Consider the following 72,089-nt stretch of genomic DNA (forward strand, 5'->3'; position numbering starts at 1 on the left):
CCGGGACCTTGACCAAATATACCAACGCATCCCAAAATATATTACGAACTTAGTCGAGGCCGCAAATCACTCCAAACAACAACAAAACTATGAATCGACAATCGAAGTCCTTCTTTAAACTTTCAAACTTCGACAAACATGTCCGAACCATACCAAAACATTCCGGAATGACGCCAAACTTTGCATACAAGTCATGAATCACAATAAGTACCCATTCTAAGGCTCGGAATCCCAAACTGACATCAATAATACTAAAGCCCACTTCAAACCAAACTTAGGAAATTCTTAAACGTTCAAAATGCCAACCTTCCGTAATAAGCACTGAAATGCTCCCGGGTGATCCGATACTCAACCTGAACAAACGCCCAAGTCCAAAATCATCATACGAACCTATTGGAACCTTCAAATCCCAATTCCAAAGTTATTTACTCAAAAGTCAAACCTTAGTTAGTTCTTCCAACATAAAGCTTTCGAAATTAGAGTTTTTTTTCTAAATCAACTCCAAACTTCCCGAAATTCAATTCCGACCACACGTACAAGTCATAATACCTGAAGTGAATCTACTCAAGATCTCAAACCGCCGAATGACGCGCTAGAGCTCAAAATGACCGGTCGGGTCGTTACATTCTCCCCCAATTAAGAGAAGTGTACAAACTCATAACGATATACCGAATCAACAAAACATGGGGTCTCTCCTCCTGACAGGAACCATTACCTCACTTTGAACTGAATAAGGATATTTTCTCTTTAATATACCTCATATAAACCTGATTGCACTAATTTTAGGTCCAATAATCTTGTCTCACCCCATACACTTTGCTTGAGCAATAAGCCACCTCAAACACTGACCCAGATCTAATATGATGCCATCAATGCGCCGACAAGCTACAACTTGAATATGACACATAAGGGAGAACGAACTCTGGAAAAAGAACTACCTGGCCCGCGTAACAAATAAAATGACAGAACAGATGATATGAACCCTTTTTAGAGAATGAGAAACCACATACATATGAATAGATATAGGGAATCGTACTCAACATCTTACTGTTGCGGCGTGCAACCAGATCCACACATGATACCGCTGTGTCATGCAACCCGATCCAAACAAGATACCATTGCGGCTTGCAACCCGATACAAACATGATACCGTTGCGGCGTGCAACCCGATCCAAACAACGTCCATGGAGGCGTGCCACCCGATCCACACATAACAATAAATAAGGAAATACACATCAAGCCATACTGCTTATACCTACGAAATACCGAATGTCGACCACAAGCACGCCAAGTGCAAAAATACCACCCTGGAGAGACGAATAGCGCCATACGCTACAAAACACAAGCACCACTAAGGTGCAATAAATGACCTGCATCTCGAGAGTCATCCTGTTCATATAATACCACAAGCTACATGGGACCACAACACATGTGCGAATAATCAAGCTGTCTCAATCTAGAATAAACCCCACAGTTCAAAACCAAATGACTAGAGCGCCTTCCAGGAATAAACCCTCACATTAACGATAGTACCAAAATCTCCATGCTTGGTTTCAATTTTTAAAAATCAAGTGACTAAAATGTCACACTTATACAAATTTCCCCGTGGGATACTCTCCCACGACCCTTCGCACCAGGTAGAAAAGTCTGCACCTCCACACCACCAACCGCACTAATTCTCCAAAGCCAACCAAGAATCCACAATTCAATACACAAAGCCTCAAACACATGACACCATTCTCAGGTGATACTAAAGAAAATACCAGTTTACTCTGAACATCTAAAATCCTTCCTGCTCATCCGAGCTCGCGATATTCTTGTCAATACCGAACCGCAACCTTGATCCTCAACTTCAAATTCCCATGCCGCTCACTGCACCTATCATGCCGATACGCGACAATACACAAATTCATCATAACCCCTGAACTACTAGTAGAATAAACACTCATTAGCTAGAAACCTTTCACTTAGCTCATTTCATAAGAGCCCATACAATATGCAACTGAATTCCCGAACCGCATAAAATACAACCTCAAGCCGTGATTTAAACCATCATAACTCTTCTGGAATCCATGTACACAACAAAGCCATTTGAATCAAATACCTCCCAAATCAATCAAGTTATGGTGGCTGTCAAGCCCGCATGTACAACCACATGTATAACTTCACACGCTGAGGGAACTGATCATTGCCACAATCATGCTGATTCAACCATTACTAACCGACCCAACTTCCTCCAGTTTACTCTCTACTTGACTTAGAAATGATAATATCTCCATTCAAAAACGTAATGAACCAAATCTGCACTCATCCTGAGTGACCCACATCACGAGACCACATCGTCTCAATACTCATGAACCTTCTCAAACCCTCTTTATGCGCACAATAGCATCTCCAACTGGTACACCCATTCTGCAAGATCTTTCGCGAATCCGAAGCAATTTCTTCCTTTCCTCCAATATACTGCACCGCATACCCGATGATAACATAGAACATTCCAATTCCTGTTCATAATCCACAGCAAAAGCTTGATCCTTAGCCACGCAACGAACCTGAAATCCTTAAGCACTGCACTTTAATTCTTGAACCCACTAGGACTGTTGTCGAGAGTCACCCACTCTGGCCTGGTCCCAAATATAACCAAACTCCAATGCTCTACTAGCACATGAACACCTTATCGAAGAAGCAACCGGCTGAACTCTTTTCCCTGTACATCACATCCACAAAAAGCATAAACTCTAAGTCTTCCCAAAAACTTGAACATGAATCGATAAAGCCGAATATAGCAAAAATCCATCAAGTTCTTTTCCCGAATTACCCCTGATATTTTTATTCCTCAGTCATAATAACCCACTAACACACCGATAACCAGAAAACCGCACAAGCAGACAACCACGTGATCTAATCGTAGACGGTGGGCTCCCCCACATAGATTTAAGCTACCATCACATAATGTAGAGCCCATAACGATTCCTCCTTCTCAATTACCATGATCTCGCACTATTAACCTGCTAAATTTCTCGAAGTCTTTTGTTAAGCTTTTCATGAAACATTCTAAATTATCGGCCACGATTGCATACTCGACCTTCCACTTCGTAGTAAATAGAACTCTTCGTAGAAACTTCATCAAAATCACACAACCGCTGACCTGTCCATATGTGATTTCCCACCTGTGGTATTCCATGCGGACATCTTCCAACGACGCTGCACCGGGTACAACTACCACAAGTTTAGTAAACCCTCCTGAGCCCATGCGCGTCCACCAGCTGTACAAGTTTGTTCCTTCCCCATTGACATCAACTAAAAGTCCAACAATACCTTCCAAACTCAAAGTCATGTTGCATACGAAACGATTATCAAATCTTCACACCCCTCTTCATTTCAAGCAAACTCCTTTCTGCCATATTCAATCTTTCTCGGTACAGTAACCACCATTCCAAATATAATCCGTGGACCAAATCACCTTCTATCACGATTCCTCAAATCTCTCTAATATTCCTCAAGGTACGTGGCTAACCTACCACAGAATCCATATGCTACTCTGCCACTCCTACTTCGGTCAAACCATCTCATTTAAGCAATTTCTCGACCTCCACTTTTCATACTTGGCCTACTAGTAATTCAACCACCGCGAGACACCTCCCGCCATGTCCTTCCTCATACTTCGCTGCCCAAATGTTGCCTCAAATCGAATCCATACCTGTAGCACCGAAACCAATGAATTGATACCAACTCTAAACCTCCCAGAAAATCATCTTTCTCGAGCCATCAACATTAGAAATACCAATTAAACGTTGGACCCCTAAATCATGCACTGAGAAATACTCCCTTCAAGTCATTCACTGCCTCAACACATAAACGAGCACCCTACCATTAGACGATAACAATGCATGAACATCATAGCAATCTGTGCATAGCCTCAAAACCATAGGCAATACTGATACAGGGCATGGAACGACATAACCCCCCTTCCACAAGACAACGATAATAACTCGCTTGAGTACGCAGTGAAAAACATCCTACACCACATCTGCAGTACTATTACAACTCCTCAATGCCAAATTGATACCAAGCACTTCATGTTGCATAAGATTGAGTAGGAAGGAAATAAAGGCATTAGCCTCAAAGGAATCAAATCTCACGATGAGGAATCAAGAAGGAAATTTCTCCTAACAACCATGTAGCCTCTCGAAGATAAGTACAGACGTATCCGTACCAATCCGCAAGACTCTACTAGACTTGCTCATGACTCGTGAGACCTAAGTGAACCCAACGCTCTGATATCAAGCTGTCACGACCCAAAATCCACTAATGGTCGTGATGGCGCCTAACGCTGACGTTAGACAAGCCAACGATGATTGATCAACTTAATTACTCATTTTATTACTTTGAAATCATAATTTCCATTAATTAAATAGTATAAAAGCTGGTACTCGTGCAAAACCCATGATTTTATTTTCCAATTTTTGTATAAAAATAAAAACCCCCAAAACCCGGTGTCACAAGTGCATGCGCATTAACTAAGAAATATAATAAAATACAATATATGTCTGGAATACAAGTTAGACAGGAGAATATAAATAACTCAGATGGAGACTCTGTATGCTGCGGATAATAACATAGAAGGTAGCTCACTGTAAAGTCTCCGCAAATGTCGCGCCTCTGCGCCTAGAGGACCACCAAAAACATATATATACATGCACAATAAGTGCAGCAAGTGTAGCATGAATACGTAAATCAACGCGTACCCAGTAAGTATCTAGCCTAACCCAGAGAAGTAGTGACAAGGGTCGACATCGACACTTACTAGTGGTCCAATAAGACAGGTACAGTAAGAAGTAAATAAATATTGGGCAGAGCAGATAAACGGTATGAACAAATGTAAATACGAGGTACAATCCTCCTCTAAACGGTAAACTCAAGCTCTCACTAAGCAGTTACATCATCAATCGGAGTGTATATATATAATGGACCGTGATCTAAATCGTCACAGTTCAAATTAGGAAAACTCATATACACTAGCTTCTTGTCAAATATTACGCACGATTTCATAAGAGTATTTTATAGAAATGCCGAGTCGTACGACCCGATCCCATCATAATATGTGCACTGCCGAGGGTCGAACGACATGAATCATAGATACATCTATTATACTGCCGAGGCAAACGGCCCGCTCCCATGAGAGTGTGATGCAAAATTTTGCCGAGGCGAACGGCCCGATTCCAGCATAATGTGCGCACTGCCGAGGGTCGAACGACATGAACCATAGATGAATCTATTATACTGCCGAGGTGAACGGACCAATCCCATTAGAATAAGAAGCCTTAACGGGTCCTTGACCCCACTCACAAATAAACGTGTGAGTTATAGATTTTAAGGAAAACCTTTCGAGAAAAAATTCATAACACGGGAGAAATTCGTAAGAGGATTACAATTATTCCGCGGCTAATCATGAAGCCCGTCAAATCTCTACAATAGCAAGTCTACCACTCTACGCAAGTCTAGTCTCGAGTGGTAATGTAAAATAAAGGAATTTAATAGGCAAGGAACAACTCAAATAGTATAGTTATAGCATGATGTGAACCTAAGTCTACCCGGACAATAACATGAATTTTAGCTATGTACGGACTCCCGTCACCTCGTGCGTATGTAGCCTCCGCAACAAGTATCACATATCAAATACATCACTTAGGGGTAGTTTCCCTCTCATAAAGTTAGACAAGAGACTTACCTCGATCCGAAGTTCCATAACCGGCTCCAACGCCACTCAAACACCTCAAACCGATGCTCGTCTCTCCAAAATTAGTCAAACAAATGTGAAAATCCATAAATATATACTCTATTACCCATAATTAATCAATTTATAATAATTTCTAACTCCGCTCGAAAAGTCAATAAAGTTAACCTTTGGGCCCACATGCCCCGATTCTAAAATATTTCGAAGATAATCGTTACCCATAACATTACGAACTTAAATATATAATTTATTCCTAATTCTATATCCAATTTCGTGATCAAAAATCCAAAAATACCAATTTCTAGGTCTTTCTTCAAAATCTCAAAATTTTCACTAATTTTCATGTTTAGATCCACATACAAACCATGTATTTAACTCACAATATGTGGGAGTTACTTACCTTGATATTGATGATAAAAATCTCCACTTGAAGCTCTCCAAAAATCGCCCAAACCAAGAGAGAATGAAAGAAAATTGGCCAAATCCCATATAAAATCAAGTCTGCCTAGCACTGCCTAGTATCTACGGTCTCCTGGTCGCTTCTGCGATAGCCGCTTCTGCGGCTTCAATCTCGCTCCTGCGAGAACCCAGGGCAGGTCTCCTACCACATCTGCAGCCCCTCCAGTGCTTCTGCGACCTCTCTTCTGCGACGCTTTATCCGTAGGTGCGGTTCCGCTTCTGCAGAAACTCGACCGCATCTGCGGTCCCAGCCTTCCCCAACAAAAATCTGCTTCTGCGCTACAGTGGTCGCATCTGAGATCATGCACATGCGGGAATTTCTTCACACCTGCGACCTCTGCCTAGTTCACTCCCATCCGCTTCTACGGTTCAATGCCTCACTTCTGTGATGAAGCTTCCGCAGAAGCGGTTGCACCAGCAACCGGAATTCTCCAGCTTTATCCTTAAGTCCAAAATCTTATCCGTTAACTATCTAGAATCCACCCGAGGCCCCCGGGACCTTGACCAAATATACTAACACATCCCAAAATACATTACGAACTTAGTCGAGGCCTCAAATCACGCCAAACAACATCAAAACTATGAATCGACGATCGAAATCCTTATTTAAACTTTCAAACTTCGACGAACGCGTCCGAACCATACCAAAATATTCCGGAATGACGCCAAACTTTGCGTACAGGTCATGAATCACAATACAAACCCATTCCATGGCCCGGAATCCCAAACGGATATCAATAACACCAAATCCCACTTTAAACCAAGCTTAGAAAATTCTTAAACCTTCAAAAATGCCAACCTTCCATAATAAGCACCAAAATGCTCCCGGGTGATCCGATACTCAACCCGAACATACGCCCAAGTCCAAAATTATCATACGATCCTATTGGAATCTTCAAATTCCGATTTCGAAATCGTTTACTCAAAAGTCAAACCTTAGTTAGTTCTTCCAACTTAAAGCTTCCGAAATTAGAATTTTCTTTCCAAATCAACTCCGAACTTCCCGAAATTCAATTCCGACCACACGTACAAGTCATAATACTTGAAATGAAACTACAAAAGGCCTCAAACCACCGAACAATGCGCTAGAGTTCAAAACGAGCGGTCGGATCATTACAACTCTCTCTCTCTCTTCTCTCCAATTCTTCGTTGTGCATCATGTAAATAACTGTTTTTCGTCTTTTGGGTTCCGTTTCTTCTTCCATAAATGGTGCCTTATTCTCTTTAGTTTTCTTTAGTAAAGAATCTCTCTCTTCTCTCTTCTAATTGGTTACAGGCATCTTCCCTAAAAATTAGGTTTTATTTCTTTCAAAAGTAACTGAAAATTTCTAAAATCTCTTTATATAACCCTTTTTGATTTTTTTTTATTTTCTACTATAGCAATGTATATAAGTTTAGAGCAAGTTCTAAGACATAAAAATAATAAATATAATTGTGGGAGTAAATAAATTTTTGATATATAAAGATGGAAAATAATTTTTTGATATACACAGAAGGAAAATAAATTTATGATATATATATTGGTATACACATTATTTGATATGTTATACACCGTGATATACAAATTATTTGTATTATCATATACATTGGTATAAAGACAACAATAAATTTTGAATAACTATATTTATAAAATCATAGTTTGGATATACAAAGAAGGAAAATATAATTTTAATATTCATTTTGATATAAACAAAGAACAAAAATAAAATTATGATATACCTTTTTCAAATAATCACCAATACGTATTTTGGTTATTATATATCAGTGGGTATATCAGACAAAATTTTTATTGATATATATACACATGTATATCACATTGCATGTCAGTGTATATCACAAAATATTTTCATTGATATACATAGACATGTATATAAATATACATGACATACATGAAATAAACAGATATACATAGTGATATATATTGATATATAAGTCGATATACATTGAGATGTGTATTCACCCAAATTCGAAAGTTCAAAAAACTTGGAATGTGTATAGTCACCCGAATTCATTCCTCTGGACAAAACTTTTGTGCAAAGCTGTAGAAAGTTTCCTTGATTTCGTCCATTAATGCTAGGTGAGAATGAAAAAAAATTGTGCCAACTTCGAAAACGGGCCACGAGAATTCAGTTTCATGGTTGATTTATTCCTTTGGGCATTTATTTATGGCAATTGCTCTAAATTTTTCTGGTGTGAAGAGAGAGAATGAGGAGATATGGAGAAGAGATACGAAGAAAGAGAAGAGATACGAAGAGAGAGAGAGAGAGAGAAGGTCTAATATGCAAAAATATTTTTTTAAATTAAAATATAAATGCGGGCCATAAGATGCCAATAACAATAAGTTGCGCTTTTTTATGTCATTTATTAGCTTAGGTTGTCATATAATGCCAAATGGCTTGGGGAGGGCAAAGGTTTGGGCCTAGATGTCTAGGTTAAGAAGGGGATCTTTACACAAATAGTTAGTCATATTTATTGTTTAATATTTTTGATCATATACATATATAATACATTGATTATACACAATCATACACATATAATTCATAAATTATGCATATATTATACTTCCATCGGCTATTTTTAGTTTAAGTGGTTGGATGGGCGACTATTTAGGTTAATTCTTCAACTGCACAATATAGCCGCTCCCAAATATAATCGCCCGATAAAATGTGTATTTTATATATATTAATGTATTATACATACTTTTTATAATTTTCTTCAGCGAATGTAATTATTTTTGGCCGACCGGCCAAAAATATGTAACTTGCCCTGAAATATTTGCCGATTGTCCTTTTTTTTTTATATTATATATATATAAATGAGTGGATCAAAGCAATTACGCAGTTATCTATGCCCCACGGTGGGTGCCAAACTGTTTACCGGTAGAATGGTAGAGTTAAATATATTACGTGATTTATAGACAAGCGAATCGATTTGACCCAAAAATGATAGAGAGAGAGAGAGAGAGAGTTAAAATTAAGATTTAACGATTGAAATTAAAGAAGATAACAAGCCTGGTTCCGAGCTCAGCTTTTTCGAGAGCAAAAATGAAAGTAGAGATAAAGCCACGATGATGCTATTAATTTGAGAGCCAAATAGTAAAATATGAGAGCAAAATAATAATGTATAGCTTTTGCATGGAGAGTGTTTCGTGTCCCCATAATGACTATTAACCCCACTACTTATAGTTCTACCTAAGAAAACATGATCCTAGGATCAAGCTCCTCTTTAAATGGGAATAAAAGTGTCATTAATGAAGATTTAACGGCAGACCTTGAATGCAACTATTCTCTGTAACGGCTGCTCATTTAATGCTAGCAAATATTCTCTCATTGAATGATGTCTGATGGCAAATCTTCGAACTTCTACCGCTGACTACGTTCCTTTCGGAATCCATCTGGCACCGGTCGCACTCGTCGTATTCGGTACTAATTATTTTCAAACTCGTCCTTTTTCTATATTTGGCTCCACGTGTCATATTACCATTTCACCACTTGCTATCGGTCACTTTTACCCCATACAGTTATTTCTTTGGGTAAATTCACCTTTGTTAGGGAGCACTTTATCCCTAATGTGGGACTATCAGACGCAAATTTTAATTTAGTTGGACCTTAATACGAGTATCGGACATTGGGCACGAAACCAAAAAAAAAAAGGATGTTTCCTGCGTAGAGTTTGGAATACCAATGGATTCTTTGAGTAAAGTGGCCCCTTACTCTTTTTGTGCATTTTTAATACCTTTATCACCTTATTTGTTTGGGAAAATAACATTTTTGATCCTCGAGTTATTACCGTATCCCTTTAATTCTTGCGTCACTCGACTCATGAACCTCCAATTAAACTAAGCGCTTGATTTTAGCCAGCCCAATAATTAACTGAAGCTAACGGAAGTTACTATATCTACTAAAGGGTAATTCTGAGTTTTACAGATAAAAAGGATGATCTCAGTAGACTTGCCCAACAATCACCTTTATGTTGATTTAAGTAATACTGAAGTAAGTTGATTCATATTACTTTTTACTTTTAAAACCTCTAGATGTAATAAGACACTACCCAAGCGCATTTTGTTTTTTAAAACCTCTAGACACTACCCAAGCGCATTCTGTTTTTTAAAACCTCTAGATGTAATAAGACACTACCCAAGCACATTCTGTTTTTTAAAACCTCTAGATGTAATAAGACACCACCCAAGCGCATTCTGTTTTTTAAAACCTCTAGATGTAATAAGACACTACCCAAGCGCATTCTGTTTTTTAAAACCTCTAGATGTAATAAGACACCACCCAAGCGCATTCTGTTTTTTAAAACCTCTAGATGTAATAAGACACTACCCAAGCGCATTCTGTTTTTTAAAACCTCTAGATGTAATAAGACACCACTCGAATGGCACGACCAAAATTTTTCACCTTAGGATGTCGTGATGACACCTAGTCTTTAAAATTAGGTAAGCCTAAAACATGCTGCTTATTAATGGAATTTAACTAACTTATCTGTTACAACATAGTTGAACCAATATCAGTTACATAACCCCAAAACCAGTAATACAGGTCATAAGCTTTTCTAAGAGTATCCAGAAATAACAAGTACATCACTCTCCCAGAATAATAGTAGGCAGTGGAAATAAAATACAACAGAAGATGACTTTGGGACCTGCGAACGTCGAGCAGGTATACCTTAAAGTTTCCAGCCGCGTAGACATAAGTCTCAAAACCAACTCAATCAGAAGTACCTGGATCTGCACAAAAAATATGCAGAAGCATAGCATGAGTACACAACAGCGGTACCCAGTAAGTATCAAGCCTAACCTCGGTAGAGTAGTGACGAGGCCGGGCTAAGACACTTACTAGACATAGAAACTTGTGCAGGATATAACATACAATTAACAATAGACAGAACATCAATTTAAGACCAATAATGGAAGGATCACAAATTTACAATCGACAGCGAAAATAACAGAAGCACAATCGCAACAAGAAGCAAACAGGTAATAAAGCAACAACATAGTTAGAATACAAATGATATATGAATGAACTAAAGTAAGGAAAACCGATGACAACTCAATTAATCAAATCGTTCTTAATGCCCGAATTACAATAAGAATTACCCCGAGATACCACGCCTCATAATCACAAATCATGAGTTACAATTTTCAAATCTTACACGTATGATACCTCGTGCCCACAATAGAAATCACTTTAGCACGGCAAAGTCCTCGTGCTACTATGTACATCGTATCCGTGTCAGATATAAATTAAAAATGATCGAGAAATATATATGTAATACCATATAACCATAATAATAGTCTGAAATAAGGTAAGGCATCAAATGAGATAATAAGTTTATTTTAAAAATCAAATAAAGTGAAGTAAGAACAAGTCATACAAAATGGAGTATAAGATAGGTTTAGTTTAAAAATCAATAAATAAGTAAAAATATCGTGTTTAAACAAAGTAAAATATCCGTTAAATTAACGAGCTAACTATATAATTTGTAAAAGGTAAAATGTGATGACAATTTTCAGATAAAGTAAACATAAAATAGGGTGATGAATATAATTTGAAAACCCATTTAAAGTAGAATTGAGATAACCATTTAAAATAGGAAAGCACCGAGTGAGATAACGAATATTATTTGAAAGTCACATAAGCAAAGCACCTTAAGAATTCTTTTATTTAGAACCGATAAGTTACCAATAACTCAACCGAATATGAGATAATGACCTCATATACGTAAATTCACCTTGACAATCAATTTACCAAGAAATAACAGAGACACAAACACAACAAATCACATAGAACGCATGACTCACACAAGAAGTCAATATTGTTCCATTACTAGAATATCGACAGTTAACCGAATACGATCAATTACAAGTGAAATGATTTATGAAACAATAATAACCGTTCATCCGATAAATCGTTCCAACATAAAATGTACCATGAGAATCACAACCGGAAATAACTTTACTATCACAACAATTACAACATATAAATTCGTTGCGGCGTGCAACCTGATCTCACCATATACCATATCATTCCTCCGTATCGCTCCATATCATATCTTTCCACATCATTTCAATACAGTTGCAGCATGCAACCCGATCCCCAAGCAATATGCGGCATGTCACAAAATCAACGCAATAAAGAAGGTACACAAAGAAGTCACACGATAACACACAAAATCAAATAGCAAGAGATGACAATTCATAAATCAAGACATGATTTTCGAGAATCGATTAATAATGAAGGCATGTGATAGATAAGGCACGTATTCAACAAGTAATTGCAATTAACAATTAAAACATATAAAGGTGAACTTGACAAATTGTGATGACTCGATAGGTCAACTTTAAATTTAATAAATATTTCTATGTTATAAAATCTCAAATAACACCTTTCAGTATTTCTCTACTTGCGTGCGTCGTCCGTAAATTTTCCGAAAGTTTTTATGTGAAAAATTGATTAAAATGTAAAATAGAGCTCTAAAACTCAAATAAGTTGACTTCGGTCAATGTTTTGAGCAAACGGATCCATATTAGTATTTTGATAGTTCCGGTAGGTCCGTATCGTTATTTGGGACTTGGGCGTATGCCCGGAATCAAATTCGGAGGTCTGTAGCTCAAATTATCGCCACTTAAGGGAAACTAGAAATCTAAAGGTTAAAGATTTCCAAAGTTTGACCGTGAATTTGACTTTATCGATATTGGACTCGGATTGAGATTCTGAGAGTTGAAATAGCTCTGTTATGTTATTTGTCACTTACCTGCAAAATTTGAGATTATTCTTGATTGAATTGACATGTTTCGGCGTGAGTTATAGAATTGAAAATTTCATAAACTCATAAGTCCGAATCAAGGTGCGAATTGTAGTTTCGACGTTGTTTGACATTATTTGAGACCTCGAGTAGGTCCGCGCTATGTTACGGGACTGGTTGATATATTTGAACGGGGTTCCGAGTGGCTTGGGTGAGTTTCAGGGTGAGTTTTGAATGAGTTTGGGCATTTAGAGCACTCTGATGATGTTCTGGAACAGTTTAAGTGTGGAGGGCACATTTCGGAGTGCGGATGTGCGGTCGCAAACTCCCAAAGTGTGGAGGCAGTGGTAATTGTGCGGACCGCAGTTGAAATTATGCGGTCCGCAAAATTCCTCTCGCGGCCGCAGAAAGGAGATTCTGCAGGTTCAATGGTGCGACTTCGGAAGCTTATATCTTTTAATAAACAAGAAATTTGGAGATGATTCAAAACGAAAGTTGTAGACCTTTGCGTCTCGTTTCTAGAAAGGTATACCACTAATCATTTGGACATTTGTAGAGAAAGTTATGGTTAATTTACTGAAGCCTGGTAGTGTAGAGCTGCTGAAGTGCGGCCGCAGAACGTGGAATGTGCAGACCGCACAAAATAATGTGTGGTCAGCACATTGAGAGGTCAGATTGGGTACTATATAACCGAGGTTTAGGGTATTATTTCATTTTTGGACTTTGGGAGCTCGGTTTGAGACGATATTTCGTGGGTTTTTCAAGAAATTCATCGGGGTAAATGATTCTAACTCGGATTTGGTTAATATACATGAATATATCACTGATTTCATCATTTAATTAGTACTTTGAGATGAAAATTTGGGAAAAATTGTAGAAATTTCATAAACTATAATTTTAGGATTCGAAAGGCAATCATATGTCGGAATTTGATAATTTTTGTATGGTTGAACTCGTATCGGAACGGGTGTTCGGATTTCGTGATTTTTCGTCGGGTGCCAAAAAGTAGGTCCCACATTGACTTTTGGTTGACCTTTCCGAAAATGACTTAAATTAAGTCTCTTTCGAATTGTGAATAATTTCTAAAGCTCAAATTGAATTTGTTGTTAAATAATTTGCTAGGTTTGATTAGTTTGGAGAATAATTCGAAAGGAATAGTTGTGGTAGAGTGATCATTTTAAATTGCTGAACAAAGTAAGTGTCGTGGTTAACCTTGACTTGAGGGAATAGAACCCTTGAATTATTTGTTACGTGAATTTCATGTGTAACGATGTATAGGCAAGGTGACGAGTGCCTATACATCGTCAAATTGATTGTTTGCATATTTATCTGGAAATCATAAATTATTTTCTTTATCATAAGTTAATTATTATATTAATTGTTTCTCTCATATTCTTCGCCAAATATTAAGTCTTGAATTTATTCTCTTGGGGGAACGGGTTGCACGCCGCAACAGAATGTTAAAAGAAATAATTGATTGTGACTACTAAAATAATTTCAATTATTGATATGATTTACATGTCTTACTTCTATTCCTGTTATTATTATTATTATTATTATTATTATTATTATTATTATTATTATTATTATTATTATTATTATTATTATTATTATTATTATTATTATTATTATTATTATTGCGTACAGGTTAATGTAAGTGACCTGCCTTAGCCTCGTCACTACTTCGTCGAGGTTAGGTTCGGCACTTACAGAGTACATGGGGTCGGTTGTACTCATACTACATTTTGCACTTCTTGTGCAGATTTCGGAGTTGGTCCCAGCGGCGTACTGTAGATTTTGCTCGGATTCATCTATCAGTGGAGACTTGAGGTATAGTTGCACGACGTTCACAGCTCTGAAGTCCCCTTCTACTTTATTTTAGTTGTGTGCTTTCTTTCAGACAATTTTATTTTTATTCAGACCCTTGTTTGAATTATTCTAGAAGCTCGTACACTTGTGACTCCAGTTCTGAGATAGTATTTAGACATCGTTATTATTTTAGTTTGTTCATTTAAAATTCAGATATTATTCCGGTTGTTGGTTTCTTTACTATTAATTAAAATAGATTATTAAAAATGTTTTAAATTATTCTAACATTGGCTTGCCTAGCAAGTGAAATGTTAGGCGCCATCACGGTCCCGAAGGTGGGAATTTCGGGTCCTGACAAGTTGGTATCAGAGCACTAGGTTACTTAGGTCTCACGAGTCACGAGCAAGCTTAGTAGAGTCTGAAGGATTAGTACGGAGACGTCTGTACTTATCCTCCAGAGGCTATGGAGTTTCGAAACAATATCACTTCTTTCTTATTCTGTCGTGCGATTTTATTCTATCATCGATAATTGAACAATTCTATTCTTGTTCTCTAGCAGATGGAGAGAACACGTACTACACCTACCGCCGGACAGGAGCCAGAGCCCCCGGTGGCAACTATGACCAGGGGTAGAGGCCGAGGCCGGGGTCGCGCCATAGGTAGAGGTAGAGCTCAATCTAAATCTCGAGCAACAACACTTGTTGTAGAACCTCAGGTGGATTTGGGAGAGGTTCCATCTCAGATTGTGCATGTTGGACGAGTTTAGGTACCAGAAGGATTCATAGCTACTCCAGTGCTTCAGAACGCTCTAGTCCGTTTGGGGAGCCTTATGGAGGGCGTGGCCCAAAATGGTACATTTCCAGTGGCACCAGCTTTCTCACAAGCTGGGGGAGGAGCACAAACTCCCACTACTCCTGCTCCAGAGCAGATGGCTCCCCAGAATCAGGCTCCAGCAGTCCCTCCAGTTGGGGTAATTCAACCAGTTATTGTGGCATAGGCCGGTGATAGACCCGCCATGTCTTCTGAGGCCTTATTGAGATTGTACAAGTTTTCTAAGCTCTTTCCAATTCACTTTAGTGGTACACCTTCTGAGGACCCACATGATTATCTTGACCGCTGCCATGAAGTGCTGCAGAATATGGGAATAGTTGAAAGCAACTGGGTCGATTTTACTATATTTCAAATGACGGGTTCTGCCAAGAGGTGGTGGAGAGATTATATGTTGACCAGACCAACTGGCTCACCTTCACTTACTTGGGATAAGTTCTCACAGCTATTTCTGGAGAATTTTATTCCTATTACATTGAGAGAGGAATACCGCAGGCAGTTTGAGCATCTCCAACAGAGTAGTATGACTGTTATCCAGTATGAGGCCTGATTTGTGGACTTAGCACGACATGCCATCGTCTTGCTTCCTACTGAAAAAGAGAGAGTGAGGAGATTCATCGATGGACTTACTTATACTATCAGGCTTCAGATGACCAAGGAGGCAAGGAGTGATATTTCTATCCAGACAACCATGAACATTGCTAGACGGATCGAATTAGTTTGTGCTCATGAGAGAGGGCCAGTGTCACATAAGAGGCCCCGTCATTCCGGTAATTTCAGAGACGCCTCATCTGGACGCAGGTGTACTTATGGTAGGGGTCATCCTCCCATCCCATTTTATCCAGCACTTCAGGCATTTCATAGTTCTTCAGGGAGTCACGGTCCTACTATGCCTTACTCTGGGCAGCCAACATTTAATGCCCAATCAGCTCCTATTAGTGCACCACCAGTCCAGAGTCAGTACAGCGGTTATCCGGCCTGTTCGGGTCAGTTTCAGCAGCCACATCAGCAGGATGGGTATTATGAGTTAGGTAACATTGGTCACATCAGGAGGTATTGCCCTAGGCTATCGAGCAACAGATCTCATCAGGATTCTCGTGCCATCACACTGGCACCGGTTGCTCCACCGCCCACCAGACCAGCTAGGGGTAGGGGTTAGACTGTTAAAGGTGGAGGTCTGACTGCTAGAGAAGGAGGTCTGACAGTTAGAGTGGAGGCCAGCCAGTTATGGCCTGTCCCAGAGATGTAGTTCATACTAGTAGGGACCAACCCTGATTTTATTCTTTTCCAGCTATGCATGAGGCCGAGTCATCCGATGCCGTGATCAAAAGTATTGTCCCAGCTTTCCATAGAGATGCTTCAGTTCTATTTTATCCAAGATCTACTTATTCCTATGTGTCCTCCTACTTTGTTTCATATTTGGTTGTGCCTCGTGATTCTTTGAGTGCTTCTGTCTGTGTGTCCACACCAGTGGGAGATTCTGTTGTGGTAGATCATGTCTATCATTTGTGTATAGTTACTATCGGGAGTCTTGAGACTAGCGTGGATCCTCTACTTCTTGATATGGTGGATTTTGATGTCATATTTGGGTATGGATTGGTTGTCACCCTATCATTCTATATTGGATTATCACGCCAAAACGGTGACCTTAGCCATGCCGGGGTTACCTCGAATAGAGTGGATATGGACTCCTGGCCATTCCACCAGCATGGTTATCTCTTACGTGAAAGCTCGGCGTATGGTCGAGAAGGGGTGTCTAGATTATTTGGCCTATATTCACGATCCCAGCGCGGACGGTCCTTCTATGGATTCAGTTCCAGTTGTTCGTGAGTTTCCATATGTATTTCCTGTAGATTTGCCAGGGGTGCCACCCGACAGAGATATTGACTTCTGTATCGATTTGGCTGCGGGCACCCAACCCATTTCTATTCCACCAAACCGTATGGCTCCGCCGGAGCTAAAGGAATTGAAGGAGCAGTTACAAGACTTACTTGACCAAGGATTCATTAGACCTAGCGTATTGCCCTGGGGTGCACCAGTGTTATTTGTAAAGAAGAAAGATGGTTTAATGCGAATATGTATAGATTATCGGCAGTTGAACAAGGCTACTATCAAGAACAAGTATCCGTTGCCAAGAATTGATGACTTATTCGATCAGCTTCAGAGTGCCAAGGTGTTTTCAAAGGGCATCCGATGTCCCTAAGACAACCTTTCGGACTCAGTATGGGCATTACGAATTCCTAGCGATCATTTGGGCTAACGAATGCCCCAGCAGCAATTATGGATTTGATGAACCGGGTATTCAAACCCTATTTGGATTCTTTTGTGGTTGTATTCATTGATGATATCTTGATTTACTCCAGCAATCGAGAGGAGCATGAGCAACCTCTTCGGACTGTGCTTCTATCTTTGAAGAATAATCAGTTACATGCCAAATTTTCAAAATGCTAATTTTGGTTAGACTCAGTTTCCTTTTTGGGGCATGTTGTATCGGCAGAAGAGATAAAAGTGGATCCTAAGAAGATTGAGGTAGTTCAGAATTGGCCTAGACCTACTTCTACTATAGAGATCCGGAGTTTCCTAGGTTTGGCAGGTTATTATCGTTGGTTTGTGGAGGTCTTTTCATCTATAGCATCTCCATTGACCAAAGTGACCTAGAAGGGTGCCCCATTCAGATGGTCAGACGAGTGTGAGTTGAGCTTTCAGAAGCTCAAGACTGCTTTGACTAGGGCGCCAGTGTTGGTATTGCCCGCAAGTTCAGGATCTTATACGGTATATTATGATGCATTTCACATTGGGCTTGGTACAGTATTAATGCAAGATGGCAGGATGATTGCATACGCGTTGCGACAATTGAAAGTTCACGAGACGAATTATCCTGTTCATTACTTAGAATTGGTAGCCATTATTTGTGCGCTGAAGACTTAGAATTGGTAGCCATTATTCAAGTACGAGCATCAGAGACCTGGTGGTTTGCTTCAGAAGTTAGAAATTCCTGAGTGGAAGTGGGAGTGTATCACTATGGATTTGGTTGTTGGGCTCCCACGGACTCAGAGAAAGTTTGACGCAATATGGGTTATTGTGGACATGTTGACCAAGTCAGCACATTTCATTCTAGTAGCAGTTACCTATTCTTCAGAGCGGTTAGCGGAGATTTACATCCGCGAGATTGTCCGCCTTCACGGTGTACCCGTCTCTATCATTTTTGATCGAGGTACGCATTTCACCTCGCACTTCTGGAGGGTTGTACAGCGTGAGTTAAGCACGCGGGTTGAATTGAGTACATCATTTCATCCACAGACAAACGGACATTCAGATCGCACTATTCAGATATTGGAATATATGCTTCGCGCTTGTGTTATAGACTTTAGAGGTTCTTGGGATCAATTCTTGCCACTTGCGGAGTTTGCTTATAATAATAGCTACCAGTCGAGCATTCACATAGCTCCATATGAAGCATTATACGGGAGACGATGTCGTTCGCCAGTTGGCTGGTTTGAACTGGGAGAGGCTCGGTTGTTGGGTACCGATTTGGTACAGGATGCCTTGTATAAGGTCAAGATTATTCAGGATCGACTTCGCACAGCTCAGTCTAGGAAAAAATGTTATGCCGACCGTAAAGTTTGTGATATTGCATTCATGGGTAGAGAAAGAGTATTGCTTCGGGTTTCACATATGAAAGGTGTAATGAGATTCGGAAAGAAGGGCATGTTGAGCCCTAGGTATAGTGGACCCTTTGAGATTCTTGAAAGGGTGGGTGAAGTAGCCTACATGCTTGCATTACCACCTAGTTTATTAGCAGTTCATCTGGTGTTCCATGTGTCTATGCTTCGAAAATATTATGGTGATCCGTCCCATGTGTTAGATTTCAGCTCAGTCAAATTGGACAAGGATTTGACTTATGAGGAGGAGTCGGTAGCTATTTTAGCCCGGCAAGTGCAATAGTTGAGGTCTAAGAGTTATCCTTCAATTCGGGTGCAATGGAGAGGTTAGTCGATTGAGGCAGTTACCTAGGAGTCTGATTCGGACATGCAGAGTAGATATCCACACCTTTTCACCAGCCTAGGTACTTTTTTAATTCCGTTCAAGGACAAACGTTTGTTTTAGAGGTGGAGAATGTGATGAACCGATTGGTAATCTATAAATTTAATAATTATTTATGTATTCTAAAACCTCAAATAACACCTTTCAGTATTCCTAGACTTGCATACGTAGTCCGTAAATTTTTCGGAAATGTTTATGTGAAAACTTGATTAAAATATGAAATAGAGCTTTTAAACTCAAATAAGTTGACTTCGGTCAACGTTTTGAGAAAACAGACTCGGACCAGTATTTTGACATGTCCGGTAGGTCCGTATCGTGATTTGGGACTTGGGCGTATGCCCGGAATCAAATTCGGAGGTCCCTAGCTCAAATTATCGTCATTTAGCAGAAACTAGTAAAGGCTAAAGATTTCCAAAGTTTGACCGTAAATTTGACATTATCGATATCGGACACAGATTGAGATTCCGAGAATTAGAATAGCTCTGTTATGTATTTGGGACTTATCTGTAAAATTTGAGATTATTCTGGATTGAATTGGCATGTTTCGGCGTGAGTTATAGAATTGAAAATTTCATAAACACCCAAGTCTGAATCGAGGTGCGAATTGTAGTTTCGACGTTGTTTGACGTGATTTGGGACCTCGAGTAGGTCCGTGTTATGTTACGGGACTGGTTGGTATATTTGAACGGGGTCCCGAGAGGCTTGGGTGAGTTTCGGGGTGAGTTTGAACGAGTTTTGGCATTTCGGGCACTCTAATGATGTTCTGGAACAGTTTAAGTACGGTGGGCACATTTTGGAATGAGGATGTGCGGCCGCAAACTCCCAAAGTGAGGAGTTAGTGGTAATTGTGCGGACCGCAGCTGAAAATGTGCGAACCGCAGTTGAAATTGTGCGGTCCGCAGAATTCCTCTCGCGGCCACAGAAAGGAGATTCTGCAGGTTCGATTGTCCGACTTCGGAAGCTTATATCTTTTAATGTACAATGCATTTGGAGATGATTCAAAAATAAAACTTGTAGCCCTTTGAGTCTAGTTTGCAAAAAGTATACCATTAATCATTTGGACATTTGTAGAGAATGTTATGGTCAATTTATCGAAGCCTCCGAGTGCAAACCGCACAAAATAATGTTCGGTCAGCACATTGGGAGATCAGATGTGGTACCAGATAAACGATGGTTTCATCTCACTTTTTATTTTTGGACCTAGAGAGCTTGGTTTGTGGCGATATTTCGTGGAGTTTTCAATAAATTCATCGGGGTAAGTCATTCTAACTCGGATTTGGTTAATATACATGAATATATCATTGTTTTCATCATTCAATTAGCATTTTGAGATGGAAATTTGGGAAAAATTATAGAAACTTCATAAACTATAATTTTAGGATTCGAAGGGAAATCCGATGTCGGAATTCGATAATTTTTGTATGGTTGAACTCGTATCGGAACGGGTATTCGGATTTCGTGATTTTTCGTTGGGTTCCGAAAAGTGGGTCCCATATTAACTTTTGGTTGACGTTTCTGAAAATAACTCAAATTATGTCTCTTTCGAATTATGAATAATTTCTAAAGCTCAAATTGAATTGTTGGTAAATAATTTGCTAGGTTTGATTGGTTTGGAGAATAATTCAAAAGGTAAAGCTGTGGTCGAGTGATCATTTGAAATTGTGGAACAAGGTAAGTGTCGTGGTTAACCTTGACTTGAGGGAATAGAACCCTTGAATTATTTGTTACGTTAATTTCATGTGTAACGATGTATAGGCAAGGTGACGACTGCCTATATACGTCGTCAAATTTATTGTTTGTATATTTATCTGGAAATCATAAATTATTTTCTTTATCATGAGTTAATTAATATATTAATTTTTTCTCTCATATTCTACGCCAAATATTAAGTCTTGAATTCATGCTATAATTGCTACATGCTTATTTGACTTATGTGACTTAATTGCTACTTGACATTTAGTATATTAGATATTAAATTACCTATTTTCTCCCTGATTTCCACAATTAATTGCTACTTGTCATTACTTGTTTCCTAAATAATTTATAAATATTGTATGCTTTGTTGCCTAATAATTTCTTATCGAATGTGGTAGTTATTGGAGTATTTTTATTATATTTAAGAGTTGTTAAATTATATTGTTGGAGCGGGTTGCACGTCGCAACGGAGATGAAAATAAATATATTGGGGGATCGGGTTGCACGCCGCAACGGATTATATTTTAATTTTATATTGTTGGAGCAGGTTGCACGCCGCAATAAAATTTAATTGAAGGATTATATTGGAGGAACGGGTTGCACGCTGCAATAGAATGAGAAAAGAAATAATTGGTTGTGACTGCTGAAATAATTTCAATTATTGATATGATTTACATATTTTACTTCTATTCCTGTTATTATTATTATTATTATTATTATTATTATTATTATTATTATTATTATTATTATTATTATTATTATTATTATTATTATTATTATTATTATTATTATTATTATTATTATTATTATTATTATTATTATTATTAATGCGTACAGGTTAATGTAAGCGACCTGCCTTAGCCTCGTCACTACTTCGTCGAGGTTAGGCTCGGCACTTACAGAGTACATGTGGTGGGTTGTACTTATACTACACTCTGTACTTCTTGTGAAGATTTTGGAGTTGGTCCCAGCGGCGTACTGTAGATTTTGCTCGGATTCAGCTATCAGTGGAGACTTGAGGTATAGCTGCACGACGTTCGCAGCGCTGAAGTCCCCTTTTATTTTATTTTAGCTATGTGCTTTCTTTCTGACAGGTTTATTTTTATTCAGACACTTGTTTGTATTATTCTAGAAGCTCGTGCACTTGTGACTCTAGTTCTGGGATGGTATTTAGACATCGTTATTATTTTGGTTTGTTCATTTAAAATTCAGATATTATTCCAGTTTTTGGTTTCTTTACTATTAATTAAAATAGATTGTTAAAAATGATTTAAATTATTCTAACGTTGGCTTGCCTAGCAAGTGAAATGTTAGGCGCCATCACGGTCCTGAAGGAGGGAATTTCGGGTCGTGACACAAATAAAAGACAAAACATGTACTAACAACTTCAAGTTGAGCACATAAGGGCAAGCCTAAAAACAAAAGATAAAATATGAAACGATAAATTCAATTAAATGCATGAAAGAAGCCTAATAGTCTAAATCGGTCAAATATCACATTTAAGCTTGTGTACACACTCGTCACCTCGTGTACACGCCTTCCATTTAATTCAAATAGTATCATCAATCCAAAACCTAAAGGGTAGTTTCTCCCACCCAAAGTTAGGCAAGACACTTACCTTAATTTGGCCAAATCAATACTCATATTAGCTTTTTCTTTACAAATTCATCTACGCTCAGCTCAATTTAGCCAAAACCGACTTAAATATATCAAACAATGCAAGAGAAAACAATTTCAATTAACAAATCTATGATCTTTATACAATTTTCAAAAATTCAACAAAAGTCAACCCTGGACTCGCCCGGTCGAAACCCGAGTCCAAGGATAGGTCTTGACTATCCATAACCCCATGAGTCCATATATGTGTTTTATTTACAAATCCAAGTCTGATTCGACTCTAAATCTCAAATTTTTAATTTTCAAAACTTTGACAAAAATCCCCAAATTTCCTCTTAGAAGCTCATGAATTTTATGTTAAATATAATATAAAATCATGAAATATAACTGAAAATTTATTAAAATTATTTACCTAATAGTTTGGTGTAACGACCCAACCGGTCGTTTTGCTTTCTAGAACCCCGTTCCCCTAAATAAGACTTCCCATACGTGCTTCTACTGTTTTATGACTTACGGGGATGGTTAGTTCGGGATTTGGAAGGGTTCGGATTGAAATCGGAACACTTGGCTCCTTAAGTTGGTCTTAAAAGGCTAAGTTTGACTTCGGTTAATGTTTTGAGTAAACGAACTCCAAATCGGGATATGACGGTTCCAATAGGTACGTATGATGATTTCGGACTTGGACGTATGCTCGGGTCGGGTTTAGGATGACCCGGGAGCGTTTCGGCGCCTAATAGTAAAAGTTGGCATTTTGGGTGGATCTTTACACTATAGACGTCCATTTGGGATTCCGAGTCTGGGAATAGCTCCGTTTGATGATTCTGGACTTAGAGGCGCGTCCGAAAGTAGATTTGGAGGTCCGTAGATCGTTTCGGGGTCATTTGGCGAAAAATGGAAATTTGAAGTTTTTGAAAAGTTTGACCGAGGGTGGACTTTTTGATATCGGGGTCGGATTCCATTTCAGTAAGATTGAGTAGGTTCGTAATATCGTTTAAGACTTGCACACAAAATTTAGCGTCATACCGAGTTGATTTGATAGGAATCGGACGCGCGGAAGTATTTTTAGAAGTTTTTGAGTTCTTGATTTAATCCATGCGTTTTGGCATCCGATTCGTGGCTTTTTATGTTATTTCGGTGCTTCGATCGCTCGAGCGAGTTTCTTTGATATTGTGTGGGCGTTTGGTGTGGAGCCCCGAGGGCTCGGGCGAGTTTCGAACGTTCGGGAGGATGATAAAAACTTCAGTTTTTCTGGTGTATCTTGGCAGTTATTGCAGGTCTCGCAAATGCGAGAATTTTTTCGCATTTGCGAACCTCTCATTTGTGAGGAAGGCTTCGTAATTTCGAAGAAGCCTGACCTGAGTAGTGTTCGCATTTGCGATACTTTGGTCGCATTTGCGATCTCAACAGTGTCCGCATTTGCGACTCCTTGGTTGCATTTGCGACCTTGGCAGTAGAATCCCAAGTTCGCATTTGCGATGGATTTGTCGCATTTGTGACCTTTGCATTTGCGAACCAGGTGTCGCAAATGCGACATCTGAGACCTGGGCAATTTTTGGAGCTCTTGGAAGGGGGTTTTCACCTAGCACTTTGAGGTAAGTAATTTCTACCCAACATGAGTTAAATACATAGCTTATGGGTAGATTAAAATGTAAAAATTGGTGAAATCAAAGGTTTAGATGAAAAACCTAGGTTTTGGATAAAAATAGGATTTGACCACGAAATTGGTTATGAAATTTAGTGAAAATCATATATTTGAGTTCATGAGGTTATGGGTATTAATTGTTTTTGAAAATTTTAGGAATCCGGGCACTTGGGATTGGGGTGAATTTTGGAAATTCTTCAATTGGGGTTGGGTAATCTCTTTAATTAATTAGAATATGAACTTTTGAGCCTATATTGACTATTTTATATTAATATTTGACTAGTTCTGAGTCATTTTGGCACCAAATTTAGGGTTTGAGCGCAAATCTTGGATCAGAAATAGGCTTGAGATAAGGTAAATCTCTTTTCTAACCTTGTAAGGGGGAATTAACCCCATAGGTGAATTGAATTAAAATGTGCTTCTATTTGTGGGGGCTACGTACGCACAAGGTGACGAGAATCAGTACATAGCTACTAATTATGCTATTGTCCGGGTAGTCTAGAACCCATACCATGCGATACTTATAATGTTTGTACCCTACTTGTTAACTTAATTTTTTAAGTCTTTTGAAACCTGATAAAAGAATTAAATTTTACTTACTTGAAGTTGTGAATGAAAAACTTGACTGTTATTGAGAATTTGTGTTTTCCATAAAATATTTTCCTATTTGTGGAGCGGGCCGAACGCCTCTGTAGCAGATAGATGCATCTATGGTTCGTGTCGTTAGACCCTTGGCAATGCACAGTTTAAATATTATGGTGGATCGGGCAGTACGACCTCGGCATAATTTGCGCATGATAAATCTTTGGAACCAATTATAATTGATATTGCTTCTTTGGCTTTAGATATAAATTGTTAAATAATGGAAAAATAAATTTTGGGACTTAATATTGGTGAAAGGATTATTTACTGTTTCCTGTTATTGGGTTTTCAGTATTCTTCTTGTAATCCATGCTTAATTAAAAATTCTGACATATTATTGTTAGCCCATAGTAAGTGTCAAAGTCGACCCCTCATCACTACTTCTTCGAGGTTAGACTGGATACTTACTGGGTACATATTGTTTATGAACTCACGCTACACTTCTGCACTTAAATGTGTAGGATATGAGGCAGGTGCATCTGGATATCAGTCTGGTGCGCGCACTTGATTACCACTTCGAGGCTTCACGGTGAGTTGCCTTCTGAGCCTGTTCTGCAGCACCCGAAGTCTTTCTTTTGATTGTATTTTTCTGTCTATTTCACTTCGGATAGTAGACTAGTATTCTTTTGTATATTCTACTAGATGCACATACACTTGTGACACCAGGTCTTGGCACACACTAGTAGACTTGCGGTTTTGGTTTTATTCTATGATTATGACTTCACCCAGTTGCTTTCGTGTTATTTATTTTAGATCTATTTTTTTCGAATTCCTTATAAATTAAGGAAAGTTTAATCACTTGGAAAAGAATTTGTTAAAAAGAGTAAATCACGTGACTAGTTAACAGTTGGCTTGCCTAGCGGCGACGTTATGCTCCATCACGGCCTATTATGAAATTCGGTCGTGACATTTGATATGAAAACATCTCTACAAAATTGCCTCCCACCGAGTCTAGGGTTCAAAATATGTTAAAATGAAGCTAAGTCCCGAAATAAAAGTCTTAATACCAGCCTCAGATGTTGCATTTGCGACATGAGGTTCATAAATGCGATGGTCGCAAATGCAATAATGGCAGCATCGGGCTTTCAGGAGGTCATGCACCGTATGCCACGGTTCATGGATTCTATGACTCAGGCTAGTTTATTTGCAGCAGACCCAGCCACATCTCAGGAAGGAGGGGGAGCACAGACCCCTACTACTCAGGCTCCAGGACATGCGGCTACTGTATATCAGACCCCAGGTGCAATACCCGTGGGCAGTGCCCAGCCAGTTGCAGTAGCGGCACTTGAGCCTGGACCAGTTGTGGCCGGCAACCCGCTGAAGTTATTGGATAGATGGACTAGGCTACACCCTCCTGTATTCGGAGGTGAGCGACATGAGGATCCCCTGGACTTCATTGATTGGTGCAGGGACAGACTGCACAACATAAGGATATTGGAGTCCCACGGGGTGGATTTCACTACTTTTCAGCTGGAGGGAAGGGCCCGTAGGTTGTGGCAGTCTTATCTTCTTGGCGGGACGACAGGTTTTCCTCCCATGACTTGGGACCAGTTTACACGTCTATTCTTGGACATGTATATTCCACCCTCTCATAGGGAAGATTTGCGGTTTCAGTTTGAGCAGCTCCAGTAGGGTTAGATGTCAGTGACCGATTATGAGGCGAGAATCTATGAGTTGTCTCGCCATGCACTTATGATACTTCCTACTGAGGCAGAGCGAGTGCAGAGGTTTGTTGCGAGGTTAGACTCAGGTATTCAGGCTACCATGGCCCGGGAGGTTGAGATGGGACGTCTTACAAGCTAGTAGTGGAGATAGCTCGGAGGATTGAGGGATACCGTTAGAGAGGTAGAGAGCAGATGCAGAGGGACAAGAGGGTCTGTTATTCTGGGGAGTTTAGAGGTGCCCCGGTAGGAGGCCAAGGCCAATTTGGGAGGGGTCATCCCAGCAGGCCCACATATTCAACACCACCACCTCCTCGAGGTGCTCCGGCGAGACCCTATTTCAGTGCCATACCGGAGAGTTCATACCGCCCACCGGCTATTCATGGTTCTCCCAATGGGTACTCAGGCCATCAGGGTTCTTCCAGCGCCTACTTTAGCGCCATGCTGGAGAGTTCATACCGCCCACCCGTCATTCAGGGTTCTTCCAGTGGGTATTCAGGCCATCAATATCAGACTTCAGGGCAGCAGATCACCGTACCGGGAGGTTGCTTCGAGTGCGAGGGTTTCAATCATGTGCGGAGATTCTACCCCAGGATTCGGGGCAAGGCAGTGCAGCAGGACCAGCAACCCATGATTACATCACCAGCTGTCTGGCCGCCCAGAGGCAGAGGACAGGCGGGTAGGGGCTATCCTAGAGGTGGAGGCCAGGCAGGTGGAGGATAGCCAGCTGCAGCCCAAATAGGTGGTGGCCGGCCAGTCAGCTCCCTAGCGAGGTTCTATGCTTTTCCGGCCAGACCAGATGCAGTGGCCTCAAATGTCGTGATCACATGTATTATTTCTGTATGCGGTAGGGATGCTTCAGTATTATTTGATCCAGGGTCTACCTATTCATATATTTCATCCTTGTTTGCTCATTTACTGGATATTCCTCGTGAGTCCTTGGGCACTCATGTTTATGTGTCCAATCCTGTGGGCGATTCTATTATTGTGGATCGGATCTATCGATCCTGTGTGGTCACATTCTGTGGATACGAGACTAGAGCGGATATTTTATTTCTTGATATGACCGACTTTGAGGTCATCCTGGGCATGGACTAGCTATCCCCATATCACGCCATACTTGATTGCCAAGCCAAGACTGTTACCTTGGCGATGCAAGAGTTGCCTAGATTGGAGTGGAAGGGTTCGTCTATCAGTGCATCTAGTTGGGTTATCTCTTTTCTTAATGCTCAACATATGGTCAAGAAGGGTTGTTTGGCTTATCTAGCTTATGTTCGGGATACTACCGCAGAGACCCCGGTGATTGATTCGGTGCCAGTAGTCCGGCAGTTCTCTGATTTGTTTCCTTCTGATCTTTCAGGCATGCCACCAGACCGTGAAATCAATTTCTGTATTAACCTAGCTCCAAGTACCCATCCTATATTTATCCCACTGTACCGCATGCCTCCAAAGGATTTGAAGGAACAGCTTGAGGAGTTGCTAGCAAAGGGATTCGCTAGACCTAGTGTATCTCCTTGGGGTGCACCAATCTTATTTGTGAAGAAGAAAGATGGGACTGTGCGGATGTGCATTGATTACCGCCAGTTTAACAAGGTCACCATGAAGAACAAGTACCCGTTGCCGCATATTGATGATTTATTCGACCAGTTGCAGGGTGCTAGGGTGTTCTCTAAGATCGACTTGAGATCTGGGTACCATCAGTTGAAGATTCGGGACTCGGATGTTCTGAAGACTGCTTTCCGTACTAGATATGGCCATTATGAGTTTCTAGTGATGTCCTTCGGCTTGACTAATGCCCCAACGGCATTTATGGATTTGATGAACATGGTGTTCAGGCCATATATTGATTCGTTTGTCATTGTCTTCATTGATGACATTTTGATCTACTCACGTAGCATGGAGGAGCACGGGCAGCATTTAAGAGTGGTGCTTCAAACCTTGCGGGAACAAAAGCTATATGCTAAGTTCTCTAAGTGTGAATTTTGGCAAGATTCTGTAGCATTCTTGGGGCATGTTGTATCAGGTGAGGGTATTAAGGTGAATCCCAAGAAGATTGAGGCAGTTTAGAGTTGGCCTCGTCCTACTACGGCGACTGAGATCATGAGCTTCTTGGGGTTAGCAAGATATTATCGCCGATTTGTGTAGGGCTTCTCATCTAGTACAACACCTTTGACTAGATTCACCTAAAAGGGTGCTTCGTTCCGTTGGTCCGATGATTGTGAGGCGAGCTTCCAGAAGCTCAAGACAACTTTGACTACAACACCAGTTCTAGTGTTACCTTCCGGCTCAGGGATGTATACTGTGTATTGCAACGCTTCATGCGTTGGTTTGGATTGTGTATTGATGAAGGAGGGGCGAGTTATTGCATATGCTTCACGTCAGATGAAGCCCCATGAGAAGAATTATCATGTGCATGATTTGGAGTTGGTTGCGCTTGTTCATGCTCTTAAGATTTGGAGGCATTATCTTTATGGGGTATCCTGTGAGGCTTACACTAATCATCACATCTTGCAGCATTTGATCAAACAAAGAGATCTCAATTTGAGGCAGCGTAGATGGCTTGAGTTACTGAAGGATTATGACATTACCATTATTTATCATCCGGGGAAAGCGAATGTAGTCGCGGATGCCTTGAGTAGAAAGGCATAGAGTATGGGTAGCTTGGCCTTCATTTTAGCATAGGAGCGGCCACTAGCTTTGGACATTCAGTCTTTGGCTAACAGACTTGTGAGGTTGGATATTTCAGAGCCCAACCGAGTTCTTGCATGCGTCGTTGCCCAGTCTTCACTATTGGATCAGATCAAGGCTCGACAACTTGATGATCCGCACTTGTTGGTCCTCAGAGAGATGATACTACAGGGTGGTTCCAAAGAGGTTACTATCAGCGAGGATGGTGTTCTACGACTCCAGGGCCGTCTATATGTTCCTACTGTCGATGTCTTGAGGGAGAGGATTTTAGAAGAGGCACACAGTTCTCAATATTCCATTCACCCAGTTACTACGAAGATGTATCGCTACCTGAGGCAGCATTATTGGTGGCGGCAGATGAAGAAAGACATAGTTAAGTATGTAGCTAGGTGCCTAAATAGCCAGCAGGTTAAGTATGAGCACCAGAGGGCAGGTGGCCTACTCCAGCATATGACTATACCTGAGTGGAAGTGGGAGCGCATTACTATGGATTTCGTAGATGGGTTGCCGCGTATTTTGCAGAAGTTTGATGCAGTTTGGTTCATTGTTGACATATTGGCCAAGTCGGCACACTTCATTCCGGTTATGACTATGTATACTTCAGAGAGGTTGAACCATATTTATATTCAGGAGATAGTTCGGTTGCACGGTGTGCCAACTTCCATCATATCAGATAGAGGCCCTCAGTTTACTTCACATTTTTGGAGAGCAGTACAGAGTGAATTGGGGACCCGTGTAGAGCTCAGCACAACCTTTCATCCGCAGACCGACCGGCAGTCGGAGCGGACAATTCAGATTTTGGAGGATATGCTCAGGGTATGTGTGATTAACTTCAGAGGTCAGTGGGATCGTTTCTTGCCTTTGGCTGAGTTTTCTTATAACAACAATTATTAGTCCAGCATCGATATTGCTCTATTTGAAGCTTTATATGGTCGGTAATGTCGTTCTCCCATAGGGTGGTTTGATACCGGCAAGGCTAGGTTATATGGTACTGATTTGGTGAAGGATGCCTTGGAAAAGGTAAAGTTGATTCAGGAGCGACTTCGCACAGCACAGTCCAGACAGACAAGTTATGTGGATCAGAATGCGCGTGATTTATCATTTATGGTGGGCGAGAAGGTTCTCTTGAAAGTCTCGCCGATGAAGGGGATTATGAGATTTAGGAAGAAGGGCAAGTTGAGCCCAAGGTTTATAGGCCTATTTGAGGTGTTAAGACGAGTTGGGGAGGTTGCTTATGAGCTTTCCTTACCTCCCAGTATATCGGGAGTTCACCCAGATTTTCATGTGTCTATGCTCCGGAGGTATCATGCCGACTTGTCACATGTGTTGGACTTCAGCACAATTCAGTTAGATGAGAACCCGGGTTATGAGGAGGAACTAGTTGCCATTGTTGATAGGCAGGTTCGCCAGTTGAGGTCCAAGAAGATTTCTGTGGTAAAAGTCCAGTGGAGGGGCCAACCAGTCGGGGAAGCGACTTGGGAGGCCGAGGAAGATATGCGTAGCAGATATCCATATTTATTCAGCACTCCAGGTATGATTCTAAATTCGTTTGAGGACGAATGTTTGTTTAAGAGGTGGAGAATGTCATGACCCGACCGGTCTTTTTTCTTTCTAGAACCCCGTTCCCCTAAATAAAAAATTTCGTACGTGATTTTACTGTTTTACGACTTGCGGGGATGATTAGTTCGGGATTTGGAAGGGTTCGGAATGAAATCGGAATACTTGGCTCCTTAAGTTGGCCTTAAAAGACTAAGTTTGACTTCGGTCAACATTTTGAGTAAACGAACTCAGAATCAAGATTTGACGGTTCCAATAGATTCGTATAATGATTTCGGACTTGGGCGTATACTCGGGTCGGGTTTTGGATGACCTGGGAGCGTTTCGGTGCCTAATAGTGAAAGTTGACATTTTGGGTGAATTTCATAAGTTTGGGTTAAAGTGGATCTTTATACTATAGATGTCCATTTGGGATTCTGATCCTGGGAATAGCTCCGTATGGTGATTCTGGACTTAGGGGCATGTCCGAAAGTGGATTTGGAGGTTCGTAGGTCGTTTCGAGGTCATTTGGCGAAAAATGGAAATTTGAAGTTTTTTGAAAGTTTGATTGATGGTGGACTTTTTGATATCGGGGTCGGATTCCGATTCCGGAAGATGGAGCATGTCCGTAATTTCATTTAAGACTTTCACACAAAATTTGGCGTCATTCCGAGTTGATTTGATAAGAATCGGACGCGCGGAAGTATTTTAGAAGTTTTTGGGTTCTTGAGTTAATCCATGCTTTTTGGCATCCGATTCATGGAATTTAATGTTATTTCGGTGCTTCGATCGCTCGAGCAAGTTTGTATGATGTTGTTAGACTAGTGTGGGTGTTTGGTGTGGAGCCCCGAGTGGTCGGGAAATTTTCGGACGTTCGGGAGGATGAGAAAAACTTCAGTTTTTCTGGTGTTTCTTGGAAGCTGTTGCAAGTCTCGCAAATGAGAGAATATGTTCGCATTTGCGAACATCGCATTTTCAAGGAAGGCTTCGCAATTTCGAAGAAGCCTGACTTGGGCAGTGTTCGCGTTTGCGACACTTTGGTCGCATTTGCGATCTCAACAGTGTCCGCATTTGCGACCTTGGCAGTAGAAGCCCAGGTTCGCATTTGCGCTGGATTTGTCGCATTTGCGACCTTCGCATTTGCGAACCAAGTGTCACAAATTGGTCATTTGAGACCTGGGCACATCTCTATTAAATGCGGGACTTAGGCCATTTAGCTTATTTTCTTTCATCTCTTGGGCGATATTTGGAGCTATTGGAATGGGGTTTTCACCTAGCACTTTGAGATAAGTAATTTCTACCCAACATGAGTTAAATACATAGATTATGCACGTAAAAAATAGTGAAATCATGGGTTTAGATGAAAAACCTAGGTTTTGGATAAAAATGGGATTTGACCACGAAATTGGTTATGGAATTTAGTGAAAACCATATATTTGAGTACATGAGGTTATAGGTATCAATTTACTTCGAAAATTTCCGGAATCCGGGAATGTGTGCTCGGGGGTGAATTTTGGGAATTCTTCAATTGGGGTTGGGTAATCGCTTTAATAGTTAGAATATGAACTTTTGAGCCTATATTGACTATTTTATTTAACATTTGACTAGTTTCGAGTCATTTTGGCACCAAATTGAGGGGTTGAGCATAAATCTTGGATCGAAAATAGGCTTGAGACAAGGTAAGTCACTTATCCAACCTTGTAAGGGGGAATTAACCCCATAGGTGAATTGAATTAAAATGTGCTTCTATTTGTGGGGGCTACGTACGCACAAGGTGACGAGAGTCTGTACGTAGCTACTAATTATGCTATTGTTCGGGTAGTCTAGAACCCATACCATGCGATACTTACAATGTTTGTACCCTACTTGTTAACTTAAATTTTTAAGTCTTTTGAAACCTGATAAAAGAATTAAATTTCACTTACTTGAAGTTGTGAATGAAAAACTTGACTGTTATTGAGAATTTGTGTTTTCCATAAAATATTTTCCTATTTGTGGAGCAGGTCGAACGCCTCGGTAGCAGATAGATGCATCTATGGTTCGTGTCGTTAGACCCTTGGCAATGCACAGTTTAAATATTATGTTGGATCGAGCAGTACGACCTCGGCATAATTTGCGCATGATAAATCTTTGGAACCAATTATAATTGATATTGCTTCTTTGGCTTTAGATATAAATTGTTAAATAATGGAAAAATAAATTTTGGGACTTAATATTGGTGAAAGGATTATTTACTGTTTCCTGTTATTGGGTTTTCAGTATTCTTCTTGTAATCCATGCTTAATTAAAAATTCTGACATATTATTGTTAGCCCATAGTAAGTGTCAAAGTCGACCCCTCATCACTACTTCTTCGAGGTTAGACTGGATACTTACTGGGTACATATTGTTTATGAACTCACGCTACACTTCTGTACTTAAATGTGTAGGATATGAGGCAGGTGCATCTGGATATCAGTCTGGTGCGCGCACTTGATTACCACTTCGAGGCTTCACGGTGAGTTGCCTTCTGAGCCTGTTCTGTAGCACCCGAAGTCTTTCTTTTGATTGTATTTTTCTGTCTATTTCACTTCGGATAGTAGACTAGTATTCTTTTGTATATTCTACTAGATGCACATACACTTGTGACACCAGGTCTTGGCACACACTAGTAGACTTGCGGTTTTGGTTTTATTTTATGATTATGATTGCATACAGTTGATTTCGTGTTATTTATTTTAGAACTTTTATTTCTAGAATTTTTTTAAATTAAGGAAAGTTTAATCACTTGGAAAAGAATTTGTTAAAAAGAGGAAATCACGTGACTCGTTCACAGTTGTCTTGCCTAGCGGCGACGTTATGCTCCATCACGGCCTATTATGAAATTCGGTCATGACATTTGGTATGAAAACATCTCTACAAAATTGCCTCCCACCGAGTCTAGGGTTCAAAATATGTTAAAATGAAGCTAAGTCCCAAAATAAAAGTCTTAATACCAGCCTCAGATGTCGCATTTGCGACATGAGGTTCATAAATACGATGGTCGCAAATGCAATAATGGCATCACAAAAGCGAAGCCTGACAAAATCTGCCTAAGTCTCAAATGCGACAGAAGTCTCACAAAAGCGAGCTTAGAGTCTTCGCAAAAGCAACAATTTGTGTAGCAAATGCGAAAGCTGCTTCAATCGCAAATGCGATGAAATTGTTCACAAATGCAAACTCCCTTGTCCCAGCCCATTGTCACAAAAGCAAGAATCATCTCGCAAATGCGGACATCGCAAATGCAATAAAAACCTCGCAAATGCGAGAAGAGAAACACCAGCAAATCTGAACCTTCTTTCAAACACTCTGAAACGCATCCGAAACTCATCCAGACCCTCGGGGCTCTAAACCAAACTTCTACACAAGTCTAAAAACATAACACAAACTCGCTCGTGCGATCAAAAGACCAAAATAACATCTAGAATCACGAATCGGACACCAAAACACTTGAAAATCACAATGAACTTCAAGAACTTCTAGAATTGCAACTAAACACCCGAACCACATCAAATCAATTCCAAATGACACGAAATTTTGCAGGCAAGTTCCAAATGAAGAAAGAGGTCTATTTCAAGTCCCGAAACTAAAATCGAAACCTGATAGCCCTAAAGTCAAACCATGGTCAAACTTAGAAAAATTCCAAACCTTTAAATTGCCATCTTCCGCCAAATGGTGCCGAAACCTTCTAGAAATATCCAAATGCAAATTCGGCCATACGCCCAAGTTCAAAATTACCATACGGACCTATCAGAACCATCAAAACTTTATTCTGAGGTCAAATACACAAAAGTCAAACTTTGTCAACTATTTCAACTCCAAGCTTCTCAAGTGAGAGTCATCATTCTAAATTAATTTTAAACCACTTAAAAATCAAAACCAACGATGCACGCAAGTCATAATACACCATGCGAAGCTCTTCATAACCTCAAACAGTCGAACTGAAGGCAAATACACAAAATTACCGATCGGGTCTATGAATACCTAGTTTTTGCACGCTTTTAATTCTCCGACAAAAAAAAATAACTTTTGGATGGTTTTAGCTATATTAGTTGTTTTTCTTTGAATTTCTTTGTGCATTTTTATGTGAATTCTTTAATCAAAAAAAGTACCAAAAATATTTTTTTACCTTTTATTTGTATATTTTAATTTGTATTTTTAAATTATATTTACTAAAAAGATTTTCTTTCTACTTGTACATTTTCTTTAGGACTAAATAAGACTATAATTTTATTACTGGGAAAAGGGATTGGGCTAGTTCTTTATATTTTAATAAAAATTGAGTCAAAATTGGCTCAAAATGTGAGCCCAATCCGGCTATACCCGGTCCAATAAATGGCCTGCCAAGACCTGGTCCGAAACGGCGTAGTTTCATGACTAAACTACGTTGTATCATTACGTAAAACCAAGATCCAATCTCAGCCCTTCAATTCTCAAGATCCAACGGTCCTGATTTAATCTCCTCAAAGGTATATAATGCCTTTTAAATTAGATTTTTAGCCATTTTTCACATAACACAAACCCTAGCCCCCTCTCTTCTCTCCCCTTTCTCTCAGTCGCCGCCTGCCGCACCACCACTTTTGCCGCCGTCCACTGTAGAGGGAAGTGGTCCAAATGCCCTCAAAATTTCATCATATCCTCATATCTTCCTCCTCTTTCAAAATCCATGACTCAAATCCTCAGAATGTCAACCAATCTCCACAAATTTGGCCTAATTGAAAACCCTAGCTCCCCCTTTTCTTTACATTCTTGAAGATTGAATCATCTTCTCCTCCCCAATGTTCACATACATGACAAAGCTCAACGGAGGCTATCTTTTGACATTTGTGTTGACCCAAAACTATGGAGAGTATTTTGCGGCGACCACCTCTGCCCGAAAATCGCGTAAAATCACCACCATGCCTCTGTCTTGGCCTATCTCATGACTCAAAGCACGAGTTTCTCGTTGGTGATATCGTGATTGACCGCAGGCTCGCTGGAAATCACTGTCACGATTCACCAATTAGAAAATTGTGCTCGAAGTTCACTTCATTGATCGATTTGGCATCCAGTGTGTTTGTTAGATATAATCGTCATCCCTTTGTTTAATTTTTAATTTAGTAGCAGTAATTTAGTTCTTAATTTTTATTTTTTTTATTTCTCTTTTTGTTTTTGATCAATCGCTGCTAATTAGAGTTTCAAGTTATCATGATTGATTGTTTAAGTCATCTCTGTTTACCTAGTTGTTTAACAACTTGTTTATCGATCGAGCTAGTTAAGTGTAGTTGAATCGTCATTTGGTTACTCGTTTGTTTAAGTTAATATTAATTATTGTTCGATAGTTTACCAATGTTCATTGAACCAAAATCTGTCCAAAAGAACATATTTTTCCTACTTAAAGAGCTCATCTTACACACTCTCTTACACTTAGAACACATCTTTTACACACTAAAATAGACAAAACAATAGCTGAACATATCCAATAGTAAGCTGAAAATTCTGAACTTCGTGAGTGTTTCTTAGAGTGTAAAACTTGTAAGAAATAGAGGGATTCTTGTCAATTTCTGGAGAAAATAAGCTACTTGTTTCAAGTGTTGTACTGCTGTGTATTTCTGGTTGATCTTCTTGGGTTCGAAATCTACCGCTCGTTGCTGTTTTTGCTGCTTCGCTGTTTTCTTATTCTGCTGTCCGCTTTTTGATTTTAGAAAGAGCTAAATTTATTGTATTTGTTCGTCTTTTTGTTGTCCATGTAACTTTCAGACCATGTAAACCCCTAAAATCAAGTTAGAATGAAAGCCAATGATGCTTGGAAATATTAGTAGCTCCATTCGTCTGTTGTAATTCTTTTTTACATATAATTACCCAAATGGGTTTTTTGAGCTCTAGCATATTATTCGGTGGTTTGAGGCCTTGAGTAGCTTCACTTCATGTTTTATGACTTTTACGGGTGGTCGGAATTGAATTTCGGGGAGTTCAGAGTTGTTTCGGAAGAACAATTCTAAATTCGGAAACTTTAAGTTGGAAGAGTTGACTAAGGTTTGACTTTTGAGTAAACAACCTCAGAATCGGGATTTGAAGGTTCTAATAGGTTCGTATGATGATTCTTGACTTGGTATTATGTTCGGGTTGAGTATCGAGTGGTCCGAGGGTATTTCAACGCTCATTATAGAAAGTTGGCATTTTGAAAGTTTAAGAATTTCTTAAGTTTGATTTGAAGTGGACTTTGGTGTAATCGATGTCCATTTGAGGTTCCGAGCCTTGGAATAGGTTCTTATTGTGATTTATGACTTGCACTTAAATTTTGGTGTCATTCGAAATGTTTAAGAGTAATTCGGACGCGTTCGTCAAAGTTCGAATGTTTGAAAGTTAAAAGAAGGGTTTTGACCGTCGATTCATGGAATTTGATGTTATGGATGTGATTTTTGGCTTTGGGTAGGTTCGCTATGTGTTTTGGAACTTGTTGGTATGTTTGTATAGGGTCCCAGGGGCCTCGCGTGCGAATCGGATTGGAATCAGATCTAATTTTGGACTTAACGAATTACTGAAGCTTAAGGCTTCTGTTGTGATCGCACCTGCGAGGTTATGGCCACAGGTGCAAGACTGCAGGAGCGTCCTAGGGGTTGTAGAAGCAGTTGGTATTGAGGATGGTTGGATTCGCAAGTGCGAGAAATTTACCGCACTTGCGGGCTCGCATGTGCGGGCAATGGAGCGCAGAAGCAAAGAGGTGTGGTTTGGCGCAGATGCAAAGGTTCAAGCGTAAGTGTGTGTTCGCAGGTGCGTAGGGTATTCCGCACAAGCAGAAATGGGCTTTGGGATGAAGAAGAGGTAAAGCGGAGGAATTTTGCAGAAGTGGACTCTTGTCCGTAGAAGCGAAGTGCTGGATACAAGGGTTGTTCGCAAATGTGATGTTTGGACCGCACCTGAGAGACAGCAGATGCGATGATCGCTGGGCAGAAGGCTTTGTTAAATACGTGGGCTTGGCTCATTTTCATTTCATTCCTTCCATGGGAATCGGCCTTGGAGCAATTTTGGAGCGCCAGTTTCATCGTCAATCATGAGGTAAGTTATTTCTACAGGTTTTGAGTTAAATATACGAATTTGGGCTTGTAAATACATGAAAATCTTCTGAAAATTGTGGGAACGGTAAAGGTTGGCAAGTTATTTGAGAAACGGTAAAGGTTAAATTGACTTTGTGCTCATATACTGTATTGTAAGCACGTGTCTCGTAATTCGATAGTTTCCTTCCCTTCTTATGGAGCGGGCCGAAAGAAGAATGATTAGTAGATGTATCTATGGTTCCTGCCGCTCGACCGTCGGTAGTATACATATTATTTGGGATCGGGTCGTACGACCTCGGCATAATCGTGCATTGTATCGCTAGCAGTCCGAATATTCACGGGATTATCCTTCCACTAATGCCTGGCATTTTATATGGTATTCCTTATTCATTTGATATTGGCACTTGATATTTTCCGAGCTGTTGAGATATGATACGAGATTGGGAAGTTGATATCATTAAAAGAAATTTTGAAAGAATATGTTGGTTACCATTTTATCCCATTAGTGTTGTTGTGCTTCATATCTGCTAACGAATTATCATATTGCTTTATTGGACCTCTAGTAAGTGTCGATGTCGACCCCTCATCACTACTTCTCTAGGGTTAGGCTAGATACTTACTAGGTACGCATTGATTTACGTACTCATGCTACACTTCTGCACTAAATGTGCAGGATCTGACAGGTTCATTTGGTGGCCATCTTGGCGTGTAGGCGCAAATACTGAGGGGACTTTATGGTGAGCTATTTTCTATGCTACACACCGCAACCCATAGAGTCTCCATCTTATTTATTTACTTTATCATATCTATTTTATATTCAAGACATATATTGTATTATTATTGCACTTTTTAGTGATGCCCATGCACTTGTGACACCAGGTTTTGGGATCTTCTATAACTTGTTTGTGGTTTTGCTTAGCATTTACACACGGTTATTATCTATCCTATTTAAATTATAAGTTTCCATGATTTTAATGCATAATTGTGTGTAACGACCCAACTGGATGTTTTGAGCTCTAGCGCAATGTACGGTGGTTTGACGCTTGGGTAGCTTCACTTCAGGTGCTACGACTTGTACGTGTGGTCGGAATTGAATTTCGGGAAGTTTGGAGTTGATTTGGAACGAAATTTCTAATTTCGGAAGCATTAAGTTTGAAGAATTTACTAAGGTTTGACTTTTGAGTAAACGGCCTCTAAATTGGGATTTGAAGGTTCCAACAGGTTCGTATGATAATTTTGGTCTTAGGAGCATGTACGGATGTTGATTTGGAGGTCCATAGGTCATTTCGGCGTCAATTGGAGAAAGTTGAACATTGGATAACATTTTGGAAGTTTGACCTGGAGTGGACTTTTTGATCTCGAGGTCGGATTTTGATTCCGGAAGTGGGAGTAGGCCCGTAATGTCAATTATGACTTGTGTGCAAAAATTTGAGGTCAACCGGACTTGATTTTATATGTTTCGGCATCGAATGTAGAAGCTTGAATTTCTAAAGTTCATTAAGCTTGAATTGGGGTGTTATTCATGGTTTTAGCACTTTTTGATGTGATTTGAAGGCTCGACTAAGTTCTTATTGTATTTTAGGACTTGTTGGTAGGTTTGGGTTAGGTCCCGGGGGACGCAAGGTAGTTTCTGATGGTAAATGGATCAAGTTGAATCTTAAAGAGTGGCTGAAGCGCACCAGTTCTGGTGCAATCGCTCCTGCACAAGTTTGACCGCAGGTGCGTGACCGCTGAAGTGAGGGAATGGTCGCGGGTGCAGTTTGGGCGAAGTTGGGTAGTGATCGCAAGTGCGAAGGGTTGTCCGCACCTGCGAGGTCGCAGATACGGAGAGGTGTCGCAGGTGTGAGAATGGGAGAGGAAGCTTGTGGGCGCAGGTGCGTAAGTATATCCGCATATGCGGATGCACATCTGCACATGGGAGACCGCAGATGCGGAAGTGGGATGGAAGTCCTGGATCGCAGAAGCGATGGTAAATCTGTAGAAGCGGGACCGCAAATGCGGTCAAGTGATCTGCAGAAGCAAAAACTGGGCAGAACATAAGGGATTGAACTTGGTCATTTTGTCATTTTCATTTGGGATTTATAAAGCTCGGTTCTTGGGCGATTCTGAGGAGTTTTCATCATGTAACACAAGGTAAGTAATTTTCCACTTGTTGTGAGCTAAATGTAAGGTTTATATGTGGATTTAAGGAGGAAACTTTAGGAAAATTGTGGGATTTTGTTAGAAAAAACCTAGAATTGATAATTTTAGTTTTTGACCATGATTTTCGAAATGTAATTAAGAATAAATTATATATTTGAGTTAGTAATGTTATGGGTAAGGTTTATCTTCGAAAATATTCGGAATCCAGGCACGTGGGCCTGAGGGTTGACCTTATCGACTTTTCGAGCGGAGTTAGGAATTGTTTAAATTGATTAATTATGGGTATTAGAGTATATTTTGATTTGTTTGCACATTGTTTAACTAGTTTTGGATCGACGAGCATCGGTTTGAGGTGTTAGAGAGGCTTTGGAGCTGGTTATGGAACTTCGAAGAGAGGTAAGTCTCTTGTTTAACCTTGTGAGGGGGAAACTACCCCTAGGTGATATTTATTGTTATGTGCAACTAGTTGTGGGTGCTACGTACGTACGAGGTGACGAGAGTCCGTATGTAGCTAAAGCATATTTATGTCCGGGTAGACTTAGGGCTTTACCATGTATAATTGAATTATTTGAACTCGTTCTGATGGCTTTATTAATTTTAAGTTATAAATGAAATTGATTTAGAAATAAATATATGTATACTAGGCCAAGCCTTAACAATTTGAGTTGTGGGCGAGTTATTTGAGACACGGTAAAGATTATATCCATTTTGTACTCATGTACGGTATTGTAAGCATGTGTCTTGTAATTCGGTAACTTTCTTCCTTTTCTTGTGGAGTGGGCCGAACACCTCGGCAGTATATAGATGTATCTATGGTTCGTGCCACTCGACCCTCAGCATTGTACACATTATTCTGGATCGGGTCGAACGACCTCAGCGAAATCGTGCGTTATATCGCTAGTAGTCTGAATATTCACGAGATAAACCTTCCACTGATGCCCGGCATTCTATATGGTATTCCTTATTTATTTGATACTGAAACTTGTCATTTTTCTTAGCTGTTAAGGTAGAATACAAGATTTAGAAATTCATGCTTGAAAGAAGAAATTGGAGAACTATGTAACTTACAGATTTACTCCATCATTGCTGTATGCCTCATATCTGCTTATGTTTATTACATTGTTTTTATTGAACCTTTAGTAAGTATCGATGTCGACCCCTCGTCACTACTTCTCCGGGGTTAGGCTAGATACTTACTAGGTATGCGTTGATTTACGTACTCATGTTGCACTTCCGTACTAAATTTGTAGGATCTGACATGTTCATTTGATGATCACCTTGTCGCGTAGGCACACCTGATGAGGAGACTTTATGTGAGCTGTATTCCAGACTATGCATCGCAGTCTACCGAATCTCCATTGTACTGTTTATTTTATTCTGTCTTACTACATTCGGGACAGATGTTGTATTATTATTGTACTCCTTAGAAAATGCTCATGCACTTGTGACACCGGGTTTTGGGGGTTCCTACTGGTTGTTCATTATTATCGTTCACGTAGTTATCATCTTTTTACCTTGTAAATTCCCTTTTTATATACTATTTAAGTAATGGAGATTATGATCTCGAAATTAATAAAATGAGTAAATAAATTGATAAATTAACGTTGGCTTTCCTGACAGCGGTGTTAGGCGCCATCACGAACTATAGTGAATTTTGGGTCGTGACAGCTTGGTATCAGAAAGTTATGTTCACTTAGGTCTCACGAGTCATGAGCAAGTCTATTAGAGTCTTGCGGGTCGGTACGGAGACATCTGTACTTATCTTCGAGAGGCTACAGGGCTGTTAGGAGCACTTCCCTTCTTGATTTACTCATCGTGCGGTTTGATTCCATTGAGGCTTGTGCCTTTATTTCCTTCCAACTCAATCTTATGCGAAGTGAAACGCGTGTCGTCAATTAGACGTCGAGGAGTTGTATTGGTACTACAGACGTGGTGCAGGATTTTTTCCCTGCATGTTCGAGCAGGCTATTATTGTCACCTTACGGAATGGTGTTCTTTCGTTTCAGTTCAGTATCTGTATTTTCTATGGTTTTGAGGCTATGCACGGGTTTCTATGATGTTCATGAGTTGTTACCGCACCGTGTAGGTGTAATGGAAGAGTGCTTATTTATGGATCGCGAAAGTGAATGACTCTGAAGGAAGATTCCTCGGTGCATAATTTAGAGGTTCATCATTTAATTCCAGCAAAGGAAAGGCAATTGTACTATGGATGCTCAGGTTTTGGTTGATGGTGTAACGAGACTTGGTATTCTCGAGTGTGGTGGAATTTTTATTGTGATGCGGTATGGCCGTCCTTGTTTGAACGCATTACGGTTCACCAGTGTTATGGTCTTCTTTTATTTTGCCTTCGGGGCAGAGTGTTATGAAATGGTACCTAGGGGGAAGTTGTTAGAGGTAGTGGTGTGCAGTGGTTCATAATCGAATTGGTATCTCTAATGTTGATGGCTCGAGAAAGATGATCTTCTAGGAGGTTTAAAGTTGGTAGCAATTCATTAGTTCCGGTGCTACAAGTATGGATTTGATTTAAGGCATTATTTGGGAAGCGAAGTATGAGGAAGGACATAGCGGGAGGTGTCTTGCGGCGGATGAATTACTAAGAGGGTCAAGTGTGAGAAGCGGAGGTCAAGAAGTTGCTTAAAAGAGATGGTTTGACCGAAGTGGAAGTGGCAGAGTAGCATAGGGATTCTGTGGTAGGATAGCCGCGTAGCTTGAGAAAGATTTGAGTGATTTGGGAGGCATGGTGGAAAGTGACTAGGCCCACGGATTATAATTAGAATGGTGGTTACTTTACAGAGAAAGATTGAATATGGAAGAAATGAGTTTGCTTGAAATAAAGAGGGGTGTGGAGATTTGATTATCGTTTCGGATGCAACATGGATTTGAGTTTGGAAGGTATTGTTGAACTTTTAGTTGATGTCAATGGGGAAGGAACAGACTGATACAACCTGTGGGCGAGCATGGAATCAGGGGAATTTACTGATTTCATGGTAGTTGTACCCAGTGCAACGTCATTGGAAGATGTCGGTAAGGAATTCTACAGTTGGGTTATCTCCTGCAAGCAGGTTAGCGGTTACGTGACTTTGATAAAGTTCCTATGAGGGGTTCTACTTACTACCCGACAGAAGGTCAAATATGCGGTCGTGGCTGATAATTCGGAATGTTCATGAAAAGCTTAACAAAAGACTTCGAGAAATTTGGCGAGTTAACGGTGCGAGATCATAGTAATTGAGAAGGAGGAACCGTTGTGGAATCTACATTATGTGGTGGTAGCTTAAGGCTAAGTGGGGGAGCCCTACCATTTACGATTGGATCGCGTGGATGTCTGCTTGTGCGGTTTTGGGTTATCGATACATTAGTGGATTAAATATGACTAGGAAAAATAGAAATGTCATGAGTAATTCGAACAAGGAACTCGATGAATGTGTGCTATACTTCTCCTTATCGATAGAGGAGCAGGATTTGGGAAGACTCCGACTTTATGCTTCTTATGGATGTAATGTACAAGGAAACAAAATTCAGTTGGTTGCTTCTTCGAGAGTGTGTTCATGTGCTAGCAAAGTGTTGAAGTTTGGTGATATTCGAGATCGGGTCAAAGTGGGTGACTCTCAACAACGGTTCTAGTGGGTTCAAGAATTTAAGTGCAGTGCCTAAGGATTTCGAGTCCGTTGTGTGGTTAAGGATCGATTGTTTCATAGTGGATTACGAACGAGACTTGGAATGTTCTATGTTATCATCGGGTATGTGGTGCAGTATTGGAGGAAGGGAAGAAATAGCTTTGGATGAGGGGAAGGTCTTGTAGAATGGGTGCACCAGTTGGAGATGTTATTGTACGCATAAGGGGGTATGAGATGATTTATGGGTATTGAGACGATGTGGTCTCGCGATTCGGGTCACTCGGGATGAGTGCGGATTGAGTTCGTTATGTTGTGAATGGAGATATTATATTTCTGAGGCAAGTCCAGAGTAAATTGAAAGAAGTTGGGTCGGTTAGTAATGGTTGAATCAGTATAATTGTGGCAATGATCAGTTCCTTTGGCGTGTGAAGTTATACATGTGGTTTGTGGATGTACTTGCGGGCTTGACAGCCACCGTAACTTGATTTATTTAGGAGGTATTTAATTAAAATGGCCTTGTTGTGTAAATGGATTCCAGAAGAGTTATGACGGTCTAGATCACGACTTGAGGTTTGTATTTTTTGCAGTTTGGGAATTCAGTTACGTGTTGCATTGGTTCTTCTTAAATGAGTTAAGTGAAAGGTTTCTAGCCAATGAAGTGTTCATTATACTAGTAGTTCAGAGGTTATGATGAATTCTTGTACTCTCGTAGAGCAGCATGATGGGTGCAGTAAGCAACATAGGAATTGGAAGTTGGGGATCAAGGTTGCGGTTCGATGTTGATAAGAATGTCACGAGCTCGGATGAGCAGGGAAGAATTCAGATGTGTAGAGTAAGTTGGTGTTATCTTAGTGTCGCCTGAGAATGGTGTTCAGTGGGAGAGGCATTGTGTATTGATTTACGAATTGTGATTTGCCTTATGGAATTAGTACGGTTGGTGGTATGGATGTGCAGACTTTGCTACCTAAGCGGAAGGTCATGGGAGCGTACCCCACTAGGAGATTTGTATAAGTGTGGCATGTTAGTCACTTGATTGTTAAAGATAAAAACCAAGTCCGGAGGTAATGGTAATATCACAAATGCTAGAGTTTATTCCTAAGAGGTGTCTTGTTCCTTGGGTTGTGGACCGTGTGAGTTTGTTTCGGATTTGACGGTTGTTCTTATGTGTCTTGAATAGGGCCATTGTGGATCTTTGGAAGGTTACTGGCCCAGTATGGTATGACCAGAATCGGTGTGAGGTCCGTTGGTGGGTCTAGTGTGAGTGGGTGCTCTACGTCAGGTCGGATGTGTTCGTTCGTCATAGGCATTGCTTATGAAGGAGTCGTTGGGCATTGGATGTTATTCCCGTAGTCATCCATCCCATGTAAATCTCTATTGTGCCATGTGGGTTGTGATGCAGCTTGATTATTCGCACACGTGTTGAGGTCTCGTGTAGCTCGTGGTGTTATGTGAGCAGGTGGCTCTCGAGATGCAGGTCATCATTGCACCTTAGTTGTGCTTGGGTTTCGTAACGTATGGAGCTATCCGTCTCCCCAGGATTCGTATTATGCACTTGGCGTGCTTGTGGTCAATATTCGGGTATTTCGTACGCATAAGCATTAAGGCTTGATGTGTGTATTTTTTCTCTTGATGTTATGTGCGGATCGGGTGGCACGCCGCCACAGGTATATTTTCTGGATCAGGTGGCACGCCGCCACAGGCATGTTATGTGGATCGGGTTTCACGCCACAACAGTGTCATGTCGGATTGGGTTGCATGCCGCAACAATGAGATGTTGAGCATAGTTCCTTGCACTTATTTTATGTACCTTGTTCTCATCCCTGAGGTAGGTTAACAGCATTTATTCGGCTGTTTTATTTGTTACGCGAGCTGTGTAGTCCTTCTCTAGAGTTCGTTTTTCCTTATGTATCACATTCCAGTTGTATCTTGTTGGCGCATTATGGGCGTCATATAAGATTTTTGGCAGTGTCTGAGATGGCTTATTGCTTGAGCAACTTGTACTGGGTGAGACGAGATTATTGGACTTGAAATTAGTGCAATCCGATTTATGTAAGATACATTAAAGAGAAAATATCGTTATTCAGTTCAGAATAAGGTAATGGTTCTTGTCAGGAGGAGAGACTCCATGAATTGTTTATTCGGCAGGCGGTTATGAACTTCTACATATATCTTTCGTTGTGACAGTATTGCGAGATTTGGAACAGGATTTATATGCGTCATGAGATGTATTGCAGGCATCAGATTCGTGAAATTCCAACAATTGTAGTCGAAGGATGTTATTTTGGGCAACCGACTTACGTGGTGCATAGTGGGATTTCGTCATAGGTGCATGATCATGTTTTGGTACAGTGTGTGATGATTGGTACGGTGTTCGTATGTTAGAATCAGGTCTTGTAGAGAAATTCGGAGGTTGGAATTTGGTTCTAAGGCTTATTGACTAAATAAACGGGAGGATGTTCAGTATAACTCGAGAAAATGTGTCCAACTAGATTGTGGTGGCACGGGTAGGTGCACGAGATGTTAAACAGTGATTTTGGACAACTCTGAAGCAGTCCTCGGCACGTTCGAGGACGAACGTATGTTTAAGTTGGGGAGAATGTAACGACCCGACCGGTCGTTTTGAGATCTAGCGTGTCATTCAGCGGTTTGAGGCCTTAGGTAGCTTCACTTCAGGTGCTAAGACTTGTACGCGTAGTCGAAATTAAATTTTGGGAAGTTCGGAGTTGATTTGGAAAGAAAATTCTAATTTCAAAAACTTTAAGTTGGAAGAATATCTAAGGTTTGAATTTTGAGTAAACAACCTCGGAATTGTGATTTGAAGGTTCCAACATGTTCGTATGATGATTTTGTTCATAGGAGCGTGTTCAGATGTTGAGTTGGAGGTCCGTAGGTGATTTCGGCGTCAATTGGCAAAAGTTGGAAATTGAATGATTTTTGGGAAGTTTAACCAGGAGTGAACTTTTTGATATCGGGGTCGGATTCCAATTCCGGAAGTGGGAGTAGGCTCATAATGTCAATTATGATTTGTGTGCAAAAATTCGAGGTCAACCGGACTTGATTTGATAGGTTTCGGCGTCGAATGTAAAAGTTCGAAGTTCTAAAGTTCATTAAGCTTGAATTGGGGTGCGATTCGTGGTTTTTAGCGTTGTTTGATGTGATTTGAAGGCTCGACTTAGTTCGTATTATGTTTTAGGACTTGTTGGTCGATTTGGTTGAGGTCCCGGGGGCCTCGGGATGGTTTCAGATGGTTAACGGATCATGTTAGAGCTTAAAGAATGGCTGAAGTGCATCAGTTTTGGTGCAATCGCACCTGCGCAAGTTTGATTATAGGTGCGTGACCACAGAAGCGAGGGAATGGTCACAGGTGCGGTTTGGGAGAAGCTGGGCAGTGATCGCAGGTGCGAAGGGTTGTCTGCACCTGTGAGGTCGCAGATGCGGAGAGGTGTCGCAGGTGCGAGAATGGGAGATGAAGCCTAGGGGCGCAGGTGCAGAAGTATATCCACAGATGAGGAAGTGGGCTGGAAGTCCTGGATCGCAGAAGCAATGGTAAATCCGCAAATGCGGTCAAGTGATCCGCATAAGCGAAAACAGGGCAGAACATAAGGGATCGAATTTGGTCATTTTATCATTTTCATTTAGGATATATGGAACTCAGTTCTTGGGCGATTTTGAGGATTTTGCATCATGTAACACAAGGAAAGTAATTTCCACTTGTTGTGAGCTAAATATAAGGTTTATATATGGATTTAAGGAGGAAAATTTAGGAAAATTGTGGGATTTTGGTAGAAAACCTAGAATTGATAATTTTGGATTTTGATCACAATTTTGAAAATGGAATTAAGAATAAATTATATATTTTCGAAATCCGAACACGTGGGCCTGAGGATTGACCATATCGACTTTTTGAGCAGAGTTGAAAATTGTTTAAATTGATTAATTATGGGTATTAGAGTATATTTTGATTGGTTTGCACATTGTTTGACTAGTTTTGGATCGACGAGCATCGGTTTGAGGTGTTAGAGAGGCTTTGGAGTCGGTTATGGAACTTTGAAGCGAGGTAAGTCTCCTGCCTAACCTTGTGAGGGAAAAACTACCCCTAGGTAATATTTATTATTATGTGAAACTAGTTGTGGGTGCTACGTATGCACGAGGTGACAAGTGTTAGTACGTAGCTAAAGCATGTTTATGTCCGGGTAGACTTAGGGCTTTACCATGTATAATTGAATTATTTGAACTCGTTCTTCTAGCTTAATTAATTGAAGTTATAAATGAAATTGATTTAGAAATAAATATATATATATACTAGGCCAAGCCTTAACACTTTGAGTTGTGGGCGAGTTATTTGAGAAACGATAAAGATTATATCCATTTTGTACTCATGTATGGTATTGTAAACACGTGTCTAGTTATTCGGTAACTTCCTTCCTTTTATTGTGGAGTGGGCCAAACGTCTCGACAGTATATAGATGCATCTATGGTTTGTGTAGCTCGCCCTCGGCAGTGTACACATTATTCTGGATCGGGCTGAACGTCCTCGCCGGAATCGTACGTTATATCGCTAGTAGTACGAATATTCACGAGATAAACCTTCCATTGATGCCCGAAATTCTATATGATATTCCTTATTTATTTGATAATGACACTTGTCATTTTTCTCAGTTGTTAAGGTAGAATACAAGATTTAGAAATTCATGCTTGAAAGAAGAAATTGGAAAACTATATAACTTACAGATTTACTCCATCATTGTCGTATGCCTCATATCTGCTTATGTTTATTACATTGTTTTATTAGATCTTTAGTAAGTGTCGATGTCGACCCCTCGTCACTACTTCTCCGGGGTTAGGCTAGATACTTACTGGGTACGCGTTGATTTACGTACTCATGCTGCACTTCTGCACTAGATGTGCCGGATCTAACAGGTTCATTTGATGATTACTTTGGCACGTAGGCGCACCTAATAAGGAGACTTCATGTGAGCTGCATTCCAGGCTACGCATCGTAGTCTACCGAGTCTCCATTGTACTCTTTATTTTATTATATCTTACTACATTCGGGACAAATATTGTCTTATTATTGTACTCCTTAGAAAATGCTCATGCACTTGTGACACCTGATTTTGGAGGTTCCTACTGGTTGTTTGTTGTTGTAGTTCACGTAGTTATTATCTTTTTACCTTGTAAATTTTATTTTTTTTATATACTATTTAGTAATGGAGATTATGATCTCGAAAGTAATAAAATGAGTAAATAAATTGATATATTAACGTTGCTTGCCTGATAGTGGCGTTAGGCGCCATCACGACCTATAGTGAATTTTGGGTCATGACATTTTGTTAGAAGTTCACCGTTGGCTTGCCTAACGGCGACGTTGGGTGCCATCACGGCCTATAGTGGGTTTTGCGTCGTGACATTACATGCTCTTGAATGTTGAATAATATTATGACTATATGTTAGTTAATTAAACTGTGTCAAGCATCTTTAGTCTTATGCCAAAGTTTAGGATATAATTCCGGTTGGCTCTCAGTTTTTTTGTTGTGTAAAAGGAGTAATATTAAATTTTGAACCCATGTAGTTTTATGTTTGTCCCTCTGTTTGTTGCCAAGCTAAACCTTTTTTTCACATTGGCCACTGTTTGGTCATACTTATGATTTCATTTTAAAGTTAAATGGTCTCATTTGCAGTAGTAGTCTTGTTTAGATATTTACAAATGGAGTTTCAGTTGAAGGTTAAATGAATATGGTTAATATAAGTTCTTGGTTTACAATAAAAAAGTTATTTTCACATGTAATTTATTATGGCCATTTATTCTAAAATTGAGTGTGAGACTACCAATGTACTTCTCTTCTTGATTGAGCATGGGATTGATTTAATTTGTTGATTCATATGAGGATATCTCTATTACCATGATTTAGCATGTTAAAATTCAAAGGATATTTTTTTATATAAGTTGTTACAAAGTAAAATGAACTATTATTTGCTAGCTCCAGCTGGCCATTTGGTTATTAGATTGGTGTTTAACTTCACGGAATCGTTTGTGTAGCGTGGTGTTTAACATTTAATAAATCAATACAATAATCTCAATAACTTAATTAATTTCTAATTTAATTAATCTCTCGCTATAATTGCGGATTCGCTTGCGTAGCGCGATAGTGGCATTTAATAATTTCCTAACCTAATTTTCTCAAAACGTAGTAATTTGTTTTCAAAAGTAATAACGTACTAATAATCCTTGTCATGACTACGGATTCGCGAACGTAGCGCTGTTATGACAAAATTAATAATTTTTGTCTCGATCACGCATTCGCTTGCATAGTGTGGTTACGACATCTTATTTTATTCGAAACATCTTTAAATAATCAAGCAATAAAAGCGGACATAAGTAAAACATGAGAAACTTATTTTATTCGAAACATCTTTAAATAATCAAGCAATAAAAGCGGACATAAGTAAAACATGAGAACCAATAAAATACAGTTTTATCCAAAAATAATATAACCCAAATGTAGTTAATAAAGCGACCTCGTTAGAGCCACGTGACTCGGGAATTCCTTACACCTTCTTCCCGATCAATAAAATTTCTTACCTGAACTTTATTTTCGCAGAGCAAATAATAAAAGAGTCAATTCTTCCTTTGAATAGGGATTCAAATAAAAGGTAACTTGGAACACCCAATAATCAATTTCAAGTGGCGACTCTAAAGAATAAAATAATCCCTACTTCAAAAATATCACTTTAATTGAAAAAACTCTTTAACCCACAACAATCCATAACACCATATATTTTGGGGTAAAAAGGAGTGTGATAGGGTCGTCAAATCCTCTCACCACTAAAACATACGTTCATGTAGGCCTGACAATGTAACTTAAATGAAGATCTCACTTCATCCTTAGTCCATAAACCTTAGGACAGAACCCAATCCTCAACATCTGAAACTCGTCATAAGACCCGAATCTTGTATCAATACATCGTATATGCCTAAACAATCTCAATCTAGCCATAACCCTAACCCAAGGTATAATCACATGATATTCCACACAACTCAGATGCCCGCAACAATAACTTCCGACCACCATAGTTGTTCAATAAAAATCTTGGTACCGGTAATTCACTTTATATCAAATAAAACCTCGTTCTGGACCTCCGCAACACTGCCTATGATAAAAGAAACATGCAAAAACTCATAACCATCCATGAAATCAACAAGGAAAGAAGCTCTCTCATCCGCCAAAAGCCATTGCCTAATTCTGAGCGGGAATATAACATCATTCTTCCAAACACTCCTCATCCTGATACGATAGTGCAACTCTCAGGTCTAGAAACCTCGTCTCAGCCACTACAAGCAGCCCAAATAACTCGTCACACCAAAACCACATGGATTCTCACACAACACGATCTGTACACCCAACAGGCAGTAACTCAGAAAGAAATTATCTAAAAACAGGAAGAAAGCAAGGTACGAAGACTATCTAACAAATACAATAGATAAAACAACCAAAAGTACAATTTCATTAACTCATCCCACAGAGGGAAAACAAAACACAAAATAAACACAAGGAAGGGTATCCCACATAACATCCGTTGCGGCACACAACCGGATCCCAAATATATCAATCCACATAGGGATACCCATCGAGCCAAAGTGCTCGGGCTCACTGATCACGTGTATGCCAATATCAAGTATGATAGAGTGCAAAAATATAACTGTAGGGAAGATGATTAGAAATAATACAACATGGAGGAAAACAAGCACAACTAAGGTGCAATGAGAAAATCAACATCACGAGGGCCATCTTGCCCATATCGCCATAAGGCCTGAACGGGATTACAAAATGCGTGAAAATAATCATATAACTTCACAACCCATCATAGAATAAGAGAGAAGCACATAACACAGACTGGGCACGAATAACATCCATTCGGTCTGGTACTAAACCCAGGACATCAATTTCATAAGAGTAACCAAACCTGATCCAATATAGAATACACATTCTCATTGAGCTTCCAAGTAGCCCCCAAACTAATTCCGATCATTCCCAAACAGGTAAATAACCTTCCAAAAGTCTATAGCAACCTATCCATAACATACGCCATTAGTTATTATATTCTCAACATTTCTTCACAATCCGTAATCAAGGGATAGTCCGCCTACGAGAACAGCAGTCCCGAAACCTCATGAATACCATAATTTCCATACCTGATCTCAACTACACTACTCAAATGGCTGATACATCACTCACACTCAGTCATCTTACGGAAACACCCACATAGATCTTCCATACGCATAGCAAACCCTGAACCTCAGAAGCCTCAAAATCCGATAATCACCGTACCACTAGTCAAGCATCCGCAAACAAAAACACAAGGTGCCCTCCTAAAATGCACGTTCTTCACATGCGATATCCAGTAGTGCTAGCATTCTCTTAACTTCTGATATCCATCAAGGAGAAAATCGTAATGCATAATATATTCCTTATGTCAGTAGAAGATAGCCGGCTCAAGCCATGATCGACACCATCGAGAACTCTCAAAGACCCGGCCGCACATAACAAAGCTATCAGGACCAAATCTCCCTAACTTAACCGAGTCACGCGAACCGTCCAACCCAAGAGTACTGCCACAAACACCGGTAGAGAATTACCACCCAAAAAGGACCAATTACCTCCATTGCTATGCTAACCCAACACCACCGAGCTGACCTATTTCTTAGGATCCTCCTCGACTTTTCTTCCGGGTAACACTTCACTATGTCGATACACAATGATCCTAAAATCGAAGCTCAATGCAAAAGATCCTAGCACGAACCACGCATCTCAGAAGCTCATAAACTACTGTATTTCCTCTGAAGCACCCCATAATACTGCAACCAAGATGCCCACGCTGAAGAGACCTTCTGTGAATCTGAAATTGCTTCTCTCGCCTCTCTAATACTGAAATGTAGAATTATTAATGACGTAGAAATACTGCAAGTCCCAACATTATCCCATGCAAATCTCATATCTTAATCATATACAAATTTCAGGGAACCTTTCAATACCACATATATACATCTCAGGCCAAAACTGATATAACACATGACTCTGCAATCTGTTCGTCGATAATGGACTCCCTCACTTGGTGCGAAGCTAGAGGACACAACATCTGATGATCCACAATACTAACATTCATAGCTCGTACAACACCAATCATAAGATACCTCAAATCATCTACTAAGCGCATGTCCATCCTCGTGACAGTCAAACTCGCTTCCTCAAGTGCCTTGAATGATAATATGTGCCTTCCATTAAATAGAAATCCCATACGAACCACATAGTCTCTAATACCACCATCTATCCTCAAATCAACATCCACCTCGTGATCCTACCACGATCACGATGATTAGGCAACCAATTAAACCTTCCCAAGCTCGTATTTATCAACCAGATGCCAGAACCCGATGCATCCCCACGTGAACAACCGAATGATCTCTCAATATATACACATTTACAGTCTGGACGACACGTTGAGACAATGTTTGAGCATCCATGGCTCCCTCGTAGCCTATCCGCAGCATCACGAACCGTTGGCGCATAGCTGATGCCGAGTGCATAATATCATACACGAGTAGATGCAAAAGAATATACGATATGCGTTTCAAGCTCAATCAATGTGGAACGATAAGGGATGAAAGAAGTGGAGTTTTATAATAGTCCAGTAGCCTCTCGAAGATAAGTACAGAAATCACTGTACCGATCCGCAACACTCTACTAAACCTGCTTATGACTCGTAGCACCTATGAACCAAGAGCTCTAATACCAACTTCTCACGACCCCAATTTCTCACCTTAGGATATCGTGATGGCACCTAGTTTTTAAGACTAGGTAAGCCTAACACATGTTGTTTATTAATGGAATTTATCTGCTTAAATAATATCTGCAACAACATAGCTGAACCAACATCAGTTACATAACCCCAAAACTGGTAGTACAAGTCATAAGCTTTTCTAAGAGTATCCAAAAATAACAAGTACATCATTGTCCCGGAATAATAGCAGGCAGTGGAAATAAAATACAACAGAAAGTGACTTCGAGACCTGCGAACGTCGAGCAGGTATACCTAGAAGTCTCCAGCCGCGCAGACATAAGTCTTAAAACCAACTCGTTCAGAAGTTCCTGGATCTGTACAAAAAATGTGCAGAAGCATAGCATTAGTATACCACAGCGGTACCTAGTAAGTATCAAGCCTAACCTCGGGAGAGTAGTGACGATGCCAGGTGAAGACACCTACTAGATATAGAAAACTGTGTAAGATATAACATACATCTAACAATGGAAAGAACATCAATGTAAGACCAACAATGGAAGGATCACAAATTTACAACCGGCAGTGAAAGTAATAGAAGCACAATGGCAACAAGAAGTAAACAGGTAATCAAGCAACAACATAGTTAGAATACAGATGAAATATGAATGAACTCAAGTAAGGAAAACCGATGATAACTCAATTAATCAAATTGTTCCTAATGCATGAATTACAACAAGAATTACCCCGAGGTACCATGTCTCGTAATCACAAATCATGATAAATAGCAATCACCTTTGCACGGCAAAGTCCTCGTGCTACCAGGTATATCATATCCGTGTCAAATATCAATTAAAATGATCGAAAAATATATATGTAATACCAAATAACCATAATAATAGTCTGAAATAAGGTAAGGCGTCAAATGAGATAATAAGTTTATTTTAGAAATCAAATAAAGTGAAGTAAGAACAAGTCATACAAAATGGAGTATCAGATAGGTTTAGTTTAGAAACCAATAAATAAGTAAAAATATCGTGTTTAAACAAAGTAAAACATCCGTTAAATTAACGAGCTAACTATATAATTTGTTAAAGGTAAAACGTGATGACAATTTTCGGATAAAGTAAACATCAAATAGAGTGATGAATATAATTTGAAAACCCATTTAAAGTAGAAATGAGATAACCATTTAAAATAGGAAAGCACCGAGTGAGATAACGAGTTTTATTTTAAAGTCACATAAGCAAAGCACCTTAAGAATTCTTTTATTTAGAACCGCTAAGTTACCAACAACTCAACCGAATATGAGGTAATGACCTCATGTACGTAAATTCACCTTGACAATCAATTTATCAAGAAATAACGGAAATACAACTTGGCATGTTAAAGCAACACGACAAATCACATAGAATACATGACTTACACAAGAAGTCAATATTGTTCCATTACTAGAATACCGGCAGTCAACCGAATATGATCAATTACAAGTGAAATGATTTATGAAACAACAATAACCAGTCATCCGATAAACTGTTCCAACATAAAATGTACCATGAGAATCACAACTGGGAATAACTATACAATAAGAACAATTACACATATAAAATCTGTTGCGGTGTGCAACCCGATCCCGCCTATATCACATCATCCGTCCTTATCGCTCCATATCATATCTTTCCACATCATTTCAATACCGTTGCGTCTTGAAACCCGCTCTCCAAGATATATGAATTAACCAAACAAACTACAATCAACTACGGCATGTCACAAAATCAATGCAATAACGAAGGTACACAAAGAAGTCACAACGGATGAAGAAGTCACACAATAACTCACAAAATCAAATAGCACATATAAATCCGTGTACACACGCGTCACCTCGTGTATACGCTTTTCACATAATTCAAATAGTACCATCAATCCAAAACCTAAGGAGTGGTTTCCCCCACACAAAGTTAGGCAAGACACTTACCTTAATTTGGCCAAATCAATACTCAAATAAGCTTTTTCTTTACAAATTCACCTTCGCTCGGCTCCATCTAGCCAAAAAAGACTTAAATACATCAAACAATGCAAGAGAAAATAATTTCAATTAGCAAAGCTATGATCTTTATACAATTTCTAAAAGGTCAACAAAAGTCAACCCTGGACCCGTCCGGTCGAAACCCTGGTCCAAGGGTAGGTCTTGACTACCCATAACCTTATGAGTCCATATATGTGTTTTATTTTCAAATCCGAATCCATTCGACTCTCAAATCTCAAATTTTTATTTCTTAAAACTTTGACAAAAATTCCCAAATTTTCTCTTAGATTCTCATGAATTTGATGTTATATCTAATATAAAATCATGAAATATAATCGAAAATTAATTAAAATCACTTACCCAACAGTTTGGCATGAAAATCTCTCCACAAAATCGTCTCCCACCGAGTCTAGGGTTCAAAATATATTAAAATGAAGCTAAGTCCCGAAATGAAAGTCTTCATACCAGCCTCAGATGTCGCATTTGTGACATGAGGTTCGTAAATGCGATGGTCGCAAATGCGAAAGCGAAGCCTAACCAACTCTGCCTAAGTCGCAAATGCGATAGAAGTCTCGCAAAAGCGAGCTCCGAGCCTTCGCAAAAGCGACAGTTTGTGTTGCAAATGTGGAAGCTACTTCAATCGCAAATGCGAACTCCCTTGTCCCATCCCATCATCGCAAAAGCGATAATGATCTTGCAAATGCGAGAATAGATACACCAGCAAATCTGAACCTTCTTCCAAACACTCCGAAACGTATTTGAAACTCATCCGAGCCCTCGGGGATCTAAACCAAACATTCACACAAGTCTAAAAATATGCCACGAACTTGCTTGGGCGATCAAAATACCAAAATAACATCTAAAATCACGAATTGGATGCCAAAACATATGAAAATCACAATGACACCAAATTTTGCAGTCAAGTTTTAAATGACGAAACAGACCTATTCCAAGTCCCGAAACCAAAATCCATACCCGATAGCCTTAAAGTCAACCTATGGTCAAATTTAAAAAAATTCCAAACCTTTAAATTCCCAACTTCCGCCAAATGGTGTCAAAACCTTCTAGAAACATCCAAATGCAAATTCGGACATACGCCCAAGTCCAAAATCACTATCCGAACCTATCGTAACCATCAAAACTCCGATCCGAGGTCGAATACACAAAAGTCAAACTTGGTCAACTCTTTCAACTCCAAACTTCTCAAGTGAGAGTCATCCTTATAAATCAATTCCAAACCACTTGAAAATCAAAACCAACGATGGTCGCACGCAAGTCACAATACACCATGTGAAGCTCTTTGTGACCCCAAATAGCCGAACTGAATACGAATACTCAAAACCGATCGGGTCGTTACATCGAAGCTGCCATGGATGTATTCAAAAGTAATTTTATGTCTATCGTATTTCCCGTCCTCATTGTGATTCAAAGTCAAACAACTTCCTTCACACAACGTTGTTAGAACTTTCATAGGGTTATTCCTTATATATAAAAGGCAATATTTATATAATAGTTAATTAGTTGCGCTTTTTTGTTTTCCTTATATATTATTTCATGCTGATAGAATGTAAAATCAGAGTATGAGTATTAGTTATACATAGATTAAAAATATATATAGAGATTAAAAATACTAAAATAACAAAATTGAACCCTCATAGTAGTAAGAATTTTTATTTTTTGTAACAAGTAAATAAGTATTATAAGCACTATACATTGTATACTAATATGTAATACATCAAACTAAACATTCAACCAGAAATAATACATGTATTCCCTCTAGTCCATAATAAGTGATTTTTTAGTATTTTTTTGTGGTCCAAAGTAAGTAATTTTTTCAGATTTCAAGAATGAATTAATTATTTTTTTCCTACATTGCTCTTGGAGTAAATAGTGTTGAAGTATGTGCTATGAGTGTTTATGTGAAGAGATAGTAAATTTTAATATGATCAATTTCATTGTTAATTAATATTAAAAGATAAATTTTTAATATGTATAAAAACAACCAAAAAAATTACTTATTGTGAATCGGATAAACTATTATATAATTCATGTATTACTAATCAATGCATTACAATCCCCAATTCCTGTGCTGCTAATCCCCACATAACTTAACTTGTTTCCCACTCTTTTAGGCTATATTCATTTTAATTTTACGAACGAAGGATCTAACTTGTGACGGAGGCTACAGTAGGCAAGTCACAATAAAAACGTCGGTGCTAACAAATTTAAGCAAACGAGAAGGATAGTTATGTGGTCTAGGAACAACGAGATAGGGGCAATTATTCCCCACCACTCGAATCCTGGGAATGATCAAAAGCTAAAGTACGTCAGAGCTTACCTCAATCATTCTGTTTGTGGAGGAGTTTGGTTTCACATCCATATATAATCAAACATAAAATATGTCATTTTCATGTGATGCTCTACACATTTAAGGTACACTTTACTTGAATGCAATACAGGAAAGGAAAATGAAATAAGCAAATCAAAATTTACTTTGGAAGTTGAGATGACAAGAGTACGTAACCGAACAACGTGAAATTTGAACTAATCAAATGGCCGCCTCAAACCTGAAAGACTCTTTGCCAACATCCTCTCAACCTTTTGCCCATTTGTAATATTATTGGAGGATTTCTTTTCTTCTTATTTAGTAGATTAAGGAACTGTGACGCCCATGATTGTGGACGGTGACGACGAGGACGGATCAAAGAGCATGACTGATAAGCTTTTAGGCTGATAGATTTATGAAGAAGCGGTGCATATAACACTTTAGATGAATCACACATCGGAATGAGATAAAAAAAAGTGATGAGTTTTATAAGGCATAACACAAATTTACATAATATACGCACTTTTGAGCTTGACGATGACGCATAACTCACACGACAATTCGTAAGATGTGTTTGGCCAAAGCGAATAATGTGTACCATAAGCTTGAGTTGTATTAGAGGGACTAAAAAGATGAAGCTTCTACTTCAAGTCCCTCTTAAACTTAATTATTATGTAACTAGAAGGATCGAGATATATAATTGGATGAACGGTCTCAATCATAAAACATCATTAATTTCCCACAATGTTTTGCAAAACTAATACTAGTGGTTCTAAATGAAAGGCTGGACTAAGCAACTATGAGATGCTCCTTTAATAAATCTAACATGCATGCTTTGCATAAGAACCGAACTAAAGCACTTATCAACAAAATGAAAAGAGGTCCCCTCAAAAGGAAATTTGTTCATTGCCAGCTACTAAGATTTTAAAAAGTTTTGTTAGGTGGGAAAAAATTATTTATTAAAATATGCTGTTTGGATGATGTTGTATGGGGTAGGGGCGAAGCTAGAGTGTCGACTACATAGGTTCGGTCGAATTCAATACTTTTTGTTTAAGTCATGTATTTATTTTAAAAATCTATTAAATATATACAAATTATTAATTTAGAACCAACAATTTAAAATGAATAAAATCCTGAAACCATAAGCTTCAATTTGTTGACGGGGGACCTAATTTTATTAGAGTATAAACGAATATAAGTTAGTATTTAAGAATTAAGTATAGTAAGGTGGAACCTGACATAATTTGAAACTAGGGTGGCAAACAGGCGGGTCGGGTCGGATATTAGCGAGTCAAAAACGTGTAATTCAAAAAGCGGATAAACTATCCGACCCGACCCATATTTGAGACAGATAAAAAACGGGTTTATGAATATCCATATTATCTATGGCTTCTTGAATATAATCACTTTTGGGAGAATTTCTAGTCTTCCAAACTTGAGTAACCCCCAATTTGAGACTTTACAAATGTAAAAGTTAAACACATTAGTTATTCATTGGTTATCCATTTGGTTAACTATTTTCTAAGTGGATAATAGGGTTCTTATCCATATTCGGCCCATTTTTAAAAAGTTCATTACCAACCCATTTTTTAATAGATAATATGGGTGGATAACTTTTTTCTTTTAATCATTTTGTCACCTCTAATTTGGAACACTTCTATGACGGATTAGCATTTAATATGGAAATATTGTTGACTTTTATAGGATAACTTGTGACATACTAGCTTGATAGGGTGGATGTAATACATTAGACTAATGAATGGCTATACTTAAAATACGATAGGTTATATATAAGCATATACTTTAGCACTAGTTTCGTTTTTTTTTAGTACTTTCCCTTACCTGATCTTATGTTATTGTTATTCATATATGCACTAAATTAATCAAAAACCAGCAAGTTTCGTTTCTCGATATTTAAAATTGCAATTTGCTTTTCCTAAGTGGCCAGTTAAACTCTTGATTCGGTAAATTAAAGACTAATGGCATTGGCTTGGAACAAATAGTTTAGTAAATCAGTGGAGACTTGACATAATTTATTAATTAAGTCTTGCATGCTTTCCATGAAAGTTCCATGAAAGACAACTTAATATGCTTATATTCTAAAACACATAGCACTTATCGAAAAGCACTGTTTAAAGGAGAATTAATGTATTGGTGGACATGTTGTCAAAAGCGAAGGGGAAAAAAAAAAGATGCTTGAATTTTTTGAAGGTTAACTGAAGTGATTACAAAAGAGGAATGTAGTAATTGTAGTCAATCTTTGTTACTTTCTTATGATCACTTTAGCCACAAAACAAATTGAAGAAAAACCAGCATATATATATATATATATATATATATATATATATATATATATATATATATATATATATATATGTATATATATATATATATGTATATATATATATATATATTTTAAAATTTTATGCATTAGTATTATTTATGTGGTCTTTGATAAACAATAAGGCTTTTCAGAAGAAACAATCATGAGCTTATCTGATTCGTAATTTATGTTTTAAGCATTTTAAATTGCTATGTCACTACTAGAAATTCGCTAAAAACCGATCAAAGAAACCGACCAAAGTTGGTCGGTTATGGCCAATTACCGACCAAAACGCGACCATTAGGGTGTGGACGGTGTTTTGATGGTCGGTAGCTTAAAACGACCATCTGACAAGTTTAAGTACTTACCGACCAACTTTGGTCGGAAATATATTTTATTAATTTAATTTTACCGACCAAAGTTGGTCGGTTTAACTAAATTATATTTTTTTTATTAATTATTAAAATTTAAAAAAACCGACCAACTTTGGTCGGTAATTAAAAATATATATTTTTTTAAAATAATTAAAATTAAACATTATCGACCAACTATGGTCGGTAACCTCAACAGTGCAGGCAAAATACCGACCAACATGTTGAATTCTGGGAATTCAATGTTCATTAACCGACCAACTTTGGTCGATATTTTGGAATAAATTTTTTTTTAATTAAAATCCGACCAACTTTGGTCGGTTTTTCTGGGTTTAATTTTGGCATAAAATGCCTGTTTTGGCAGCTACACCACCTGCCAGCATACCAATACACCTAATAACAACAACAACAATAACAACAACAACAACAACAACAACAACAACAACAACAACAACAACAACAACAACAACAACAACAACAAAAACAACAACAACAACAACAACAACAACAACAACAACAACAACAACACAACAACAACCAAAACATTCAATAAATACTTTAAAACTAACAAATTAAAGTTCAATTGAACATAAAAATTCAAAACCAAGTTAAAACTAATTACAACTAGTTCAAAACTGGTTCTATTTGTCTAGTTCAAAGTATATAAAAGTCAAGGGGTATTTTCTACAACATCATCGTCACCATCTGATGAACTTTCATTTACAAGACGGTATAGAGAACGGTCCTGTGGAGGATGGGAAGAACGATCACGGGGAGGACGGGAGGAACGATCACGTGGAAGTCGACCCTATGGAGATCACTCATGAGATCGGGGAAACGAAAAAGCTCTACTAGATAGGAGAGTTCTGATCTGAGCTTACATGCCAAGGAATTGAGCATCTCTAAGCCTTTCTCTTTCCTTGGCCGCTTCTAGCTCGGATGTGAGCTTTGTCACTGTCTCCCGCATAGCGGAGAGGCTCTCCCTATTAAGTTGCTCGCCTTGCGAGGAAGTCCCTATTCCTCGCATTTCACACTTATAGCGATGGAAGTTTTTAGTAGGAAGCCCGTATACCTTCCTCCATTTTGGACCGCCAACAGACTTCAACCATATTCTTTCAGCATCCTCGTCCGAAGGTTGGGTTAGCTCACCCGATTCACCAGCTGGATGACTATGGATGAATTCCTCCACGTTACTTTTGCAGTCGAGGCCCGGTCCTCGACCCACCTATCTTGATTCCCCTCTTTCTTCTTCTTCACAATATGTGTCTCTTTGAATAGCTCATCATGACTCATTGGACGCCCATACTTCTTTTCCTGAAAATAAATTAATTTAGTTAATAAATAAAATAGATATACTTAGAAAAGTAAAATAATTTAAGCAATTACGTACCAATCTTCTTTTTATTGTCCCTAGGTTGATCGCACCTTCAGTGTGCAAGGAGCCTCCCTTCTCGGATGCGCGAGCTTTTTTTCCTTTTTCGCTCCTCTCTAAGAACTCCGCGGTAAGCCATTACCTATGCAAATCATTCCACAAATTCTCAAGTAACCAGCCAGGCCTCTTATTCTTATTTCTAGCATCCGAGAAAGCATCCGCCAATCTCTTGCGAGCTTTATGATGAAAATTTGCAGCCACTTCCGCGCTATAGCGGTCTTCCCATACACACTTGCTTTGTATTTCAAAAGTTAAATATTAGATGGAAAAATCATAAATATAAATTATGAAACTGTTTAAAAGAATATTTAGACCTTAAATTGATTGAAAATTTGCTCCTTCAGCGAGAATGGGCAATCAGTCCAAGTTGCATAAGGGCCATCATAAAACTTTCTGATGGCATTGGTGATTATCTTCGTAGTCTTATTACCCGGACTAAACCTGTAATTTAACAATAAAAACACATTAATATCTTAGTAAAAATGTTACAAATCAATAGACGCAAAAATAATGAATAACACTTACCCATCACCCTCAGGGACTATGATGATCCTGCCATATAAATCATAATGCACTGCCTCGTCATCACCATCCGAAGCATGTGTATCATAGGCATGTGAAGACGGTGTAGGCGGGTCAGAGCTTCTGCCTCGCAGGCGAAGGCCTGCAATAGATGGAGTCGATGATGAAGATAGTTGCAATCCTTGTGACTGCGACATAGCTGGATGCGACCCAAGTGGATGTGATACTGATGGTTGTGACCCGAGTGGCTGTAACATGGATGGATGCGATCCATGTGGCTGTGATATGTAGGGATGTGATCCATGTGGATGTGATGTAGATGGCTGCGATGCAGATGGATGTTAGGCAGTTGGACTGTATGTCGGACGTATAGTCCTATGGCCCTGTGATGGAAGACCTGGTGTCTGAATGAAGGTGTACGGCTCGTGATGCTGTGGCAGATCAGTATAGCCGTGTGGTGGAGGATAAGACATAGCCATCTCTGAAAAGGGTGGACAAGAGGGACTATTATTTTCTACCTTCCTCTTTCCCTTCCTACCCTTTTCTCGACCCCGAGAACTAGTAGGGTCATTGTTACCTTGACCCTTGCCTGCCATCTGCATAATATAATACACATTTAGATTGAAACATATAAGAAACTAGATATAAAACGAGAGTGCTTTAAAAAACCAACTTTTTAATCCTCATCGACGTATTGTTCCTCGTCCGAGAATTCTTCATCCTCGCTTGTTTGAGCTTCATCAGTTGATTCTTCGTCCTCATTTTCTATAATTGTTACTTCATTTATATCAACTTCTTCCAATATACGTTCAGGATGTTCCAAATCATTTTCTAACTGATCATCCACTATTTGGTGAACATTGGAGATATCATTTTGATATGCAACATCTAACACATTCTTGACTTCCACCCTACCTACAGGCTTAGTTTTTATTACAACCCACCAATAGGACTTATTCCGTCGCAATAGATAAGGAGAATAATACACTTGCCTAACATTATGTGCAATTATGAAAGGATCATAGCGATCATACTCTCTCGTATGATTAACCTCAATTAAGTTGTATTGGTGGTATACTCCTGTACCTCTTGTTGGATTTGGGTCAAACCACTTGCATCTAAAGAGTATCAATTTCTTGTATGGTCAACCTGTATATTCTAGTTGTAATATTTCTTTGACCACACCATAATAATCAATATCTCCAACTTGGTTGCCATCACCACCTTGAACCCACACCCCGCTGTTATTGCTATTTTTATTTTTAGAGCAATCCTCTGTATGAAACTTATAACCATTTACTACGTACTTAGACATTATTGTGACCTGAAGCCCAGGTCCCCAAGATATATCTTTCAAAAATTGATTTACACCATTATTTGGATTATTTACCTACATAGTGTGAAAAATATTCATAAGTTAGCACAACTTATGAATCAATTTTTATACATTCACTACGTGTATATATATACTTATAAACTATTTGAACCACGTATCAAATCTCGTATATACAGCATCATGGCCAAATTGACCCACGAAGTGACTGTGACACATCAAATATCTTTAGTAGTTGCATCAATATATAGTCAAGTAAATTTTATATTTTGATAACTAATAAATCAATACTTACGTGAGAAATGGTACAACTTCGGGACAATTTAGCAACACATGAAGTGTAGCTGACTTGTACTCCATATCACTCAAACTTCTCTTTCTAACATCCTTAGAACATCGGCTTGGTTGATTGAATATGGACATTGGTGGATATAATGGATCATTCACACATTCGACTGTGTGCCTATTGGGTCTATTCCTAGAACATGGCACGTTACTCTTAAAATAATAAGAACAAAAATGTGCAATTTTCTTTGCAAGATAGGCTTCGCATATAGATCCTTCAATCCTATTCCTCTGCTTAACAAATTGTTTGCATTTTTCAATTGTCCTACATAATGTCATGTTAGCCAAGAACATTCAAATAAAATAGAATATTACATAAACCTTATAATACTACCTCTCAAAGGGATACATCCATCTGCATTGAACAGGCCCTCCAAGTCATGCCTCGTGTACAAGGTGTATTGGAAGGTGTTCCATCACATCAAAGAATCATATGGGAATATTTTTTCCATCTTACTAGAAATTACACGAATGTTCTGATCCATCCGAAGTAGGTTTTTTTCCCTTAATGTGGTAGAACACAAGTCTTTGAAAAACAAACTAATCTTTGTGATGGGTTTCCAGATTCTTTCAGGCATACCACAAAATGCAATAGGCACTAAGGTCTCCATGAAAACATGGCAGTCATGACTTTTCAAATGGCTCAACTTCCCTACCTCCATATCTACTTTTTTTCCAAGATTCGATGCATAACCCTCAGGCATCTTCAATTTCGTACCCCAATCACAAATTTGTCGTCTTTCCTCCAAAGTGAATATGTAACTTACTTTGGGCTTGAATACCTTACCATTGTTTGTTGTCTGTAAGTATAATTCAGGCCGCCTGCAATATTCTTGTAAGTCCATTCTAGCCTTCGGGTTATCTTTTGTCTTACCTTTAACATCCATCACTATGTTGAACAAATTGTCAAAATAATTCTTTTCAATATGCATGACATTAAGGTTGTGTCGGAGAAGATTATCCTTCCAATAAGGCAACTCCCAAAATATACTCTGTTTCGTCCAATTATGATTAACACCATATCCGGGGAATCTATAAGGTGGAGCCTCAGTAACTTTACTGAAGTTCTGGACCCTCCCCCAAATTTGCTCACCTGAAAGTATCGGAGGTGGAGAATCATATTCCACTTTATTCTTTTTGAATGCATTTTTCATCCTTCTAAACTCATGATCATCAGGTAAGAATTGACGGTGACAATCAAACCATGATTGCTTTCGGCCATGTTTCAAAGTGAACACTTTACTATTTTCAATGGAGTAAGGACAAGCTAGCCTCCCAGCAGTCATCCACCCAGACAATATTTGATACGCAAGAAAATTGTTAATAGTCCACATTAAATTAGCACGCAAATTGAAATTCTGCTTGGTTGATATGTCATATGTTTCAACACCATCATACCACAATTGTTTTAGCTCATCAATCAAAGGTTTCAAATATACATCAATCAAACTTTTCAGATTACGTGGATCGGGGATAATACAATTTAAGAATATATATATACACAACTCAGGTGGTAGATTATAAGGTGTAAGAAAGACAGGCCAACATGAATATGGTGTCGCAGATATAGAAAATGGCGTGAAGCCATCCGCACACAGACCTAACCGAATGTTCCTTGGTTCACTAGCAAAATCTGGATATGTCCTATCAAAGTGCTTCCAAGCTTCTCCATCTAAAGGATGACACATAACACCAGGTGGTCTTCTATTTTCAAAGTGTCATCTCATATGAGGAGCAGAACTCATCGACGCATATAACCTCTTTAACCTAGGTATTAGAGGTAAATAATGCATCGCCTTGACATCGACCATATTCCCACCGGAAAGCCTTTTGAAACGAGGCTTTTCGCAAAATTTACAATTGTCTAAAGTTGCATCATCTTTATAATATAACATGCAACCATCTTCACAACAATCAATTCTCATTGACGAAAGTCCTAACTTAGAAACCAATCTCTTTACCTTATAGAAATCACCAGGTAAGTTGATATTAGGGTCAACTAGTTCACTCATAAGGTCAATGAAAGAGTCCATGGCTGCTTGAGAAATATTCCAATCATATTTGATACTTAGTAATCTAACTGCAACAGACAACTCAAAGTGCGGACTTCCTTCACGTAGTGGACGACTAGCTTCCTCTAACTGTTCATAAAAACGTTTTGCGTTATCATTAGGAGTTTGTTCAATATTTTCATTGGGCTCACCCCCGAAGTGCATCCCAAAAGCATCCGCAACCATATCCTGAATTCTAGAATCAAGATTTATATTCTCCACCGACCTACTACTTTCACCAACAACCATATTATAAAATATCCCACGGCTACCATCGATCTCTCCATGATTAGTCCACACAAAGTAATTCTCTATAAACCCTTTCCTATAAAGATGAAGCTTAACTTCCTCCGATTTTTTAAACTTCATACAATCGCACCTGACACAAGGGCACCTAATTACTCCTTCACTTTGGTATGGTGGAAGTGACATTGCATGTCTAATAAAGTCATCAACCCCTTCTACAAAATACTCTCGCAATCTCTGCCGATTAGGATAATTCCTATTGTACATCCAAGTACGATGTTCCATCTATACAAATAAAATAAGAAAAAATTAATTTATTCTACAATTATAAATTAATTATATCTTTTTTAGTTAATTCAAAATAATTATTTTTCCCTAATTACACCAATTTATATGCTAAAAGTTCAATTCATATCCAAAAGGTCCAATTCATATCTTAAAAGTTTAATTCATATCCTAAAAGTTCAATTCACAAGAACAAATCCTAAAAACTAAATTTTCAATTCATATCCTACGAGTTTAAACATAAACTAACTAAACTAAAGAAATTCAACTCATACCCTAAAAGTTCGATTCACAAGAACAAATTAATTTATTCTACAATTATAAATTAATTATATATATTTTAGTTAATTCAAGATAATTATTTTTTCCTAATTACACCAATTTATATCCTAAAAGTTCAATTCATATCCAAAAGGTCCAATTCATATCCTAAAAGTTCAATTCATATCCTAAAAGTTCAATTCACAAGAACAAATCCTAAAAACTAAAATTTTAATTCATATCCTACGAGTTTAAACATAAACTAACTAAACTAAAGAAATTCAACCCATACTCTAAAAGTTCGATTCACAAGAACAAATTAATTTATTCTACAATTATAAATTAATTATATCTTTTTTAGTTAATTCAAGATAATTATTTTTTCCTAATTATACCAATTTATATCCTAAAAGTTCAATTCATATCCAAAAGGTCCAATTCATATCTTAAAAGTTCAATTCATATCCTAAAAGTTCAATTCACAAGAACAAATCCAAAAAATTAAAATTTTAATTTATATCCTACGAGTTTAAACATAAACTAACTAAACTAAAGAAATTCAACCCATACCCTAAAAGTTCGATTCACAAGAACAAAATAATTTATTCTATAATTATAAATTAATTATATCTTTTTTAGTTAATTCAAGATAATTATATTTTCCTAATTACACTAATTTATATCCTAAAAGTTCAATTCATATCCAAAAGGTCCAATTCATATCTTAAAAGTTCAATTCATATCTTAAAAGTTCAATTCACAAGAACAAATCCTAAAAACTAAAATTTTAATTCATATCCTACGAGTTTAAACATAAACTAACTAAACTAAAGAAATTTAATCCATACCCTAAAAGTTCGATTCACAAGAACAAATCGTAAACCCTAGATTCTAACTAAACTATTCAAGACAATACAAAGTTAATAATTCAATTCTAACTAAACTATTCAAGACAGTACAAACTCAAAATTGAAACACTCATCAATTAAAACTAATTCATAACTAATTGACTAATTAACAAAACTAATTAGTTAATAAAACTAATTAACAAAACTAATTAAAACAAGACCTAAACCCTAATCCTCAATAAAATACAATGTTCAAATAATTGAAACACTAATCAATTGAAACTAATTCATAACTAATTAACAAAATCTAGAAATAATAAATAAATGGGTTGTAATTCAAACCTAGAATTTTTAGGAGATGGAGAAGGAGAGGGGCGGCAGTGGCAGCGGCGACGGCGGGGGCTGGGCGGTGGCGACGCAGGGTGGGGAATGGGATTTATGTGAGGGAAATAGAGAAGGAAAGAGGAAGGTATTGAGTGAGGGAAATAGAGAAGGAGGGGGGAAAGGTAAGAGAGAAATGGGGGTTCCGCCGTTATTTCAATTCTGATTTCAGAATTACCGACCAAAGTTGGTCGGTAATTTTGGTCGGTACATTAAGTATTGACCGTTTGACCAAAAGCCGACCAATTTTGGTCGGTTTTTTTTTTAAAAATAATTAAATTATTTTTTTTTGTGTTTTTTTAATTAAAATATTATAAACTATAAAAAAAAATATTATAAACTATAAGAATTTATTTTATTTAACTATATAATTATTATAAATAAGTATAAACTATAAGCATAATCTTTATAAATAATTATATTAACTATTTACTTTTAATAAATTATAATAGCATCTATCTAAGTAAATTTTCTAAGTTATAATTAAGCATGAGAGTAATTTCTCTCTCACACACACATACACTATATTGTAATTGATGCTAATAACTTCTTTTTTCATTCGTTCATCACTAATAATGCATGACATAGATTAATCGATATATAGGTCGAGACGTTTTGATGAATCATCGATTAATATTCATCGATACATCTAAGTAAGTTATAAGTCGATGAATCAATTTACAAATAGATATATTTGATGATAAAGTATATATACTAATTAGTATCTTCCCAAGTCTATCCCTAAAAGAACCCGACCATGTGGTCCTAGCGCTTCGTGTTCTTATATATATACGGCTATACCTATATATATATATATATATATATATATATATATATATATATATATACACACACACACACACAAACACACTTCACTATAATACTTTAACTATATATATAGCTTGTTATAGTATATGTTAGTGTGTATATATATAGCTTGTTAAAGTTTGACCATGTTTGACCTATTAATTTAACTCGTTTACTTAATACTAATAACTTCTTTCGTTTATTTAATTTGTGATCCATATATATATATATATGTCAAAGATGTTTAGTATTAATTCTTCTATTTTTCATTCATTCATCACTAATAATTGCATGACAAAGATTAATCGATATAGGTCGAGACGTTTTGTTTTTACTATTAGTCGATATAGGTCAAACGTTTTTATTTTTAATATTCATCGATGCATCTAAGTAAGTTATAAGTCGATGAATCAATTAACAAATAGATATATTTGATGATAAATTATATATACTAATTAGGATCTTCACAAGTCTATCCCTAAAAGAACCCAACCCCGTGGTCCTAGCGCTTCTTATATATATACGGCTATACCTCTATACACACACACACACACACACACACACACACACACACACACACACACACACACATACTTCATTGTAATACTTTAACTATATATATATAGCTTGTTATAGTATATGTTTGTGTGTGTGTATATATATATATATATATATATATATAACACGCTTCGTTGTACTACTTTAACTACATATATAGCATGTTATATATAGTATATGTTAGTGTATTCATTATTTGTATTACAAAAGTGTTAACGAATTACATTTATATTATTTAGATAGTAAATATAAAAGTAATTCAAAAGTTTGACCAATGTTGACGTAATAACCGACCAACTTTGGTCGGTTATTTTGCAGAAAATAACAATTACCGACCAAAGTTGGTCGGTAAATGCTTCCCCTGCATTAACCGACCAACGTTGGTCGGTAATTTTAAATATAAATTCTTAAATATTATAAAATATTTTAAATAATAAAATAATTATTAAAATTTAAAAAATTGGGTCCAGATTACCGACCAACGTTGGTCGGTAATCCAAAATTTTCTTGTCTGACCAACTAGGTCAATTCGTTGACCAATTTACCGACCAACGTTGGTCGATATTTAGTTTTAAAAAAATGTAAAAAAAAAAAATTCCAGTTTCCGTCCAAGCTGAACGGTTTTTGGTCGCTTTTTTTGACCGACCAACGTTGGTCGGAAATATTTGGTCGGTTTTTAGCGGATTTTTAGTAGTGCTATGTTCTAGAAAAAGAAACCAATAAATAAATAAAAATAAAATGAATTGCAGTGGAAGCAAAAATCTTAACAGACTGTCAATGGATGGGCAAAATCACACCATCATTTTTAAAAATTTTGTGTCTTGGACTTGTTCTAACAACAATAACATAAATAACTTCTGAAATCAAAAGAGGATCATGTTACACTCTGCAACTCCATTAACATAAAGGTTTAACGTTCAATTCTCACCAGACTTGAACCTCTCCCAACCCGTGAAAACAATACAACTCCATTAACATAAAGGATATTATTTTTGTGCCACTATTGATTTTTTGACCCGATAATAGAAATTTTGGAAAAAAAGTCCGATGTCAGAATTTTAAAACACGCTGGGTATGATTTTCCTTTAAAGAACGTTGGACAGACAATCTTATTTGACTCCAGGAATAAGTAAGTTTTTTCTTTCTTTTTAAACGGAGGGAGTAGTATATTAATTTCATAGAAGATCATCGATCGAACTTCTAGTATTATTGCGGAAAAGTTATCAACCTAATTTTCCTACCCTTAGAATCACTCAACTTTCACTAATTTTCATAAAGCCTTAATACTCTTGTATGAACTACACGTCAATCTTAGCCTTAATAGTAATATTGCCTTCAAATGTTCATTAACTTCTGAACCAAATAGGTCGACTTTTCATATATCAGTCAGCTTTGACATTAAATTCTTTTCGTTTCCTTCTCTTGTGTTTTTTTTTATATTTTCTTTTCAAGTTTTTCGTTTTAAGAGAAACCACATATCATGTAGTCAGAAGTCTAGTTAAGCATTACTATATTATCCAACTTGTTAATATTGCTACAAGTTAAAGGCTGACAGCTAACTCCATTAACGCTAGCCTAACTATGGCACAATATCTTTTGCTACTAATGGTTAAGCCACCTTAAAAAGATAACCACTTTCTATGTGTAAATGTAACCCCTCCACTTCTTTAGCTTATCTCCGTACTAATTAAACCGCCCAGTTAGAATAATGAAAAATAAAAGTCATTGTTTGCTTAACAAATGCAAAGAATTCTCCCCTATAAATTCTCCACTCTAAGCATTATTCAAACTTACATTCAAACTCTAGTGTTTTTCTTTAAGGCTAATTAACTTTCAGAAAATATGGCTTCCATGGGATTTAATTATGCTCATCTTCAATTACTCCAAAACAACCAAAAGGAGAAGTTGAAGAAAATGGAGAAGGAAAGTGCGTCCAAAAGTAGTAACGGAGGTAGTAACTTGAAAAAATTACTCAAGGATAGTAAGATTAGTAAAGGTAAGAAAATTTACCCTGCTGGCGTTACTTCATCAGGTTCCAATACTGTGGACTTTGATAAAAGAAAAGAATAGTGATTTGGCCTCAAAATAAATTCAAAAAGTACTCTGGAACAAGTATGCATGTAATAATATGTCAATTTATGTAACTTATGTATCTTCTTTTTCTTTTTCTTTTTCCTTTTTTTCTTTAATCGTTTTTTTCATTTTCCTTTTTTTTTTGTGTGACTTGACTCGATATATATATCAATGATCAATATCCACTTGTACCCTTTGAATGGTGA

This window comes from Nicotiana tabacum, chromosome 13, assembly GCF_000715075.1.
Source record: "Nicotiana tabacum cultivar K326 chromosome 13, ASM71507v2, whole genome shotgun sequence".
Taxonomy (NCBI): domain Eukaryota; kingdom Viridiplantae; phylum Streptophyta; class Magnoliopsida; order Solanales; family Solanaceae; genus Nicotiana; species Nicotiana tabacum.